General features: G+C 40.1%; 2 protein-coding genes across 2 annotated transcripts; both read left to right on the top strand.

Moving 5' to 3' along the window:
* Positions 1-29,465: 29,465 nt before the first annotated feature.
* On the top strand, positions 29,466-43,355 carry LOC113008175 (protein FAM171B-like). The gene is made up of 8 exons (XM_026145413.1): positions 29,466-29,788; positions 37,586-37,819; positions 38,435-38,527; positions 38,619-38,777; positions 40,195-40,365; positions 40,479-40,595; positions 40,799-40,919; positions 42,006-43,355. The coding sequence occupies exons 1-8, from the start codon at positions 29,608-29,610 to the stop codon at positions 42,883-42,885; spliced, it is 1,956 nt and encodes a 651-aa protein (XP_026001198.1). The 5' UTR covers positions 29,466-29,607; the 3' UTR covers positions 42,886-43,355.
* A 2,062-nt stretch (positions 43,356-45,417) lies between these two features.
* LOC113008458 (uncharacterized) lies at positions 45,418-49,549 on the top strand. Its single transcript, XM_026145891.1, has 6 exons — positions 45,418-45,533; positions 46,290-46,560; positions 46,669-46,806; positions 47,236-47,367; positions 47,496-47,527; positions 48,841-49,549. The coding sequence occupies exons 1-6, from the start codon at positions 45,510-45,512 to the stop codon at positions 49,114-49,116; spliced, it is 873 nt and encodes a 290-aa protein (XP_026001676.1). The 5' UTR covers positions 45,418-45,509; the 3' UTR covers positions 49,117-49,549.
* The last annotated feature ends 22,540 nt before the right edge of the window (positions 49,550-72,089 follow it).

The raw sequence follows: 72,089 nt of genomic DNA, 5'->3' as shown, positions 1-72,089 counted from the left end.
AGATAATGTAATTGTTCTGCCCGTTACTCACGCCGATCGCTTAGAGTACTAATCAGTGGAACCAGATAATCTTCACATAGTGGTTGGGAAACACTGATATAAGGGACACTCTGGCATGCCAGGAGCACAATGCAGCCAGCAGTGGAAATATGCACTGTAGGTTAATATTCTAATAATAAAAATGCAGTAAAATGTTAGTATTCAGTATAATAAATGCACCATCAAAAACAATAAAGAAAAACACAGTAAATAATAACAGAAATCACATGGATATTTCCTTTGGGAAAATAAGCGAAAAATAAAAAAGTTCAAATAAAATACTGTAAACAGGGCCTTCAATTATCCAGTTTATTATGCTATGCAGCCTTATTATTTTTATTCACCCATTACTCCTCACATCTGGCGAAAGTGACAGGACGTCACTGAGGTCTGTAACTGGACACGAGCACTCATCTGATACAATTGTGGTCAAATTAGATTTGGTATTTGTAAGAGGGCCATCTGTTGGTCAGAATGTGGCATTGCAGGTGACGGTGACTATACGGGACCTTTAAGGTACAATAAAGGACAAACCAATTTTGCTAATTTCATGGGATGTCCTGGCTAAAACAGGACAGTCGTCAACCCTTTTGGTAAGGTCCATCTACTACAGTGTCTCTGTTTGATGTTTTAAGGTCTTCCAGGAATAGTAAGCGCTTACCAAATAGGTGTTTCAATGCCAAAATGTATCCATCATAATGACAATAAGTGGGTGTTGTATGTAGTTTATTAAAAATATTAATGCAGGACACAGAATTTTGCTGAATAAAGAACTGGTTAGTTCTGAATTCAAAGAGTAGTTATCTCCTCTTTTAGTCAGCTTTCTGAGCCACTCCTCTCAGCAGGTGTTTTGTAAGTAAGCCGTGAACTATGGGTTCCTGCATTGTTCTCATTAATCTCACTGAGACGTGAAGGCACTTTGCTTTCCCACAGGATGAGGAGCAGTTCATCATTACACCCTTTCTGAAAACTATAATCACCATCTCAGCTCCACAGGTACAGCAAGGAGAAAGGCTTCTATTAACCTCCTGCTGTATTTCTCCGGCAATTGCTGGCTCATTAGCTACTGCTTCATTGGTTTAAACTCAGACTGTCACTCTCACTCACCATCATTTCATTCTGTGGCTGGATATTTAAGAGTACGAGGTGTACCTCTGAGAATTCATATTTGTAAATTGTGATGAGTTTTGAGTGGTCTGTTTGTGCTTCGACTTGCATGGAATACTGAATAGGCTCAGAGTGGCTTGTATTTTGGACATGCCCAGCGATCAAAGAAATGAAAATTGCAGTTTCAACAAAGTATTTTGGATCGTGCAGTTTCTCATCGCACCGCCCACCCCTCCCACCTTCAGGCAGGAACTCTCCCTACAGAGATTAATAGGAGCCTGTTAAGTGCAAGTGTAAATGCTATCTATACATGAGTCTAGATTTTGGAGAGCAGTGGACTTAAATCAATACCCAAGATTCAATAACACAATGACAGAAAGTGGCATGCATCGGTGTAGTAAATCACATTTTCAGATGTACTACGCTTCAGATAGCCAATAAACGAGGTGACCTGCTTTAGGTCAGTGTTTACCTAATAGCTTTCTAAAACAGGGACATACATATCTGTGTCACAGGCCAGGCCAGTAGATGCGTGAGTGGTGTAATCAAAGTACAGGGTGTAGTGACTAACAAGGCATCAATCACTGCACCACAGGAACCCTATGTGAATTAAACTTACTTTCAGATGTTTTCAAGTGCTGCAAGTGTGACATTCCTCCTTATTACTCCTCAGAGATTGCACAGAAGAGGCTGAGCTTAAACCTCGGGCATGTTTTTTGGTATTTACCCTGATTGTTCTGGTATGTCCGGTTTTGGAGACATCAGTTGTAGTAACGTCTGATTACTCCTGATTATAATAGAACAAAATGGTAGTACTTTTGTGGTTCTCGTACTGACAAAAAATCAGCAGAAATCTTCAGCAGGTTGCTTTAAAAACAATTTGGGAACTTTTATGGGAACCATACTTACTTTCTTCTGAGTTATACACCTTTCCAAGGTAAGACTTCACAAAAGTGTCCCACAACCTGTGTGAAGAGACGTGACAGCATGATGTGTGTGAGCACTCTGAGCATTACAACCTTGACTATAAAAAGAGTGATTTAAAGGATTTCTAGAACCCCCAAATCTGCATGTAAGCTGTTTAATGTCTGCTTGTTTTTTGTCTTTAACTTGTGTTTTTTATCAGCTGTAAGAAAAAAAAAGTATTTTCTGGGATACAGGAAAGAAAACCTATATTATCCTAATATTTATATAAATGAGCCTGAATGAGTGTTAGTAATTTATTTCATTCATTTTTTTACACTGAAAAAAAAAGGAAAATGTCCTGGTAATTTTATGTCAGTACATTTTTCAACAGAGGTTTCTGTAAATAGATACAGAAATTTTAAAACAATACACTGTATCTTTTTTTAATGGATCTTTTATTAATTTTTTCTACAGTGTGCCATTTATGATTTCATATGTCAGCGCTGCATTTTCATTCCAGTAATATCATATTTGTTCTGAATTCATGCAATTGTAGAACTATAATAACTAAAACTGTTCATTACATTTTTGTTACCAGGAAAATGAAACCACATTGAAGCTGATCGATGAAAACATCTCTTGCTCTTGACGAAGTCAGTCGCACTTTTCTCCTCTCCCTTAGCTTCCCTGCTTAGCCTCTTATGTCCTTGTCTAGTCTCGTGTTTTTTGTATTACTTTTCCCTGGAACACTCTCTCACAGTCTGTTCTCTAAAACCTAAAAGAGAAATTATGGATTTGATCAACTGGTCCCTAAATGCAACTGACACCCTTTTCTCAATGAGAAGTTTTGGCTTGGGTGAGCCTGAGTGCTGAAGATATCTATTCGGAACCATGGTAACGGGGTTCTTGCTGATCAGAGCTGGCTTGGCCCTGACTTATCGAAGAATTAAGAAAGTGGAACCGGCTGTTCAAACCCCCACAAGGCTGCCCACTGGGATTGGAACGATGGGAAGAGGTGTGAGTTTCTCAAAATGGGCTCATTGAGTGCAGCATGGATAAGATCTTGGAGAAGCTTACGGCTGCCGTGAATACTCAGAATAAGATCTCTGAGTGCAAACTGTATCACATCTTGGAGAAGCTCATTGTGGTCGTGAGTTCTCAGAATCGGCTCTTTGAGCACAAGAATGACAACATCACAGAGCGCAAGTTTGATAACATCATGGAGAAGCTCATGGCTCTCCAACGGGAGATTGAGAGACCAGTGTTGGACTGTTAGAACAGCTTTGAAATTCATATTAGTTGTTCGCACTAAAGTAAAAAGCACCATCACTTCATGCAGATACCCTTTCGGCGCCAGCTGCAGTCTCAAGGCTGGAGCCGAACAAAAACACCCTGATAACAACTGCGTTTAGACTCATCACCCCTCCCTTTCCAAACGCCTTCGATGCTTGTTCCCTCCTGGGAACACGGCGGGTCTGAGCCGGCGCTGGAATAGTAGCGCTGGGCAGGATGGCTGCTGTGTTTGCTCCGGATTACTCCTCACCCCCCACCCAACCCTGTGGCTTGTCACGTGTTCCATAATGTTGTGCTGTGGACATTTATGTGCTTTTTTATGCAGAGGAGTTTTTTTGTTTCCTGTTCTCATGCTGTCCTCCCAGGACCCCAGCATGAGTAGAGGTCTCTCTCTTTTTCCTCTTGTACTTTCCCATTGTAGTGTATAGTGTTTGTTTTCTGTAATGCTACCGATCTCCGACCTGTATCCCCATGTGATGTCTGTGTTGTGTGTGTAAGGTCGGGGAGGGGGGGGGGGGGGGGGGAATCAATCAATCAATCAATCAATCTATTGATTGATCTGTCAGCACCAGTAGGTCGGCTTTGAAACAGAGAAGCTTTAAAGTTCCAAAGAGCACTTTGAGTCGTACCTGTGCACATTTAAAGGAGTGAAAATACATGCAACATAATCAGTCTAACAGCTTTTAAAATGGGAATGTTTCAACTCCACTAGAACATCAACTATACCAAATCTTTTGTGATTTATTTATTATTGGTTTTGTAATCCTTGGAACTCAGAAGTATCTGCTGGCCACAATTTTGTTATAAATGTTTTTTGTCGGAGACACTGGAGGTGGGTAAAGACAGGTAATAAAAACCACTTGCCTACGGTTTAAGAGAGATGGATGTTTTTGTTAAAACAGAGACCTTAATAGCATTAAATCTGCTTGGTAAATGACACATGCAGCTTACAAATTAAGTAAAAAAATTAGAACCAAATGTTCTTTGATCACATGTAAGATCTATTTTCCTTCTATAACTCCCAACTGTACCACTGTCCAGAATTCAAATGGAGTTTTTGTGCTTAAAAAAACACATATTAGTCTAGATCAGGGGTCAGCAACCTTTCACACCCAAAGAGCCATTTGGACCCGGTTTCCACGCAAACGAGAACACTGGGAGCCGCAAATATACTTTTTGATATCTAAAATGAAGATAACACTGTATATATTGTTTTTTACCTTTATGCTTTGTGTGAATAACTCAAGTGTGTTGCTTATGAAATCTATGAAGTGCTACAGAAAAAATTACATTTTGTTTATGTAATGTACCACCCTTATATCGCCTTTGGGCTTTTGGAGCCTTGACCTGACTTTTAAAAAACAATTGGAAAAAAAAGCAAAAAAAAAAAAAAAAAAAAAAGATATTTGCAATATTCTGCCTAAATATGTATTTTACCTGGTTAATGTGTGTGGCAAGGCGTGGTCTGCAGCACCGCTGAGCTGCACCCGCAATCACGCCTCGCCACCTTCACGTCTGTGCTATCTATGCTGTTGTGTTGGTGTGTGTCAGGCTGTGAGCTGAAAAGTGGTCAATAAAGAGATGGTGAAAAGCATGTTCATGCAAACATCGTCGGGTCTGCCGTGGTATGTTTATAATGGGAGTTCTGCTCCTGAACCTCTGCGCACGGCGTCTGCAACTCGGGGCTGTACGAAGTCACTTTCATCGTTAAGCAGGACTGTAAGCTGTCATCTGTGAGGCGTGAGCAGTGTTTGTTTTTAACATAGTTCACGGTGGAGAATAGTTGTAGTTAGTTCCGCGAGTGTGACGCTTATTTTGAGCGATGAAAAAATTATAAAATATAATTGTATTTTTATATTTCAATATCACAATCTTCCAATTTAGAACTACAAGTTTAAAAAGAACTAACATAAATAAAATACACTTCAGCTAAATACTTCTAATTTATTTTCCCAAACCACGTGGAGCCGCAGTATAAGGACTAAAGAGGCGCATGTGGCTCCGGAGCCGCAGGTTGCCGACCCCTGGTCTAGATGGTTAAACAGCACATTTGATTAAGTATGAACTCTCTTCAGTTCTGATTAATTGGTAAAACATAATTAAACAAAATAAATACTCAACACTTCACTCTCTCCAAAGTCTAAACGTACTCTTTCTAAGGAGAAAAGCTTCTTTTTCTATAGAGCAAACAGGATAAAAATATTTTCTTTTACTGCCAAATTAATTTATTTGCAGCTGCATTTGTAGTTCTGTAAATTATTTCAGTGATTTTAGTTCATAGTTTGATTACCTGGTATTCAATATGTTAGCTTAAAATGTTTGTAAAAAATAATTCAGAGCTTCACAGACGAGATTTAGGCTGACGGATAACATTGCACCTCACCCAGATTCAGGGTTGCTCAAGGCACGCTGTTATTATTCTTGGGATGACATTGCACCATCTCATCCAGCAATGTGCCACATCTTTCTCCTCAATTATGTATTTGTGTTCATGCACCCGAGGGCCATTTGAAGCTAGCATTAGCTTCCAGTCCCCGTGTGTCTCTGACATATGTCTCTATCTCAAGAATGTAGGATATTAACTTTATTGCCATAGTCCTTTCAGTAGAAGAGCACCTTTACTGTAGCAATAAACATGCACTGCAATAAGGCAAATTCACAGAGGATCGATTTAGGACTTCTAGTAGTGCCGCATTTTCACCTTAGTCTGGACGATACCTCCTTTAAGGAGAGATAAAGTTTATAATGTTCTCTTCATATCTTTCCTTCATTTTTGTTGTTATAAACAGGATACAGCACCAACTTTGAAGCAAGTTGCCCAAGTGTGCTTAGGAAACTTTTACAAGCTCTTGTCTTTCCATGACCTTATCGTCTCGTTTTGTTGACTTGTCTATTGTTAGTCCACTGTGCTGGACTAACTTTTAATATCTTACTTGCACAGGCTCTGTGAGTACCCTTCAATTTTATAGAGCTGCACAGTGAACACTTTGAAGTCAGTAAAATCCCCTGTTTTTGTCTTCTTCTGAGATTGTAATGAAAAACAATAAATTGTATTGTCATGTTAAAATTGCTCGGAGTTGTCTTCTGCCTATAAATGAGCTGAATGTAATAGAGAAGCCATGCATCTCAAACCTTGTGTAATTCAAGATAGTCTGTTTAGCACAGCGTCAGCCACTGGCTTGTAACTCCAGCCTCTCTACAAAAAATACTAGAATTAAAAACTGAATTAATACATTTTTAATAAATTAAAATTGAAGGGCAATATTGACGATACTGATACTTTTAACCTATAAAGGGAACTTATGTAGGGGAGAGCAGTGTGTTATGATTTATGAGCTGAATCATTGTACATTTAACAATTTCTGTACCCATTTTAATGAACACCAAACACCAGTGACGTGATTTTTACCCTTCACAATGATTAGTTAACACAGTAAAAAAAAAAAAAAAACCTGTCATCTTTTCTTATATATTGTTACTGTATTTTTTTTAGAGACCATTAATATAAATGTGCCTGCCTTTAAAGGATTCTAGGTCAGCTTCTGTTGTTTAAGTGTGCTATAGGCTATAAAGAACTGATGTGACAGTCAACAGAAAAAGGTTCATGCATTTTTCATAGTGCATGTTTGAGGTATGGTTTTCATTTAAAAAAAAAAGATAAGCATTGTCTGTCCTCAACAGTAAAGGTAAAACTTTTTTCTACTAACTGTACACGCTGTGTCATTCTACCCATCTTTGCTATGCAGGACAAAAAATGCGGTTACTAATAACCAAGCAAATCAGCATACATCATAATGTCCTCCTCTGTTATTGCAAATTAGGACGCAGTTGATTTGATTAGGTAAAGCAAGGTCACAAGATTAATCTCCAGCGTTCATCTCTGCAGAAGTCTCCTTCCACGCAGCGCTCCAGCGTGACCTTCCTGTGCTGGGAAAGCCTTTGAGTAAATCACAAAACAAAGATTTCCTACACAGGCTCTGAGATAAAAACCACTTCGAGCTTTGCTTTTTTTCACCCTCATACTTCAACTGCTACAGTCGCTCTGAACACGTCAGCAAAATTAACATATATGAAACATATATCCATGCATCTTGAAGATTTGAACTACTTGTGATTCACTGAACCTTCTTTTAAGTGCTCCTGTCATGACCGTTTAAAAGTGCCACATTACTGGTGCGTGCTTCAGTGGATCCCCTATGTATCCACGATGACAAAGCTCCATTTATTAAGCAATGATTCACTTGTCGATCTAAGTAAAGAGGCCCAATATAAATTGCAAGTACAACACAACAAAGTGAAGCACTGCACAGCAACTTGCGCATCCCATGGCCAAAAAAAACGCCTCACCTGTGGATGCTTAATTGGAAAAACGACCAGAAATGCCTTCACAGAACAGGTGGTCCGTCTCAGGCTGGAAACAAGAGTTGAGTCATTCATTTGATCATCTTTAATTATATTTGTTGCACCTGCCTTTTATCAGTGTGCCATTAAAAACATCACGAGTTCCGTCCAAAACGACACTTTCTGCGTAACTGGGATATATAACTTTCCTCTGGCTTAATTTGAGCGAACTGTCCCTTTGGAAGCATCCGTTTTATCAATGTGTTGCCAGCACATCATAGGTAATTTGAACACGTGTTTTCACACTCACACTGGTTACGTGTCTATGCTTGGCCAAAAAAAATGTTCTGTTGTATAATCAAGTTACCAGACCGCAATTTATCCAAACAGCTGGTGGCCTGTTTTAGGTGGTGCTGGGGCTTCAAAGGCACTGCATCTGTTTTGGATCACGCCAGTGTTCATCAAATTAGGTGAGCTCACATTCCGGTCTCGACTCACTCTGGCCGTGGTAGATCGCACTCAGGTCTGTGCCTGGAAATTTCATTACAAGGAAAGGCGAGGTCAGCTGCTATCTGTGCGGTCCATTTTCTGTCAAGCAAATTTTATTACCATGGCCAAACAAAGACGCTCTCTCTGAGCAAGAATTGATTAAAGGTTTTGCTTCAGTGCGCTTTGATACATTTTATGACTTTAAAGATGCCATTTCAGCATTAAGTTGTGTTTATGTAAGCAAATTGGTAAATGGAAGTGTTGAAAGGAAAAGCATTAAATACGTTAAGGTTTGAAGTGGGATGATGGTTATTAAAGCTCTAAGGATGATTATGTCTTTTAAGAGAAAAAGCAGCTGGACTTTAATTACTTCAGCTTGTAAGGATACCTTTATATAAAGCTGTCTTTTTATTTTCACCACATTCACAGTGTGGTTGGTAAGTTCATTTGTAAAAAATTACCTGACTGAAACATCCTAAAATTTGGGATGGACTTTAAAACTGTGAACAAGTGGGAACCTCGAATGTGAAGTGAAGCCAACATGGAAGTGCCTACTGAGGCTGACTCCAAAAAAAAGTTCCCATGAAAAAGCATAAAAATGGTTCTGCTATCTTTGCATAGACCCCATCTTTATAACAGCTTTAAGGTGGGGGGCATTCCATTTTCTTACTGTTCTCTCAAAGCAGACAAATTCACATTTTATTTAAACATAAAGTTTGACTTTATTTAAGGTGATGTTTCTGCTTAGATTAAAATACAGACAGGCAAAGTATTTATTTATGCGAACCTATACATTTATGGAGTTTATCCATGAAGAAAAGCAAATGTGGCATGATGGACTTATCCTTAGAAGTTTGGCCCCTTTTTTAAGAAATATCTTTTAGGTTTTGAAGTTGAAGGGTGGTGGACCAAAATACAGACATGAGGCAATAAAGCAGAAGTAAAATGTGAGGCTGTAGCGAAGGTGGAACTGCTGGACCCAGCGCAGATAGAAAGGTGTGACGGGTCAGATCAGACTTGATCAACTGTTCATTAAGAGCGCGTGTGCTGGTCTATTAAGGTGCTGAAACTAGAAGAGTGTACTCTAAAGTAAGTTCAACATAGGCAGGCTTTATTTGGAATAACTGGCTTAACAAAACCTGTCCCAACCCCAGACTTTCTCCAAAAGGCTCTGTGAACACTTGCGTAAACAGGGATGTCTGATGTGTCATTTGCCTCTTCTTCTGCACGAAATCCATCAGCTGAGTGCCGACCACTCCAGCCAGAGACGTTATCAGAGGAGCAGGTGATAAATATGTACAAGGAACATGACAAATATAACAGTAAAATATAACATGGTTGTCACAAATAAGGCATCAGAGTAATGCTGCAGAAAATTGGTAACACTGAATTCATGATCATTACGAGCTCACCAAGCAAAAAATATCTATTTTGCTGCACTCAGTGCTGTGCATATTAAATATGACAGCTGCACTAATATTAGATACTTTAAACTGATTCCATTTAAGCGTTACAGGTTAATCAGAGTGTTCAGGTGTTTCACTCTCCCATAGCCTTAAAAAGGAGACACAGAATCACTTGCTGCTGTAACGTTACAGCAGGGCTTCGTTCGGCTCGATTACAGCTCAACGGGTTGCATTTATGAAAAGACAAATCCATATAACACTCAAAACTTGCTGCTATTAAAACAATCAGTGACTCAAACTCTAAATGTATCTGAATATCTGAATATAACCGGCTGTGGATCAGGTTAAGTGTTCAGCAGTGCTTGCTGGGTAAAGAGACAGCCTTCTCTGTAACATGCAAACTCTGACTTTATCCTCAACATAGCTTCCTACACTTTACTCTCACTTCCTGGTGAGTCCTACATCAGAGGGCACAGCCAAGTCAAAGCAAACATGATACATAACAAGAGAGAGTGCAAACTCTGGAGGCATGACAGTCGCAATCTTTAGCAGACATTACCAGGCTTATTGGTTTCATTTCTCACATAACTGCACATGAATCCATCTGTAAATATGGTTTCTTCTCAAAATTGCTATAATTGGTTTTGTGGATGACTGTGAGAAGCTGCAGTGACAAGAACCCCCACTAACACACAAAACCAACTGTTGTCATCACAGAGAATAATGCTCCGACACACCACAGACTAACCATCTTCCTTTTCTCTTTCTGTATAGACAAAAGTCTCCACTGCTATGCCTTTTCGTTTGTTTCCCATTATCTGTTAAATAAATCAAAACTATGGGAGTGCCACACATGCCCGCTTCTATTCTTCATGTTATTGAACTAGCAGGTTGGAGAAGAGGATGACAATCCCCAGCGAAAAATGATAATGATTTGTTCTTCCTGCTGCTCGGTGACTGCGGTGATTATTCCTAAGTGTTTCTGTGACAGTGGTATTGATTCACCCTGATATTCACAATCCAATCACCTTTGTACTCTATGTGAGCTGGACCAGCACATTTTTCTTTAAAAATCACTATAGACCCTCCTGTCATGAAACGTGCTCATATAAATCTGCTCATAACAAATTGCATGATTTTATTTTAATGAAAAAGGAAATGAGGAACAGCAGAAACTACAGACAAACATACAGTGAATGCAGTTTTAGTAAATACAAGCAAGGATATGAACTCTTCTTTTACCTGTTTTCCCTTTTTTTTATTCCCAAAGAATACCTTCAGAGCAGCCACAGGCAATAGAAAATACAATACTGTGGCGAACAGTTCAAGGTAAATTATATATAATGTTGGTCATATGACGTCCTGTGATTGCATCTCATACATCCAAACAGCTGCCACTGAGACCGAAAGCCACTGTGTGACTGTGAATTTTCAAAACTTCAAAACTGTGTACTTCAGATGGACTCATCCCTGTCCTGATTCTCAGCTCTGGAGTCGATGACGCTCACCAAATGCTGAAAGCCCATTACCTGGAATAGGTGCTCTTGAAGTACGATTCAATTTGAAAGGCTTCTTTCCTGCAATGTCTGTTTTGATATCTTGCCTTCTGGGAGTTCTTTGGTGTGTTGAGAGGGGAAAAGATATTAGAGTGGTGCCGTTTCCAAAGACTGTTACAACAAAAAGTATATATCTGCTGTTAGGAGAACATAACGACTGCAGTGCAGACTATGCTTCATGCAAGAATTACAAGTTAAGTAAGTTGGGTTTTTCTGTACTAGTTGTTGAACTCTTAGTAATGTTAATAATAACACTGGTGAAGAGGAAAAATAGCATGGCAGAGTTATCAGCTGTTAACTTTTGAAACAATATCAGTATCAATTAGAATAGAATAGAATGCCTTTATTGTCACTATACAGTTGTACAATGAGATACAGAGCATCTCCTACTCTCAGTGTAAACATGCTGGGGGGGGGGAGGTACAGTTCTGCAGCGCTATGTACATATGGACAGTATTAACATAGGGAAAAACATATATATATATATATATATATATATATATATATATATATATATATATATATATATATATATATATATATATACATATGTATATATATATATATATATATATATATATATATATATATATATAAAATGTACAATATACAAGACGTAAGTAATATGTAATAAATTGTGTTATGTATATACAGTTGAGTTATTGCACATAGAATTGGTATTGCACAGTGGTGGTTCATAGAGGAAGTGGGAAGTGGGGGGCTGTGTTATCTGTGCATGTGTGAGTTCAGGGTGGTTATCGCTTTAGGGAAGAAACTGTTTTTGAGTCTGTGGGTTTTTGTGTTGATGCACGTGTAGCGCTTCCCTGAGGGAAGCAGGCTGAACATGTTGAAGCCAGGGTGGGAGCTGTCCTTGATAATGTTTGCTGCTCTGCTGAGGCAGCGGGAGGAATAAATGTCCATCAGGGAGGGGAGAGGGCAGCCGATGATCTTTTGTGCTGTCTTGACCACACTCTGAAGCCTCACTCTATCTGCTTTGGTGCAGCTGCTGTACCATACCGTGATGCAGTAGGTTAGCAGGCTCTCAATGGACGAGTGGTAGAAGGTCAGCAGCAGGTTGGAGTTCAGCTTGTACTTCCTGAGGACTCTCAGGAAGTGCAGCCGCTGTTGGGCCTTCTTGATGACCGCTGAGATGTTTCCTGTCCAGGAGATGTCAGCAGAGATGAGGACACCAAGGAACCGGAAAGTGTGGACCCTCTCCACACACTCCCCGTTGATGTAGAGGGGGGCCAAATAGGTGCTGTGTCTCCTGAAGTCAACAATGAGCTCTTTGGTTTTCTTAGTGTTCAGTGCCAGGTTGTTTTCTGAACACCATGCTGCCAGCTTCAGGACTGTACTCTGCCTCGTCTCCCTTCGAGATGAGTCCGACTACCGTGGTGTCATCAGCAAACTTGATGATGAGAGTGTTGTTGTGGGTCGAACTGCAGTCGTGGGTGTAGAGAGAATACAGGAGGGGGCTCAGCACACAGCCCTGTGGGGAGCCTGTGCTCAGTGTGCGAGTGGAGGAGAGATGAGGACCAAGTCTTACAGTCTGGGGCCGGTTTGTGAGGAAATCCTTTATCCAGGCACATGTGAGAGGAGGGAGGCCAAGAGTGACCAGTTTGGTGATGAGGATGTCCGGGATGATTGTATTAAAGGCTGAGCTGTAGTCCACAAAGAGCATTCGGACGTAGCTTTGCCGCTGCTCTAGGTGACTCAGCACAGCGTGGAGGGCTGTGGCGATGGCGTCTTCTGTGGATCTGTTTGCACGGTATGCAAACTGGTGGGGGTCGAATTCTGGGGGGAGGTAATCCTTGATGTGCTGAAGGACTAGTCTCTCAAAGCATTTCATGATTACCGGTGTGAGGGCCACAGGGCGGTAATCATTCAGGCTGGAGATGGGAGACTTCTTCGGCACTAGGATGATTGTGGCTGATTTTAGACAGGATGGGATGGCTGCCTGATCCAGTGAGAGGTTGAAGAGTCTGGTGAAGATGAGGGTGAGCTGGTGTGCGCATGCTCTTAGTACCTTGCCAGGTACTCCATCTGGACCGGCCGCCTTCCTGGGGTTCACTGCTAGGAGCACACGTCTGACATCGTGCTCTGTTACAGTGAGTGGAGCGGTGCAGGAACCAGGTGAGGACGAGGATAGGAGCAGGGCTGAAGCAGATGAGTGTTGCTGTTGTGGTGTTTCAAAGCGGGCGAAGAAGCTGTTTATTTCCTCTGCCAGCTGCCCACTCGGGTTTTCTGTTTTCGCAGTACTGCCTCTGTGGTTGATGATGTCTTGCATTCCCTGCCACACCTCTCGTGTGTTGTTGCTGGACAGGTGGGACCGTGCCTACGATGGTGTAGTGGTTAGCCGATTGCAAAAAGTCACTGGTTCAGTTCCAGCTGGAGACTCATATCCTGCTGAGAACCAGCCTATTCATTATGTCCTCTGTAATGGACATTATTGAACTATATGCTTTGTACCCTGCCTCTCGCCCCAAGACAGCTGGGATATGTTCCAGAGACCCTGAAAAGGATAAGTGGCAGAGAATGAATAGATGTCAGGAGGATATCCCTGTGAAAGGATAGTGAAAACATGCAGACCTGCTTGCTGCGGTGGCCCCTTCTGGCAGATTAGTAGTTTTCTGATGACCGTACTAATAAATAAATCTTATTTATTTAATCATTACTAAGCTCACTTTTCACTGGGCGGCTCTTCTTTCTCGTTTAATAATAACAACTTTTAGTAAATGACTAACTCCCTTTCCTGTTGCTTCTCTCACACACCAGTGCCCTGTACTATGAAGCAAAGTCAGCATACCTGGGATATCTTGGCGATGGCAGCATCTGACCAATCACAATAATGGATAAGTGTGCTGGCAGCAGAGCCTCTGTTTTTATAAACAAAGTAGAAATGATTCCATTAAAACTCCAAAAGTTGATTCTGTTCATCTGGACGTAGCGTTTTCTGGGAGAAACGTTTCGTCACTCATCCAAGTGACTTCTTCAGTCTCAGCTGACTGCAGGTTTCCCCAATCTTATAAACAGTACATTTGCATAATGACTGAAACCAGCCCACTGAAGGAACAATGGGCTGGGAGGTCAGTTCCTTAATCATAATTATGCAAATTCTCATGACCATTGATCAACAACCACTGACCAAAACCCACTGACCAAAGACCACTGATCAATGGCCATGAGTACCATTCACAGAGAGTTGGGGAATGGCTGCAATCAAAGCATTGTAAGATGGTGAAAGATGAACCCTTAGGCCCCCTCCTCGATTCAGAGATGGTCTTTCCCTTTTCACAGAAATGGCCTCCTTGACTCCGCGCTCAAACCAGCGTCCCTCCCTGTCCAGGATGTTACATCCTCATCATTGAAAGAGTGTCCACTGGCCTGTAGGTGTAAATAGACTGCAGAGTCCTGGCCTGACGAGGTAGCTCTTCTGTGTTGTGCCATCTGCTTCGCCAGAGGTTGTTTGAACTGACCTTCCAGCCCATTCTTCCCTCAGTGGGCTGGTTTCAGTCATTATGCAAATGTACTGTTTATAAGTTTTAGGGAAACCTGCAGTCAGCTGAGACTGAAGAAGTCACTTGGATGAGTGACGAAACGTTTCTCCCACAAAACGCTACGTCCAGATGAACAGAATCAACTTTTGGAGATTTACTTTCCTGGATGATTGAGAATACATCAAGACGATTCCATTAAAAGTACAAGGAGATTAAACACGTGATACAGCGTGAAACAGCGCAGCTGCTCCAGATGTGAGACAAAAAAGCAGTTTAGTATTAAAACCACTGTATGAATGTGTGTGTTCTTTAAAACATTGTGGTTAGTAAGACTGAGATTGAGCTGATTTTTAAATGAAATTTAGTCTATTTGAAGTCTGGAAAGAGAGAAAAAATGGCGATCGTTTCAGTGAACAGATTTATCAACACTCTGTGTCACTAAGACCTGGGAGAATCTGATGGATTATAATTAAATGAATGTTTAAAAGACCGTTTTAGTTTTTATTCTTTCAGCTTTTCTGGAGAACTGACAGGTAAGTATTCCCTAATTTCATACCCCTAACTCTAATCTGGAGCATAACCTGTTGCTTGTAGTGTGCGAAACAGAGCTGATCGTATGGGCTAGTAATTCTAATACCATTACTGACACTTATTTAGAAAGTTTATGTATGGGAGAGTGGTGTGTCATGATTTGTGAGATGAATCCCCATTAAATTTGAACACAGTTTAATTACAGAGTGAGTTTTACTTTCCAGAATAATTAGCTAGCGCAATAAAACACTTTTCAGTCGTCTTTTATTTTGAAACTCGTTTTTTCGGAGACCTGGAATCTATACACGTCTGTCTTTAAATCACTTTTGTTACTTAAGAGCTGCTGAGTCACATGACTGCAGGACAATTAAACACAACAGAGAAGGGAGGAGGGGGCGAAGCAAAGTTTGGAGTGTTGGCACAGTCATGTCTACTTTCTGATGAATGGGAGCAAAGTAGTGAAGCATTGTTTCAATATCTATACCAGCATTGGTCTCTATGCTATCAAGATTTGAAATAATTCACCCACCCCTAACTGCTACGGTGCAGGCTAGGATTGTAGCATAAGTCTATCTCAGTAACAAGTTTAAATTACCTGAATAATAAAGACAGAAGAAAAGATTCCTGTCCCACAACAAACTTGCTAAAAAGCAGTCAGCGCAGCTCCAAAAGCTGTAGTTCGTCCAGTGGCCACTTGTAGCTGGCTCCATTTTTAAAACGTCCAACTTTATGGCATTAAAAAGCAGGTTTACAGCCTGCTATGAAGTGCAAAATCAATCTGGATACTGGAGTTATAGATGTGGTCACTTTGAATGACACTGTGCTTGTGATGTAGATGGCTTTGTATCATCTTTTATGCACCTGTCTGACAAATAAGACTACTTGCTGTAGGGCACAGCTGATCCAAGAAGTGCATGCTCCAGTCTGGTGTGTGAAGTTTTACAAGCTGCTGAGATATCTGAGTGAACCAGACAGGATAAGTGCTTATGAAAATGAACGGAAGGGAGTTTCTTTAACTTGACAGCCACATTTAACGGAAAGTCTTTCTCTCAGCGTATTTTCAATGACCTGAAAAATGGTTTTTCAATTTTCACTTTACAGCCAAAAGCAAACCTTGTTTGGATGTCTGACAGAGCCGTCTTTTTTAACATCCTTTCAATGCTTTTTTGCTGCTTTTATTGACAAACCAATCCGTAAATATAAAATGACTGCAATTCTCCCAAGGCCTAGATTGCTGCTGTTTTATGTCACTGTTTTCTGGCCAGTAAGTTTAATGTTTTGATTTTGTTTTCCTGCTTTGAGCCACTCATCCATATTCAGGAACATCTTCAAATCAGATGTTGGGAGCCTGCAGTGTGTAAACCGTCTGTGTCGGAAAACCGGAACAAAAGGACCATTTGAAGCTCTGTTTGAGTTAATATGCCCCAATGTTAGCTGCATGAAAACACATATTTCACCGACAGCATGTTCAGTCAATTTGCAGTCTAATTATAGCACATGATCCACAGCGAAGGACTCGCCAGTTTGGAACAGTTCCATCTTGAGCAGCACCTGCAGCTGGCCTGTTTCTCTGCCCCATTTGGCTTATCGCCTATCCCTTTCAAAGACCGAAACCAAGATATATGTGTCAGAGCAAAACTGCTGCGGTGTTTCCTGATATAAAGGAAGATCACTTTTACAATACACCTGGGTGGAATTTATTGTGCCAGCACCTCAGCCTTGAAGAGATAAACAGAGGGACCAGCACTTACCCTGTGCCAAGTTCTAACATATAAGAACCGAGACAAGAAGGAGAAGATATGTTTGCAATGCCCTGTTTTCCCCATGGAGAGATGAGCAGCCTGTGATACCTGCAAGTGTCCGCCGCTGGCCCTGTTGTGCCTGAGACGATCGGCAGCATTTGCCTCTGTTAAGTGGCAGAAGAAAAGAACGTTTGTTGCTTTCACTTATTCACTGAACAGTACCAAAACCTTACAGGATATTTCACCTTATTAAGTTTACGCTGTTGCCATGAGAGTATGTCTTTACATTATCCAGCTATAAAGTAAAATAAAAGAAGTACAAAAAAAGAAAACTGTGCTTTGGGATTACTCAACATTGTGCAATGCACTGTCTCATAAATCAGAAACTCAGAGAACTCACAAATCTATTTCTAATTAGGTGAACATATTACAGCAAATACTCTGCAATTTTATGCTTTTTTCATGAGGTACATTGCTTCACAATTCAATTTAAGAAGAAAAGCTCGGAAGCTTATTGTCCCTTTTCTATCTGCCCTGGTAAAATATACTCAGACGCTTGTCCTGGTTACTGAATTGTGGAGCTGATGCTATAAACAGTCCAGTCTCCAAGTGGAATTATTTATAGTGGCGGTGCCTTCTTCATGGCTTCCAGCCTCTCTCTGTTATCTGGTGGGACTGATAAAAGCAGGGACATGACGAAGAGCAATTGGCCTCATTTACTAACAGTGCGTACACGCTTGTAAGAATGTTTCCATTCACATGTTAGTCATTGTCTTCACTTCATTGAAATCCACTAGGCCACTTTATCTAACCCTAAACCCTTACAACAAAATAAAGGACGAACGCATTAAAACGCACACCCTGATGGAGAGATCCAGTTCAGTTTTGCAGAATTTTAGTGTATCACTGCCAGAATGACAAAGGTGGGAAGTCACCAAAAAGGACCAAAAGATAGAATTGTTCGAATAACTAAGTGTAACTTTCTACACTGTGCTCTATAAAATGATGATTTCCTGTTTGATTACAACATTTGAATCTGAAATCTAAATTTGAGGCTAAAAAATCACATTATTAAGACTTTCTTCTGTCTCTCTTATTACAGGAACAACAAAAATGTTTCTTTTGTACAATTATTTACGAACCAGAGTGTGGACTAAAACTCTTCTAAATCTGACTTTATGAATATTTATACTTCAGCATGAGAATATTACAGGAACATGCCCCAGTGATGCCACCCACGTCCCACTTTTAAAGTCTCTAGATGACCATTTTGGTTTTTTGCAATCTTGTGGCTCTGATTGTGCAATGATGGGACAAAGTAAATTAATGTTAACTACTTCATTGATGTTTTTGGCTAACATGTTGAGTATAAACTGAAAAATCATGTTGTGTTAAATAAGAAATGAAACCACTACTTGAGACTTAAAAAGATTAATGTGTTTACTGAAGACTTTGATCTGACGAGATGAGTTGTTTTCCCTTAGACGCCTGTACAGTCTGACCTCTTTTTCAGAACAGGAGTTGCTGTTGGCACTTAACAAAACTTAAGGTACTTTGCTTCACTTTTCAGTGCAGGACATACGGCCTCAGTCACACAGGTCTAGAAACCAGTTAGCAACATTCTGTCAACCAGTGGTTGCTGGGAAAATGTGTAGTTGCTGGAGTTGATTGCTGATAGTTGATGTGAAATCAGTTGCTGCACTAAAAAAGGGTCTTCTTTGAATGTTTGCGATGACAATGCTGCAAATTACAGGTGAATTAGTGACCTAGTACTCTCAGAGTGGTAGTGAAACTGTGAAAAATGCAGAGAAATAGTGAGAAAGCAAACAAGTCCCGTTTCCCTGTTTACGTCACACTTTTTCAACTTTCACTATCTCGCTAAGAATGAAATGGTGAGTTCATTTTGCCAAGTCTTCATGCAAACTATGGACCACCATGGCTATCAATTTAGCCACCGTGGCTAAATTGATAGCTAAATCAATAAAAGGAGGTTTTTGGTGTGAAACCCTGTTTGTGAGCAATTTCATCTCGTTTTTTCCCAGACTTTTTATACTGGGAGTCCTACAACAAAATAATAATGCCATAGTGTCAAACCCGTGGCCACAATATTAACAACAGGAAGACACGACCAGGTGGTCCTCCTGTTGTTAATATTGTGTCAAACAGATTTCTACTTAAGGCCACAGTTGTGGCTCTAATACCCATCAGTCCATGTGTGTCCCGTTGCTGACTAATTCACTTTTTAAATCTCGTTTGACCTTTTTGTTCAGTAAGGACAAACGGCGGCTGTTCAAATTAATTTTCAATTTTTTTTTATATTCCATAATTTGATTTTTGAATAATTTAATAAATAAGCAGTCACAGCTAATTTTTAAAATTCCAAATTGACTTTGCCCGAGCCCATTCCCTGCAGGAGCCCTGTTAAACAAAGCTTTTATCGTGAACGCACATATACCTGTGTTTTATCAATTTTTGACAATTAAGGAAATTAATGAAATTTGACTTCCCTGTAGTTTGGATAGAACTTCATCTGTTCTGCAGCTCAGCTTAGACATGGAGTGGAATTGAAAAGCAGAACACACATTATCAGTGATGTCGGCACAACCCACTGAGTAAGAGAATGTCAATTTTAAAGCAATTATTGTAATACCACAGCAAAATCAATACTTGAAAAATTCCCTTTAGACAACATTAGTTTCATAACAATCATCTGTAAGGCCTCCTTCAAAGCTTATATCAAATTATTATTTTAAAAATGTGCTGTTTCCATACTTTTATTTTAATAAAACACCATCAGATTTTCTCTGGTCTTCAGCTTTCATCCCCCATCGACTCACGAGAAACAAATATTGTTCCGCAGATGAAATCACACAAATAAATCGATGGATTTTTGCCTTAGATCTTCAACAACCACATATTCTAGTGTATGCCTTTATCTGCACTCTCAGAATCCACATGCTGATCTATCTGCGTGCACAGGGCAAAGGATCATCAGCTGGTTTTAATATACAGTACCTCTAAGTGCTTGGGAATGCAGAGTGGGGTACTATTTTGGAGGAGAGGCTAAGAAAAGATAGACTTTAAAAGAAATGCCAAATACTGCATCCATCCATTCTCTGAACCACTTATCCAGCTCAGGGTCACAAGGGCCTGGAGCCTACCAATCATCTTATAGTTAGGGCTAACACACATAGTCGGACAAACGTGTTCACACTCACACCAAAAAGGAAATTAGAGGTGCTAATTTTCCCAAAGTTTAAATGTTTGGACTAAAGGTTTTAGAGGGTCTAATCGGTTCTCTAATAACAAAGACCTGACCTGTGACCGCAGCTGGTTTGGGTCAGGCAGCTGTTTACTAATGCATAAGCATTTGCAGCATGTGCACAGATCTTAGGCACTAAAAGAACAGTGAGAGGATGCTTTTATGTATCAGTGAAGTTGCTGTTAACAACAATTTCACAAACTATACTTCTGTGAGCACCTTTTGCTCTTTCTCACTTTTCTTGGGTACAAGTGAACTTTTTCAAGGTACCTTGACAGGAAGTTTTCCCACGTGTCTTGAAGGACTTGCTTCAATTCTTGTGTGGATTCAGAGTGTGTTACTTGCTCCCATCTTTTCATATAATATCAAGGCACTGTGGGAGCCATACCATCTGTTGCATTATGTTCTATTCATTATGTTTGATATTGTTGAATAATAATAATAATAATAATAATAATGGATTGGATTTATATAGCGCTTTTCAAAGCACCCAAAGCGCTTTACAATGCCACTATTCATTCACTCTCACATTCACACACTGGTGGAGGCAAGCTACGGTTGTAGCCACAGCTGCCCTGGGGCAGACTGACAGAAGCTGGTCATGATGAGGTCCAGGTATTTCCAATACAGGGAGGCGTGGGCCCAGGGCGTGAACCCACCATGAGTTCCGCCCCGGCAAAACAGGAGAGAGAGAGAGAAACAAAGAGAGAGAAAGAGAGCAAGAGATAGGAGCATAATGATCAGTGCCTTGCTGATCCCCCAGGCTGTGACAATTTACCTTCCACCCCACCCAGAAGGATGTTTTCATTTAACATTAAACCCAGATCTAAAGTACTCCAAACTACAGCAGGTGTCTCCAGGACCACACTTTGAAGTACTCACACATTCACTCACAGGGTGAAAACATTAAAAGGCTGGTAATTAACCCTGGAATTGGAATGCTCAGCTTAGGGTGCAGAAAGAGGAACTAGGCTTGTTGTTACACTGTCAGTGTGAATAACACTAATATAATGTGCAGTGTGGTGGCTCAGTATTAATTAAACACGGGAGCTCCTACAAAAACAAAAACATGTCTCTTTGAGATATTTTAAATAATTATTCTTCAAAACTCTTCAGCAGGTAACAGCAAACGGGTGGAGGTACAAGAAGTCGCACAGATGTTGAGGAAATGAATCAAACTAGGAAAGCCTGGAAACACACTTTTTATCTTGAGGATGCTTTGGATTGGCTTTTCTTATACTTTTTGAATCCATGAGTCCACTAGGGTCTCCTTGGATCCGAGTGACTTGACGTTCCGGCTGGACATCTGTATCCCTGCCTGCTTTTTGTGACCGCGTGAATTTCTCTCGTGAGAATTTACATTTTAATCTACCAGCTATACAGTTAGCCCAGGCCCCTGTTATCAAGAAGGATAACAGGAATGACTACTCTGCCTCGTATCTCCAGCTGTCCGTGTCCATGCCACAACAGAATATCATCAAGGTTTTAATCTTTGGATTCAGGTGGTTTCAGTCCTATTGCCACAGGTGAGTAAAACCAAGCCCATGTCAATGCAGTCTACCTTTACAAACTTTGAGTGTGGTGAGAATATTTGAGAATTTGATGTGGATCTCTGAGAGGATGACACTTTTGCAGTCAGTGTTTTAATTTTTGTCCTCCCTCCTGGATATTTTGCGATCAGCTGTAAAGCCTTGATATGTTCTGGATGAGGTTACATGTGTAATTGGTGCATTGTAATGTAAACTTTCTGAGGATGAGTCTGCACGATCACAAAAAACAGGCAGGCACACGGACCTCTGCACTGACCCTTTGTGCTCACCTTCTGATGATGAATTTAAGCTCTGTTAGAAATACGTCTCTTCACTGTGCTGAGTGGGGTGAGATCTACCGATTTACTGTGATACTCCTTGGTAATGCTAAAAAATATTGCCTTAGCCTTGAACTTTGCAAGTAAGCTAAGCCTGCTTGCTAGAGATGTGTCAGATACCCACGTGTCTTGACGATGTTAGGGTACAGTTAAGCCCAGCCTGATAACAAAACAGTATCGTGGATTTGCTGAACTTGTTTCAGAGACCAGTCAAGTTCAATTAGTTTTACCTGTGGAGATCCAAGAGTGTTTTGTTCACAGCTGTAAACATGTAGCCAGGCTCTAGTGGCCAATGCAGGAACTGCAATGTTTGGCAAACCTGCTGTTGTCATCAAGTGAATATTCAACACCTGCTTTTTATTATTGTGATTTAAAGCACCTATTGGAATTTGTAAAAAGAGACCTTGACTTGTGTCGCTGCTCATCCAACATTCCTGACCAGAAATACAAACATGCAAAAATAAAAAATAAAAAATGCACAAAAAAAGACGTATGTGAAGATAAACCTTGGCAGAGGTAAGACATATTTGAACACCCAGGTCTTGGTTGGTTAAAGATTAAATCCAGCATGCTGGAAAACAGACCTTGAATTCTTCTTGAAGGCTTTATGGAAATGAGGCAGCTGTCCTTGACAATGCAATTGGATGAGAGTCTACAAACTCCTCTCAGGAAGTCAGCTGCAGCAGCTTGCTGCAGCGTCACACCAGTCTGAAGCATCGCAGCTGATGCTCAACACGCCAGCTCTATAAATCATTCAGGACACATATCTACTCTAAACCCTGTTATTTCTGTTTTATATATGTCAGTATTCAGCGCTGATGTAAATGAGCTTTTTGTGCGAAAACATCAATTAATGTTCTGTTCTTGTCCTCATCTTTTCTCCTAATCTCCAAATCCACTTCATTTCAGAGACCAAACAATGAAAGGCTCAGCACCCACCCCTGCTGAGAAAAAAGTTGTTTAACAAGCAATCAACAAACATTTTAATCAACAAAAGCCTTAGGGGATGAGTTTCATGTCTCACGATGGATAAATCATAACACTTTGGAGTGCACTGAAAGCCGATGTAAATTTGTTCCTGTTTAGATGCTGCGGTGAAAGTATAAGCTAATATAAGAAGGGGTGTTCGCACAGAGAATACCCAACGATCTGCAGGGTCGATGTGTCCAGCTTGTGCTATGCTCCTTAAATGAGACTCATTCAATATACATTAACTCAGTTAGCCTGGCATTTCTTGCAAAAAACATAGCATGCACAGTGTAACTTCATTTACCCAAAATACTTCAGTCTATCCTGCACTAGGCCCATAAAATATAAATCTACCCACAGATTAAGTAAGTAAAGAGACAGGCCTCCCTCCTCGTCTCACCTTTCCGCCCTGAAGCAGACGTACCTTTCTTAAATCTGCTGTGGGGGGAGGGTTAAAAAGTCTTGTCACGTTCTCTTGTTACAGAGCAGGAGTTGCTGATGGTTACTGCTAAAGGAGCTCACTCTTCCATGTTCAGTAACACCACTTCCTTGGTGGTTTAATTGCAGTTTGAGGAAAACTTTCCTTTATGCACGTCCACAGTGTGAAATGGAGTTCAGGATGTCAAGTCAGAGACAGCTAACAAACACTTCTGTGGGCCATCACCACGGGGCTAAATTTCACCACTGGCATGGTGAAATATTGCCTTGTGGGCAAGACTGAGTTCTGATATAGTGCTTATGTAATACAGAAGGGCATTTTAATGCCTTTATTAGTTCCAGAGAGATATCCAGAAATGAGGGTGAAAGACACTGATCAGACATATCCTGGGCATGTTGAAGGTCATAGTTAGTCGTAAGCCACAGTGATGCCATTTCCCAGAAATGGGAGGAAAATGGCTTTAAGAAAAAAAAAAAGGTACTTGATCATTTTCACAGGCCAGTGCTAAGGCAATCTTTTCATAGTTGTACTGAAGTGTGACAATGCCAGATGTGGTTTGTCACTATCAGCTGGTATTTCACCGCAAGATCACAAAATTGTTTTAGTGATATTTAAGTAACCTAAGAAATATGCTTAGGAGCTCATATATGAGGGTACCCATGCTGTGTCAGCCACAGGTTTGTGAAATCCCATTTTGAAGCCTCGACTTTAGCTCTGTGCTCATCACCATCGTGATTTTTGAGTCTAGCAATCATCATATTTGAATGGGAGGATGGAGTGCTATTCCACAAATGCCAACAAGGATGGGACAATAAAATACTTGAGTTTCATTCCTCAACACGGGACCAAGATCTAGGACTGGCTGTGCCACAGAGAGTATAAAACCAAGTTTTCACAGCAATCTATACAGTCCTGTTAAAGCTTTATATAACTCCCATTTTTCTTTATATAGTAGCAGAGTACAAATGATATGTAGATTGTATGTATACTGAAAAAGCCCTGTGGTTCAGAATCTGATTTACTAATATACGCATGGTGGTAAGAACTAAAACACAGGGAAAAAAACACTCCATCGCATCATCTTTGGGACAGTGCCGAGAAATTAGACTACTTCATTATTACTGCTGAAGGTTTGTCATGGGGTGTAGTTCATTTTCCACATGACTGCATAGAGTCCTGTCAAAACTTTTTTCATATGACTGTATTTGTCATAAAAAATGTATTAAAATGCATTTTAAAAATGTGTCAAAAGATACCAGCATCATAAGCATGGATTAAATAAGCATGGATGGAAATGCTGCAAGCCACAGCTGCCTGTGTTAGCATCACCAGCCAAACACTGCAGGACTTGATTCAGATGAAAGACAATACTAAGAGAGATACAAAGGATACAGAGAAACAATGACCATTACCTGTAGGCTAGAACAGATTAGCCCACGGGTATTTGGGCATTGGTTCTCCAGGTCCAACTCTGTTGTCAGAAGGAAACACTCTTTACGGACCAATGGTATTACTTCAATATGTGTTTTGATGTTGGTGATAAAAAGCCCCTTCTACACTTTAGTTATCAAACCATTCAGTGGCCTCATGTGCTTGTATCGGCATCATCACCCTGGCAGTTGGCAGTGTTGATGAAACGCTTCATCAGTTGTCTCTGTATGACAGTTTTTAACATCGAGCCCACTCTCATTAATATTCACATGTCAACATGTATCCCTTTTTGGCACGCAAGTAAAGATTAGAAATCAGAGAAACTTCTAATGTTCTCAAAATGTATCCCTGTAATTGACATGAAATTGTCCAAACTCAATCTTAGGCTTCTTACTTTTTGACTTAAATTAAAAAAAAATCCAGTTAGTTTTCCAAAAGCAGATGTGGAGTTTGGAAAGCTCTGAAAACTCCCGTGAAGACCTAGAAAGTCTGTTTCAACAGAGCCCTGATGTAACGTCCTGCAATGTCTCCTCTGGAGTAGCGCGATCAGCGTTCTTCTTTGCCATTGTTTTAAAACTTCCTTTTAAGTCTTTATTATCTTGCAATAATATTCCACGGCATGTCAGCAGACCCCAAAAGCCATGCTGATGTTGTCAGTATTAATGGCAAGTCATGCACCTCCAGGCAAGGGCTTATTCACTGCATGACACGCTGTCTATCACTTTGTCATTTTTCCTGTCTTACACACTCACGTCAGTGTGTTGCCTCTGGTCCAGCCTTGGTATTTTGAAAGAGAGCACAGCTGCAAAGCCCTACATTTTAATCCGCTCCACCCGCTGGTGTCGCCACCTCTTTTGTTTTTCAAAATGACAGCGAACAATTAACGGGAAATTAGTCACCAAAGCTCAAAGTACTTAAAGATCCACCACTTGTGATATTGGTAAAAGTGTATATATATATATATATACTCTTCAGCCCACCAGACCTGTTAATTGTTACTGGCAAGAAATTGAAATTGTAGCTTCACATCAGTGTAAGAAGATAAATATATAATTTTTGCGAAATATTGCAAATACACTTGACTACAGATACATCTGAGGTGAAAATACTGACTGCAAACCACCAAAAACATAAGAATAATTACACATCCTTTGGATTTATGCCAGAATTGTTTCATAATTTAACCCCACAAATCCAAAGGGACCTTAATTAAATCCCCTTTTTTCAGTTTTTCTTTGACAGTAAAAGCTTGTTGTATAAAGCAAAGTTTTTATTTAAGCTAGAATCCGAGTCTGTTCCCCGAGTGCTACAATACCTCATACAGCACACAATGTCAAATGTTGCTGCAGCTCGAGGAGGTGGTGGTGTGGATAATGCCTGCTTTTGTGCTGAGGCGTTTAAAGACCACATGAGTTTAAACTCGAGTGTTTTTAAAGTATTGTAATGGTTCTTTTATTTATGTTATTTATTTCGATTCTTCTTTTTTTGGATATATGAGGTAAATGGTCTGGTACATGTATAGCCACAGCTTTTTCATTCATTCAATCACACACACATTCATACAGCATACACCCAAGCACTTTTTCTAACATTCACACACACTCTGATAAATGCATCGGGGGCAACTCAGGGTTCAGACATGCAGACTGGAGGAGATCGATCCACTGACCTTCCCACTGGTAGATGACCCACTCTACTGCCTGATCCAAAGCCTCCACCTGCACCCTCTATGCTTTTCAGTGTTTCTGTGGAGAACAGTTAGAAGGTTTATTTGGCAATGACACACCATGACCAAGACTCCTGTGGTGATTAATCAAATCCAGCCAGTGTTCACCTTCAGGGTGTTTCTCTTTTTTCCGACTTCACTGTCGTGTCCTAGAATTTTGGAAATTCAAAATGATGAGAAACTGAGCCAAGTGCACCTGGGAGAGGATCTGCAAAGTGAGAAGCTGTCCTTCAGTTGAATTCAATTCAGTTTCCTTTACATAGTGCCAACAAAAATAGTCACCTGAAGGAGTAATAAATATATTTGTATTATGATATATATAGACATTTACTGTAATAAGCTGTTTATGGTGATTACAGTACATTTGGAACAAAACAGCTGGAACTCTTACACTTCAGTATTTACATTTCATGCACAACAACACTGTTTTTACAGTAAGAAACTTATTGTAGATTACAGTAAAGACACTGTCAAACCTACAAATCTAGCTACATTACTGTAATTGCCTTCAGTCAACACTGATTAAGGCTGATATTGTACATTATTAATATTAGTGTTATAAAATATTAGTTTATTTCTCAGGCAATGAGTAGTTAAGCTTAGTTTGATAAAAACAAATTTAAACAGACGTGTTTCTTCCTTTATCAAAAGAAACTAATAAACTGCAGCATTGTGTGCAGAAAGACAAAAGAGAGAAGCTATCTGAGCTCCGATAAGATTAATAGAAGAAAGCAGTCAGGGATGGAGCAGAGCGCTGGCACAGATTTCCAGGGTGAAAGCTAGCAGATTTCCAAAACAGTCCCCATAGATGCAGCTATTTATGTGGAGAAATGAACCATTACTGTATCTAATTTGTGGCAAATTGATCCTGGAGACTAGGGCTGTCATCCATCCTCGTGCTTGTGTGTTTAGACGCCGATTTATACTTTGTCAGAGGGGAATAGAGCTGGGAGGACAAATGTGTCAGCTCACTGCCTCGCTCAGGCTCCTGTCACAGAAGAGCTATGATGGTGAAGAAAGCAGCTGGGGAAGGATTCACTCATATTTTGGCAACAGGAAGCTCCGCAGGCGGACATAAGTGAGGAAACCAACCTTCAGGTGACATAATGAAGTGAAGCAGGGCATGACTTGTACCTTATTTAATCTCTCGATATTGTTAGCGAGTACAAAACAGGAAAAAACAACAAAAAAAAGCAAATAAAAACGTAATTATGGTCTGGAATAAAACGACTGCCAGGGTGAAGTGAATAACACTGATCATCCGATTACAATGCAGCGTTCTGCTGGGAAACCTTGACAAGCCAAGAACACCCCGACAGCAGTGGTCTCCCCCCAGCTGCACATGAACTCAGAACATAACAAAGATTTGGACAATTCAGTGAGGAAGCTGAAGTCCACACTGAAAGTAAAGAAAAATAACAAAACTTGTAAATGTGCAGAAAACAAATGGAAAATCAACCACAGTTTACCTAATTAGAAACCTGCGGAGCCTATACTACCACAGTGTTGTTATGCTGACCTTTCCAGCCCCAAAATTTACATTTCAAACTTTAAAACACATAGAAAAAAGACTGAAAACTTTATCTTTTACCCCCTTCACGCACAGTGGCCTTTGGCCCACAGCTTTGCCTCTGTACTCGGGAACAAATACAGAGGAAGAGTGCAGCGTGGTCGAATTTTGAATCACTGATTAAAATATTGCTGTAAAAGTAGAAAGAGAAAACTTTAAAAGACGCCGGAGGCAGAATTAATGTTTAATGAAGGCTTTTAATAGACATGCAAATTTCCACAAATGTATAAATAACCATTAAATAAAGACATCTAGAACTACAACTGAGATTTGAATCATTGCTGCTGCTATCAGCACTGCTCACACTGCAACTACAACTTCATTTAGAAGTAACCGCCTTCAGGGTCAGAGGTTAAACTGCTGTTGTCAAGATAGTCTTTTGAACTGGTAACTGAAACGGAAACGTTAAGTGTCACTTCGTTAATTGACATTGCATTATCCCCATCTAGTGGTAAAAACCACATGATGCAAGTGTTTGCACATCAAATTAAAACACCATCCAGCGCACGATGAAAACACTGCTGCTGAGGACTAACTTTGACTCTAATGTAAAGCTACAATAGGAGGAAGGTTGCAAAACTTAAGTATGATGTGATGAAACTCAAATATGGTTCTCTACATCTCTCAAACATCAATATAGTCCTCATTTTTTAACATAAATCATTTGCTTCTAAAACATAATCAAATATATTTTTTATAACATCATTTAGACATTGGTCTGTGCTAATTAAGCTCATCTGTCAGTGCAAATCAACGCATTTTGTCCATTTCATGTTTTTAGTTTTTATGTCTTGTTGAAATTTTTTACATAAGGTTAAAAAATAGTACTTGTACTAACAGCAATAATGCTAGCAATATTAGTAATGATGACATCACATGCATAAAAGAAAAGTTTGAAAAGTGCATCAGAATAAAAAGAAATATAAGTAAATAAATAAAAGAGATAAAAACATTTTGCAGTGCTTATAGAATTAATACAGTCAGCGTAAAAGTTAAATAAAACAAATAAAAACTATTTTATTTATTTATTAAACTCTTACTATTATTGTTAATTCAAAAACAATATGCTTTTTTTAAAATAATATTTAGAAATATCTAGGGTTAATATTGTGCTTTATATTAAATAAATAAATAAATAAATAATGATAAAAATAATAATTTTCAAAAACCCTTGGAAAAAAATAATGTCAGTCAAAGTTTATAAGAACTGATTTGCAAAAAAATAAAAATGTAATAAAAAACTGAATTAAACCCATTAAATTAGATGGATGGATGGAGCGGCTCTCGGTGGAAGGGGGCGGAGTTTCCTGCGCTGTTTGAAGGGTGGCTCACAGAAAAGTAGTTGTGATGGCAGCGGAGTGAGCATCTTTGTCCTTGTGTACTTTGTAGATGAAACCTGGACCTGTGGTGAGTAAAAACGAGGCTCTTTGAAAGTCATGCGCCTGCTGTTTTGCGTGTCTCTGCTGTGCTCGCTGGTTTTATGCGGCCGTGGAAGGGCTGAGTTCACTCCGGCTGCGGGACACCCTCTGCATGCCGATGATGGGAACTTTTCAAACCAGGATCCCAGGAAACAAGAGCCCTTTCAACTCCAACAGCAAGCGCTGGAGCCCAGGCCAGGTCGGTGTAACGTCGATTTAAAGTTTACACTCTGTCCTCAGTTAAATGTTTGAGGAGCAAATGAACTGCATTACATCCTGAGAACATAACTTTTCTTTTAACAGTTCTTTTTATATATTCATGCTTCATCTTTCTTCCCCAAAAGGCTGCAAGTACCATATTATAAGAAACCTTTATTGAGCCGGCTTAGACCATCTGTATGAGGATTTTCTCACAAATCTGCAGATTTGCTCATGAGCAATAAGTGATGTTGGATCTTCCTGCTGCCAACTCATGAGTAAGGTGTCTCCATCTGTCTCCTTTTAGCGCATCGCCACCACCAGGCACAAATTTGATCATTTCGTGTGCACATTATTTACAACATTATGACAGTATTAACATGTTAAAGTGTTCTGGGATTTGGCCAAAAAGCATGTCAAACACATGCTTGGAATACAGCTCAGACAGCTCTCGATATCAGCTCAGTCTAGATTATAATTCCATGCAAATCATCTGCTGGCGCTACAGCAGGCTCATTCTTCTTTTTAACTTCTTCAATTTGTCTCCAGCTGAGCTGTTTTAATTCACGACATTTAAGGGAGAATCTCATTCGGAAGCTCGTCTGTTCTTCTCCCTCGCTCGCAGACACGCTTGAGCTTTTCGTGACAGACTTTCTGCTTCCAGAGGAGCTGAAAGAGGGATTTGTGACCTCGCTCTTATCAACTGATTTCATGACTTATTCATGCTGATGTAGGAGTGCATTACCATCACATGATCCCCCGGTCTGTGTTGTTGACTACAACACTTGGAAATGTACCCAAGCATGCTGTCGTCTCTGGCCATCCCTCCCCCCGTCTGCAGGCCTGCAGCTGAGTCCTGACAAAACCACGTCCTCTTAGCTTCCCTGTCCCTTCAGTTCCAAGTAAACTCTCAGGGGGAACAAATGCCCACTTTCCACTTGAGTTAAAAACAAAACACCCCACCCCCCCACCCCCACAAATACAGATGGCCTCTTCACCCACACTGAGATTAACGTCTTCATTGTTGTTCCCTTCAGAACGAGCAGATCGGCAGACTTAACGATTTAATCATTCGGCCTCGGGGAACGTTGTAATTATTTGACAAACATGACCATTTTAGGACATCAGCCCCTACTTCACTAACCAAACCCCAACCTCCAATGTGATTTTTTTTAATGTCTTAAACCTTTCTTCGGTTTGATATTGCTGACTTATGCTTGTTGTACCCCACATATTAAAAAGGTTTAATTGTGTTGTCGTCCATCAGTGGAATATGTGGCCTAATTCCAACACATACAGACAAATGTGGGGGAGAGTGGGGGTGGCACAAGAGATAAGTCCCTGTGGGACCATCTGTCTGGTCTGAAAACTGACCAGTCAACATGTTTGCGTTCCTTCCTGTGGATCTCTGATTGTTGTTGTCATGTCTGATAAAAAGAAAAAGGTGATAATGTGGTGATGCGTGTCAGCATTTAGCCACAGACAGAGTTTTCAGTCATTATCGCCCACTTTAATATTTCACTTCAAATCTGCACATATTTATAAAGTAAAGCTTTGTGGAATTCTTTATTACTTTTCCGCGGAGGATGATAACACCATTCCAGCCACATTGTACACACAATATGGAATCCATTTCTCATCTGCACTCACTGACCTCAGACGGCCCACTTCATAAACCTGGTTCAGTTCGCCAAATGGGGAGATTATAGTAATCTGGCACGAAGCACCTCCACTACAGATTTAGTGACCCCCTTCTGTTATGCTTGGCCACTAAGGCGGAACACACATGAAGCGGAGGCTGCCTCTCCCAACACAAGCCTCCTCGTGTCCATCTGCACTGGTGTAAGTATCTTGGTGGGTTGATGATAAAACACCCAAATGGACATGTTTGTTTCTCATTGTGGCTGAAAATAAGGAGCTCCGGGCATTTGTCTGCCTCTGATCAAAGAGAATTGTTCGGGGCAGTGATATGGCTTGATGTGGTTATCTGGCTTTGGCACTTGGTGAAACACTGGGAAAGCTGGTCGCATAAAGCTTCATGAGTTTGCAGTAAACCTTTGGCATCTCCTTTGGAAGCAGGATTATAAGCAATCAAAGCAGCAGCGATTTCATCCGCTGCTGCTGTCAGAGTGGTTTTGTCACCATTAGAGAAAGATGCTTATGGCATTACATCGCTGCTGTGGCAGTAAGCAACACTTAGCCATTAATAAAAAGTGTTATGAAGGCATTTTCATGAGCTCATGGTGAAAAATAACTACAGAACTGATGATGATCCAGCTGTTGAGATTTACGACTCCCCAAACTCACTTTCCCAGCTACGCCAGAGGTGCAGCTCAGTTGACAGTGTTTATTACAGTGCATAAGGTGAAGGAAGCTAATGTAGCTCTTACCACAGTGTTGCATCTGTACACAGTAAGCTCTTTGCATGGAGCATTTTCCTTTTCAGCGGCTTTATTATATTTGATATGGGTCACTGGGCTCAGATGTTTACAGCTATTCTGTGCAATCATTCGTTTGATTTCTTTTTCTTCAGTAAATATGTGCTGCTTTATCCTCGTGCTTTGTAAGCTACCATGACAGAAAGATGGATCCACAGAGTTGTTTTACTTCATTGAACCACTGCTTGTGTTTGGACTGCTGAACTTGGCTGTGGAAAAAGTCACAATTTAAAGATGCATTAATTGATTTTTTTTTGCCACTTAGCAAAATACGATATGAGCATTAGCACCTAGCTGCCTTTTTACACACCCAACTCTGATATTCATCTGAAAGGCTGAGGTACCTGTCACGTGTTACTCCAACTCATATAGAAAAAATAGTGTGCGGAAATGCAAGAGTGAGGACCCACATACAGGATGCAGACTTAAAACCAAAAGTGAGCTGTTTTATTTGGGATGATGCAGACTGATAGAGTCCAAAATAAAATCCAAAATGAGAATACAAAGAAGAAATCAGGTAGGGTGCTCAGCACACACTGTTCACTGAGGGGACTGAGGGGAGGGTAGGACTATTTATACACAAAGTGATAATCAGGGAAGTGGAAACAACTCAGGGAATAAGACACAGGCGTAGATAATTCGAGACAGAAAACAAGGCTCGAAATCAGGCACCATGGCAGATATGTGGATCTGTAACAGCTCAATAGGTAGTAGCAAACTTTGTCTGCTGTTTGGTGACGAGCAGAGCTGAAGTGTGCAGCGCTTCATAGAATTTTCTGAAACCATGTCCACTGGAGGGGAAGACACAAAAGTCTACAATATGTAAATAATTAAATCTAACAAAATGCATTGGATTATCTGTGCCAGATATTTATTTTAGCACCATCTGGTTACTGTTAGCTATATGCTAGTGAGTTACTGTAGGTAAAGAAATTGCTAATATAAAAATGTTACTCTGAACTTTGTTAATTGTCCACATTTTCCTGCAAGAAAAATCACCAAGCGTCTTTCAAAATGATTAACTTATACAAATGCAGTAGTTTAAAATTGAAATTTATTTATTAGTGGCTGCACTTATAGACACATGACGTGGTTTTTCTGTACCCACCATCAGAAAGATATTTAAAGTGCATGACCACACTGCAGCCCAGACCATAGACTGTATATAAAAGATGGCTGTAGCTTCCCAGTCTCAAATGCAAAGTCCATTCCATTTTCCAGCGGGGGGAAGATGGTAAAAAGACAAGAATCTGAGTGCCTCGGGCTGTTTTGATCTGTGCCATTGTAACATAGTTAAATAGAGTTGAAGTTAAATCCCGCTAAATGGGACATTGGCGCCACCTACTGTCGAAAAAGTGACCCTGCAATATTCACAAAGGGCAAGGGATTCTGGGTAATCCTCAGAATAATGGAGGATTCCTGCGAGGTAAGGAATTCGCAAATGTCGTGGGGAGGAAAAATCATATCGCAGGCTGTTAAAGTAATACAGTCTGACCCGATTATTTTTGTTGTTTATACATCATTTGTTGCGGGTCATTTCTCCAGTCTTTATGTTGAACTGAGTGCACGTTTATGTGAGATTTCTTTATTGGGAGGAGAGGAAACAAAATGGGAGCATAGTTAGCTAACTCTGTTGTTGCTTTCCCGTTTAGATTTTGTGCTGATTGCCCACGACATTAAAAAGAGAGCATTCTAACCATTGCCTTTTTGTTGTGAATGCAGGTATGTGACTGTGCTACACTGTTTAGAGAATTTACATTGTTTCATGTACAGCTTTAAAATATATTTCTATATTCCTTTCATTTGGGAAATTTAACATGCAATGTTAATGGTGTTGAAGTTTTTCTATTTTGGTTGTATAAATTTACCACTATACGATCACACTGCAAGTGGAAATGTAATCCTCAGAATAATGGAGGATTCCTGCGAGATTTTGTGCTGATTGCCCACGACATTAAAAAGAGAGCATTCTAACCATTGCCTTTTTGTTGTGAATGCAGACCAGAGAAGACACTACACAGAGGTCACACCATCAGTGCACACTTCACTGGGAAAATCATCAAGTTCATTTTGGGAGTCATGGCCCCCCATTAGGATAAAAAAAGGATTACTAAGCAATTGATTTCTGTGTAAGTGACAAATAGCTTCAGAAGCCACAATAGTGACAGCAAAAATGCTGAATTTGAGTCTTGACAGAAGGACTTTTACCAGGACTAACCAATGGACCACATCATTTGGGCGCATGCACACGCAGCAACCGGCAGTGAATGAGAGCTTGGCGTCAGAATCACCTTAATTAAAAGTCAGAAAATAGAGCAAGTGCAATCATATAAATATCTTGGCACCATAATCAATGAAAAACTGAACTTTGATCAGAACTGCAAATCAGTTGGTAAAAAGGGTCACCAGCACCTTTACTGCCTCAGGAAACTTGCTCATTTCCACATTGACCAAAAAAATTGAACTTTGTTTTATCATTCTGTTATTGAGTCTGTTTTATCCTTTTGTTTGGTGGCATGGTTCGGTCAGACCTCAGTCACTCACTGAATCAGATAGTGAGATGGTCCAGTCACCTGATAGGTGAGCCACAGTCTTGTTTAGCGATGACTTTATCAATCCTTAAAAATGGTTCCCATCCTCTACAGGGTGAATTTCAGCTTCTTTCCTCAGGACGGAGGTTTCTATCTCCAAGGTGCAGGAATAAGCGTTATAAAAACAGCTTTGTCCCTGTAGCTGTTACTGAATTAAATAAGAACTGTTTTTGTTTTTGATTCGAAACATTAAATTACTATATACAGTGGGGCAAAAAAGTATTTAGTCAGCCACCGATTGTGCAAGTTCCCCCACTTAAAATGATGACAGAGGTCAGTAATTTGCACCAGAGGTACACTTCAACTGTGAGAGACAGAATGTGAAAAAAAAATCCATGAATTCACATGGTAGGATTTGTAAAGAATTTATTGGTAAATCAGGGTGGAAAATAAGTATTTGGTCACCTCAAACAAGGAAAATCTCTGGCTCTCACAGACCTGTAACGTCTTCTGTAAGAAGCTTTTCTGTCCCCCACTCGTTACCTGTATGAATGGCACCTGTTTGAACTCATCATCTGTATAAAAGACACCTGTCCACAGCCTCAAACAGTCAGACTCCAAACTCCGCCATGGCCAAGACCAAAGAGCTTTCGAAGGACACCAGGAAAAGTATTGTAGACCTGCACCAGACTGGGAAGAGTGAATCTACAATAGGCAAGCAGCTTGGTGTGAAAAAATCAACTGTGGGAGCAATCATCAGAAAATGGAAGACATACAAGACCACTGATAATCTCCCTCGATCTGGGGCTCCACGCAAGATCTCATCCCGTGGGGTCAAAATGATCATGAGAACGGTGAGCAAAGATCCCAGAACCACACGGGGGGACCTGGTGAATGACCTGCAGAGAGCTGGGACCAAAGTAACAAAGGTCACCATCAGTAACACACTACAACGGCAGGGAATCAAATCCCGCAGTGCCAGACGTGTTCCGCTGCTGAAGCCAGTGCATGTCCAGGCCCGTCTGAAGTTTGCCAGAGAGCACATGGATGATACAGCAGAGGATTGGGAGAATGTCATGTGGTCAGATGAAACCAAAGTAGAACTTTTTGGTATAAACTCAACTCGTCGTGTTTGGAGGAAGAAGAATACTGAGTTGCATCCCAAGAACACCATACCTACTGTGAAGCATGGGGGTGGAAACATCATGCTATGGGGCTGTTTTTCTGCCAAGGGGACAGGACGACTGATCCGTGTTAAGGACAGAATGAATGGGGCCATGTATCGTGAGATTTTGAGCCAAAACCTCCTTCCATCAGTGAGAACTTTGAAGATGAAACGAGGCTGGGTCTTCCAACATGACAATGATCCAAAACACACCGCCCGGGCAACAAAGGAGTGGCTCCGTAAGAAGCATTTGAAAGTCCTGGAGTGGCCTAGCCAGTCTCCAGACCTCAACCCCATAGAAAATCTGTGGCGGGAGTTGAAAGTCCGTGTTGCTCGGCGACAGCCCCAAAACATCACTGCTCTCGAGAAGATCTGCATGGAGGAATGGGCCAAAATACCAGCTACTGTGTGTGCAAACCTGGTAAAGACCTATAGTAAACGTTTGACCTCTGTTATTGCCAACAAAGGTTATGTTACAAAGTATTGAGTTGTATTTTTGTTATTGACCAAATACTTATTTTCCACCCTGATTTACATGTGCTACAGTGAGGTTTATATTTATTAGGTATTTGTGTTTTTGAAGGGATGCCAAATGCTATCATTTTTTTCCGTAAAGCAAATTTAACTTACCCATGGGTATGAATAAAGTTACCTCACCTTACCTAGGTGCCTAAATATATATTTTGTATGCATTCACTGTAGAAGACAGAATTGACAAGGAGATACGTTGGCATAAAACGAAAGCAGCCGGGAGCCATGAATCGTTTTCTTCACCAGGGTGGGCGGGGCTTTATCAAGCACTGTCTCTCTAAACATGACCTTGTATGCAAGGCTGCGTATTGAGGATTTAAAACAAAAATAAACAGCTAAAAGAGGCTAAAATACTCTAATCTAATCGTGTTATGGATTTAATCCAATGCTTAAATAAATATTTTGATTAGTGTAGCTTAATGCATCGGCTTCATCCTTTAGTCAGTGATTCTTGTTTGGCTGTGATGGATTACTGAGTATTTTGTATTGTTATGCAACACATTGCCCTTTAGAAGTCTCCATTAACCTTTTTATTGGGCCTCGGTGTTCAGTGTGAAAGTGGCTAATTGAGTAAGGTGCCTAAATGGGATTCTGTGGCTGCTGCTTGAAACATTTAATGATTAGGAGACTCTCACGAGAATTACAGTATTGAAAATATGTACCCTAGGCAGCTGTCTGCATGCTGATGTGGCAAAATGTTGCTGTGACTGCATGCTTTGCTGGACTAATTGCCCACTTTCAATATTAGCATTTGTGTCCCCATCTTTACAGTCCACTGGGATTAATTGATTGATGCCCTCGAGGGATTCCGTAAACTAATTTTCTTGTTGTTTTGTCAATAATGTCTCGTCCAGGTTAATTAGCACTGCAGCCACCTCTGTTCTGCTGAAATATTAAAGTTCAGTATTTGAAGCTTTTAATGTTCATGGAGCTTAAAATGATACATTTTGTTCAGAGAACATCAGAAACTTGCTCGTTCAGGGGTTGCAGTGATGCACTCTTACATATTTTTTACCTCCTCATCATAACTTCTATAAACTTGCAGATGTAAAGTGTCACATTTGTCAGAGCTGCAGCCATGACTATGCTCCCATCATTTTGTGAACCTGCAGTTATCGGTTTTCTTTCCCCAGGTTCTACCTTCAGCTTGAAGGTCCAGGTGAATGATGTGCTGAGTCGTCAGTACCTGAGCCAGGCAGTGGTGGAGGTCTACGTCAACTACACCAAGACCAAAACAGCTCTTTCTGGGGAGGATGGTGGGGTCTTGCTTCACATACCTTACCACACTGGGATGCTTCTCACAGTTGTTGCCTGCCATGACGGCTACATTTGCACACTGCTGCCTTGTAAAACCGACAAAATGCCAAGTATGTCATCTGTTCAGGGTGTTTGCACATTGTGTGGATGTTTTTTTTTTCCATGCTAGCTCTCATTTTGAAATTTAGCTCAGCTCAAACCATTTATTCTTTGGTTATAGCTGAATGTCACATGTTTACACCAGCACTGCAGAGAGAGAAGAGAATTGTGGGGGTTTTATTTCATCATGAAAAGCAACCAGGGAAAACACTTTGATTCATGCGCACTTCTTTTCGAACGTTCTCTGTTTGTGCAAGGCCAAACGTTCCTCCACCTTTCTTGCATTTGACACCTAATTAGCTTTTCCTGGCTGCTGCAATCTGTCCGGGATTATTTTTTGACCCACATCTGGAGTGTTTGCTTCTTTTGCTCCTCTTCCACATTCAATGCTACAGTTTTCCTTTTAACTAAAGCTTTGAATTGAAACCTCTTTAAACCTGAGCTAATGTTGCTGTAAGCCTCTTCCAGAAAAAGGCTTTTTCCTTTGCTTGTATCATTTGAGGGGACAGTATTAGCATTGAAGAATAAAAAAACCCCACACTGCCATCTAGTGGAAGAAAAGTAAACCATAGTGTGCTAATGCTAATTTGGGTTCTTTCCTCCTTTTCTCTTTGTCACTACTGTAGTATTTTCATCAGTGACATTATCACTTCAGGGTGTGAATCAAGGGAACATCTGGCTTTTTGAGGATTCTGTCCTGATCACTGGGAGAACATCTGGTACTGTATAAGCTGTTAAAGTCACTGATGCTCCTGTTCTCTGTTATTGGGAAATGTAATGTCCTTACAAATGTTTTGTATCATTTTGCAGATGCTTCATCCCAGCCTGTGGTCAGTTTTCCTAAAACCCTGCTGAACCTGACACACAGCAGTAATATCACCTCTGTTAAAGCCTTCCTGACCATTCCCAGGCTGACGTCAGAGCAGGGGGGCTTCCTGGCCACTCGAGGCATCATGAGCAATAAATCTGGTATTTAGATGTATTTTTTGTTCTGCAAAAGCATGAATAGCATAGTCAGAATTACCAGGTGTCTCACAGGTGCAATGCATTCATTACTTTTTTCTTTATACTTCATAATGTCTGCATTTTGGGGCAGCGAAGTGATGCAGTGGTTGCTTCAGAGCAAAAAGGTCCTGGGTTTAAACCCAGCAGTGGCTGGAGTCTCGTTGTGGAGCGTGCATGTTCTTTGGAGGTACTTGGGCTTCCTCCCATGAGGTTAGGTTCATTCTAAACCGACCATAGGTGTTTTTGAGCCAGCTCTCTGTGGTAAATGGACTGCTTCTTTTACAGTACTTTTCTACCATGCTTGAGCACTCAAAGCACTTTATACTATGAGTCTCATTCATAGGAGCACATTTTTCTATGCCTAAGTGCTTTCTATCTAACATTCACACACATTCACACTCTGAAACCCATCAGGAACAACTCAAGGTTCAGTATCTTTCCAAAGAATACTTTGGCATTCATACTGGAGCAACAGTAGACACCGAGGTGCACCATACGTTTTGCCCCGTGACAGCTGGGAGAAGCTCCAGCCCTCCTTTTGACCCTGGATGGACATTTCGTTGATTCATTTAAAAAGTTATGCTATGACCTACGCTATGACCAGTGTGTAAAATGGTCACCACAAAGCCACAAGCTATGCATATTTTGACAGAATATCATGGAAACGAAACAGAAAATGAAATGCAGCTCCAACAAAGGCCGGGAAACTACTTTTAACTGGGTAAAGTCGGCAGGAGACGATTGATCGAGTTTCCTTGAGTTATTTTTTAATTTCGTGTTGTGGAAAAAGTGATGTGAAGTGACACATTACTACACATGGCAGCCTCAAAAGAAACGTGTGATCTAAAAGACGTTGGATGCTGATCTGTGGATGCACTCCCACTGAAACCCACAGATGATTAGCAGACAGACAGAACGGCAGTTGAAATGAAAGTAACAGCGTGAAGACAAGTACTGGGGCACAAAAAGGGAATACATGAGTACAAGAAGAGCCGCACAAGAACATAAAAACAAACTTTCTACTTGTCACATATATTTTTTTGAGGGAGTTTTTGAAATTGCCTTAAAACGGAATTTGTTTTCCTTCACATGATGAACTTTGGCACCATCTTGTGGTTCTAAAGACAAATACACGTGAAATTTTGGCTTGAAGCAGTTAAGGCCTTTACACAGTTACATGAGTTTTGAATGGGTAACAATTATTTATAAGTTCTACACAGATTTAAGCAGTACTAAACTACAATACCAAAGCTGTATTACACTAAAGTATTATTACATGAACCTTTTATTCAAGAAAAGAAAAACAAAGCTGTCGGAGCTAAATTTGCCCAGGGCACATAATAACCTGCTCTTCTCTTACACATTTATTAATGTCCTCTAGGATACGTCAGTGTGGAGTTAAGCCCGGTGGCAGCTGTCAGCGTGCAGCTTTTCTCAGGAGACACGGAGTTACATGTGACTGGGCCTGTGCAGATGAACCTCAACATTCCCGACAGCTTTGGACTTCAGTCTTCGAGTGTTATTCCAGCCTGGTTCTTTAACCAGACCACTGGTGAGTAGAAATCATAATCACACACATACTAACGCCCCACTCATCTGATAAGTCATTAACATAAGTGCGAGAAAAGAGGATATAAGTGTAAAAGGGTTGCTGGGTCTCTTCAGGGGCATGGATGAGAAAAGGATTAGGAAAGGTGACATCAGTAGATGGAAGTCTTGTGTGGACTTTCACAGCTCCTCATCTCGGCTACTGGATCGCAGCACCTGTGTCATCTAACAGAGGTAAAAGTCACTTTTAGCAGTACAGACTTTCAGATATTTTCTGCACTGGAATAATTAATAAAATTGGATTTTATCATTGTATTAATTTCATTATTCACAACCTTGGAAGGCAGCGACTAATATTACATATTATTACATATTTGATCACATTTTATGTTTTCTATTCTGGACTCTCTAAAAGTCCTCCTTCTGATCTTCTTCAGGTTTCTTTGAACTTGCCATTCCCATTGACTTCATCATACGGCATTCCTTTTTCCTGATGGTTCTCTTTGGAGGGACACTCGTTATTATCATCTCTCTTCTGGTTGGGTTATGTTATTGCAGGTAAAAAGAAAAGAGAAAAAATACTTTTATACTAAACTATACCAGATCCAACTACAACATTAGAGCCACCTGCCGTATACTGTGTAGGAGCCACCTGCGCCAACACATCAGCTCTGACCTACTGAGATGTGGACCTGAAACCTGTGGCGAAGTCCTTTAATGCCTCGTATCAGGATGTTTGCAGTGGGTCATTTGGGTCCTGCAGGTTTTCATGTGGGAACTCTGTGGATCAGAGTTGCTCTGGGTCAATGCTTTGTGCTCTTCGATGGGATTTTGCAATGTAGCAGAATCCTTTAGTCCTTTATTTTCACAATAGGGAGATCTCAGACAGGGTTGGGCAACTCCAACAATAACACCCTGGGTCAATACACCTGAATCAAATGACTAGTTCATTACCAGGCCTCTGGAGAACTTTGAGACATGTTGAGGAGTTAATTTAGCCATTTGAATCAGTTGTGTTGGATCAAGGATACATCTAAAACCTGCAGCACATCAACCCTTGAGGCCTGGAGTTCTGACAAAGTATCCCAGTTTGGCCCACTGAGCTGCTTTACTTTTGTTAATAATGACAATGTTATGACAAAGGAGTGAAAATGGCTGGAAGGTTAAAATATTCTTAGACTTAGACAAACTCCCTGAATCATAAAGATATGAACAATAGTTTACTTACAGCAACTCCGCTGTCATGTCATGCACATTGCAATTACATGATCATAGTGACCAGAACAAAAACCTTCACACAAAGGCTCACTAATTCAAAAGTGCTGTCCAATCTCTAACTTTCAGTATAACCATGTCCTATATGGGCTATCACTTAGAAGTCACAATATACTTTTAAGTGAATATTTCACTGAAAACCCTCTATCAAATATTCATACTGTGGTCATGTAGCATCACCCAGTTCTGCATAATACAGGTAATGACGCGTGTATCATAAACCTTTGCCCTTTACACACTTGCTGGGCTCAATAGGACTATCAGGGACGAGCTGTTGATAGTTTTCTGTGGCGTATTCCTTTAAAGAATAAAAAATTAATCTTAAATTTACCCAAATAATCATTTACTAATGTCCTGGTTTACCTGCAGGTGTTCCTCTGGTGAAACTAAAGCAGCAAAGATCCTACCAGTGACGACAAAAGACCAAAAAACTTCGACATGTGATGATGATCTCTTTGAAGGGAAAGCTTCTCATTCACAGGACCAGCAACCTGAAGAAAAGAGGGACAGTAGACACAATGCTTCTTTCATAGCCAACACCAGTGCTGTGGCCATTATGCTGGAGAATGATCTGAACACGGACCTGAACGATTTGACGTGTTCACACAAGACTTCAGAACAAAGAGTTTCTGTATCTCTGACAGATAATTTGTTTTTCTACAACCAGCCTGTTGCAATTCTTCACACTCCAGCTTTCTTCCATTTAGAGGAGCAACCAGAGGAGGCCCAGTGGAGCAAGTCAGCCACCCTGCCCCGTGCAGGGGCTTCAAATGGTGCTGCCACAGAGCCTTTGAGTAAAGAAAACTTCACCCAGACACAGACAAAAGGTCCGCCTGAGACCCAGCACCAGGCAGCAGAAACTGAAGACAAGCTTGGAGCTTCAGGTGGCTCCCAGACAGCAACCTCCACCAACACATCCAGGCTCCCAGAGTCAGTGTCAGTGCCCGGGACGTTACATAAAATCTTGGACAGCAGGCACTCGGTGCACGGACAATCCAATATCTCCTCACTTCAGCCTCCTCGGGCCTGGTTTGTCTCACTGGAGGGCAAGCCTGCAGCTGAGATCCATTACGCTGTGTCAGAGCAACAGAGGAGACGGAGACCAGTCGAGAGTCGAGAGACCAGTTTAGACTCTGGGGTGGACATGAGTGAACTGAACCAGACGTCTGGCAGGAGGGCGGTAACGCTGGAGCGAAACGCTACTTTTGTCAAAAGCGCATCGAGCAGTAAACATACGTCTGCACAGTGACTCATCTCTAACAGCCTTATCACCCATATCGCTCCAAGTTTGTTAATGAACAGCATCACGTTTGTATCACAGGGGAATTATGTATGTTATTCATGAGATTCAGTGCATTTCTGCCATAAGACCTCATAATGTCTGCATTTCAGCTACTGTACATCTAGAAGAGTCCACATTTCACAACAGAGCGTATGGACTTGGTGATCGTTCGCTGTGGATGTAACAATACATGTGCTTTTAACAGCTTCTAACATGTGTATGCACTCAAAGACTAATGTATAATATTATAGTAAGATGTTGTATATTCATTTATTTTGTGTTACATATTTCTGTTTTCATGTAAATTGCTAATGTGATATAAAATACCAGAACCTGGTGATGTTTAAAAGATTTTGTTTGTTTATCAGAGGGAAAATCAGAGGGAGAAGTCGTGTAAATCCACATGTTTGTTTCTGTGTTAATGCAGGAAAAATACATGCATCCATTTTTTTCTACTTATTCAAGTCACAGTGGGAGGTGGGGTAAACCCGGGACAGGTCACTAATCAGTCTCAGCACTAACACGGAGACAGACAAACATTCACACTCTCAGCCTGTTCAGGATCACCAGTGGACCAAACCCCATGCAGGTGTTTGGACTGTGGGAGGAACCCATGTACCAAAAAGACAAGCCAGAGCTCTCACAGACAGGCTCCAGGCTGGATTCAGTCTTGTTGCTGGGAAGCAACAGTGCTAGCTAACACCTCGATAATAGCCAGTACTGTCACAACCTGGCAACTTTGAGCCATGACAAAAGGTGAACACTCCTTTAGGGTATGCATGTGTGTGGAGATGTGAGTGTTGTAAATACAGTGAATTACAAATAGCAATAGAAAAACAAGTGGAACACAGGGTGTGAGGGCAAACAGGTCCATGTGAAGCAGGAAGGAAGAAGAAAGGGCCAATACAGAGCCCAGATATTGCCTTTTGGCTCAAGCCACTAAAGCCCTGAAACACACAAAGGAAAGGTTTAAAGTAAGGGTGGTCATAATATGTTCGATTTAAAATTACAGATCTGAAAACAGCTAAACTGCTAAAACAGAAACAGAAAAACAAGTTAAAACATTTTGCCTTTGCCTTTCATCACTCTCTCTATTCTAAAAATGCTGAGTTATAGATATAATTCAGAACATATACATTCACAATTTTGAGCCAATTGTTAGAAACCATCACTGGCTGACGTCCCAAGGAGCCAGACTTTCATGTTATTTTTCCTTTTTTTTGGACATTGGCTGCGTTTTCACTCATTTTCAATCCAGTCTCATACATCCGACCATTCTCAGATGATGTTTTAGGCTGCTAAACTAGGAATCAAGATAAAAATAAGGTCCTGAGATGCATCTGTCCTTTCAGTTGTTCTATCTGCTTTTCACTAAAACCTCATCAGAAATGGTTGCAGTGGAAGGAGCCATTCTTGAGAAAAGGCCGAGGTATGCAATTTTACACAAGAACTATTCTGAAAATTAGTCCAACAAGTTTTATGTTGTGATGTTTGTTTTAGTTCAAAGTGCCAACTTATACGGAGAGGAGAGAGGTACAACAGTGAGTATCTACAACTATAAAACACCTTAATATCACCTACATGGACCTCAACACTATTGAAGCAGTGTCATCTTGCAGGAGGACAGAACAGAAGGCAGAAAAATGCTTGCTGCACCTACTTCCCATTTTCTTAGCAACATATAAAGAAAGAGAAGGTGGCTCAACACTGCACATATTTGCAACAAGGAGCAACAATGCACACCGAGAGAAGGGATCAGACTCATGAAGCTCACCTTTGTAACCCGCCATGTACCTGACATAAGGTAGAATCTACATTTATGAAACAGGGAGTTAGAAAGAGGCAGCGTGATTGGTACATTTCATAATTCACATAAGCAGCTGAGCTCTGATAGGATTCGATACCAGTCTGAGCAACAGAGACCTTGACCACAGTTGTAACCCACCAGTTAGTCTGCTGATTCTAATTTCACCTTAAAAGAAGAGAAACCTCAAAACAACAAAAACGAGTAATTAACACTACGCAATAAATCAATCAATAGCCAAACACAGCACAATCTGATTCTTGGATTATTTTGCAAAATGTAAAATTAGAATAAAATTGGACTTTCAGAAAGCACCTTAACAAACCCAGCCTCACTCTGAGCAGCTGATCAGTCAGCTCAGTCAGTTCTGAGTATGCTCAGCCGGAGTTAAGCACATTTATGACATTTTTTAAACTCCAAAAACAGCATGTGGTCACATCATCAACAAGGCCATTCTGATGAAGCAGGCTGTTTATTTTCTCAAGATTTCTAAGTTGTGTTCAGTTTGATTTCATAAAGTAGTCTGAACCTAAACTGTCTCACATCTTATTTACAATGGGGAAAACTAAAGATGGGCCAGCTGGGATCCTAACTGGGCATGTGAGTATGCTGCCTGTGTGTTACCAGTATTATACTGTAGTTCGCATGCCTGTCGATGTGTTTGCATGCCACGTCAACAGAATCAGGAAGTAACGAAACTTTTTTTATTTCACAGAACGACAACCACAAAAAGCCCTGGCCCTTCCTTTTCCTGCTAAACTTTAATCGCTCGCTTTAGAGTCAAGTCATGACTGAATTTCTGTCAACAAAGGTAAGCAGCACGTATTTGCCATGTAATGCAGTCCATGTAATTCTACCAGTGATATTATTTCGACTTGATATGCATTAAGAAACATCGGTTTTATTTTAGCCTATACATACTACTGTAACCATTCCTCGCCGTCAGTCCCCTGACCGTGGTCGGGAGACGCGAGGGGAGATGCTTCCTCCAGGGCCGAAGTTTATCCTCCTTCGGGGTTAACTCCCTTCACTTTTGTGGAGTAGTGAGACAGACAGACACTACTCTGTAAAGGCTCTGTAAATAGTTTGCATGTACAGAGGCGTAAACGGCTTGGTCCTTTACGCACAGAAAATTACGCAATCTATTGCCATGTAATCTATTCCATATGTGGCACATATTTTAAGAGAAGTCCTTAAAGGCACCATTATAGCAGAAGAAGCTTCTTCCCAGCATGGTACCAGAATCTTTACTTGTGAGGTTTTGAGTTTATTCATTTAGTACCAAATCGGGCAGAGCACGTGACCCTTGATATTACGCTAACCCAGTAAAACACTTTCGATTCCGTTTGAATAGTTTTCATTTTACGCCAAAGATAAAACCGTTCAAAGTTCGGAAATAGTAACACCGCTAAAAAAAAAAAAAAAAAAAAAAAAGCTCACTATGTATGATGCACGCAGACCCACATCCGGACAAACAAGTCTGAGTCTCTCACACGAACTGCGTTAAAGTCTGTGTCATGCTCAAGAAAAACGTTGAATTCCACAAAGTATGTCTGCACTATTTCAGGCCACGGACAAACTAAACTCACAGCTCAACAGACTGTGCGTATGGCTTTCGAGTGACCCTGAGTACATCCTGGAGCACTGCGGGGATATCCTATCCGTGAATGAATATAAAAAGGTAATAAAGCAAAGCAGTGGTTCAGAGCAGATGAGAGAACTTTTGGAAATAATCATTCAAAAAGGAGAAGATACCTGTCAGAACTTTATTGACACTCTGAGGAAGCACCAAGGACACTTCCCACAACTGAAGCAGTTTTTCGTCACTGAAGCTGAAGGTGTGTGAAAGTCCCGTGTGGTCTGGGCCGAAAATGAGCCTCGGCCTGTGAGATTACCACCAAAGGAAAGCTGAGATTACATTATTCATATATATGTCTATTTTATAGTTCCAGGTTCATCCACTCCAAGCATGTTTGCTGATGGTAGCAGTGTTGTGTCCTGCAGAGAAATTACAAACACAACTGCAAAAAACATTTCAATTAACATTCAAACAGTAAGCCAGCCGGCAGACAGCAGTTTGTCTGGTAAGAGGTTTTTTATATTTTTTTCTATGTGGAATCATATAAGGGAAACCATTAAATGCACTCATTAACACTTTATATTAGGTACACCTTTTCAACTGCTTGTCAATACAAACATCTACTCAGCCAGTCACATGGCAGCATCTCAGTGCATTAAGGCAAGTAGACATGTTCAAGACAAGCTGCTGAAGCTCAAACCAAGCATCAGGATAGGGAATAAAAACGATTTGAGTGAATTTGAAGTTAATTTGGTTTGGTAGTAGTTCATTATTATACAAGCAGTGAAACAGCTATTTTGCTGTATTTCAGTTGAGTCAGTAGCTATTTTCAAACATATTTCAAGTTTGTTTTCAGTTTGAGTCTTTTTATATAGATTTTATTACAACAAGCTGGAAATTAATTTTTTCTTCTTATTTTTTCTGCTTCTTACAGGAAATATTAAACCCCAAGCAGATCTCACTGCAAGTGGCGGCGGTGTTATATGTGCTGATAAAATATCAGGTGTCCATGTTGATGAGTGTATAAATTTCTCAGTGAGTGTGAATGCACCACAAGAAAACACAGGTAATATTTTGACCTTAAATGTGTAATTATTGTTGTTGCTTTTTGTTAGTCTGTAATTCATAAATCAAATTATGCAAGATTAAAAAAAGACTTTTGGAAAGTAAGTAATTCCTGATGGTTTTTCTCAGGTATGGTAGAGGACACACAGCCACCTCCTGAGGTACAGTACAAGAATAGTGCTACTGGCAAGAACACACATAGAGGTGTTCACTGACACAAGATGGTATTGATGGTTTTGGGATAAGTCAGTTGAAGTTAAAGTTATGCTTCCTACACAAACAGGGGGAAAAAACGGATATCCTACAGTTTTAGTAAATATTGCACATAGTAGGTCTTACCTCAAATGAACAATTGTAATATTTTCTTAGTTGGCCAATGATCTGGCACACAATCACTTGTGAGGTCAAAGTGTATTTTTTGTTTTTAGAATTTGTTACCTTATGCAGCTCTTTCTCCTAAATGTGCCACGGTACTGGCATGGTTATAGGGCATGGTTTATTCTTCCTGAGAAGACTGATTTGCCCTCCTCAGTGTATCATTGTAAACATATAAAAATTTGAATGTTCATTTTTGTCATTTCATTCTAAAAGGTAAATTCGACCGATATAACATGTAAAGTGAAACATTTCAAGCTTTTTGTGATAATTTTAGGTCAAAGCTCATTAAGAATCACAAATTAGAGCATCTCAAATGATTAGAATATTGTCTAAAGTCAGTCAAAAAAGGATTTGTTACAAAAGAGTGCATTTATCCACTCGGTACATGGTTGGAGCTGCTTCAAAATAAGTGGCTCAGTGCAGGGTGACATTTAGCTCAGCTGGGTGTTCCCAAAGCCTGGTAGTGACCTTCGCAGTTCTCTGTTGATTTGGGTGTTTCTCAACTTCCGTTTGGTGTTATCCCAAAGATGAGGTGCAGGTGTGGCGAGTTGGCTGGCCAGTCGAGCACAATAGTATCACGGTTGGCAAGTCATTTAATAGGAGTTGTGGCACTGTGGTCAGGTGCCAAGTCCTGCTGAAAAATGAAATTGTCATTTCCATAAAGCTTGTCAGCAGGTGGAAGCATGCTCTAAAATCTCCTGGGAGAGGACTGTTTTGACTTTTGATTTAACACAACAACATGGTGGAACACCTTCTGCATTCAGCAAGTGAATATATAGAGTTTTTTAATAAATTTTATAAATAACATTTCCATAATAAAAATAGTGAAAACAGTTAATCACACAGGTGAATTTGTTTTTTCTGGACTGAAGTTTTGTGAATTAAGCCTCCTCACCTGGACTTTTCAGTCTTTCAGTATTTTGCTGGAAAAATATTTTCCTTTAAATGTAATTAATAATGTAGTTTGGCATGGATAAAAGAGGAATACATGGCACCAGTGAAAAAAAGAAAAAAAATCAAGAATTTATACAAATGCCTAGAAAAAAAAAATACATTTACTTCAGACTAATCAACAATACACTGTCATCTTTTTCAGGGTCCTGCTGTGAGAAAGATCAAGGAGCACAAGGTGGAACTCATTAACTGCCTGATGGGGGATGTCTTTATTCTGCAGTGTGTGCATGCCAAAGGAATCCTCTCTCCCAGACAATATGGAAATCTGAAGCACTCCTCTAACCCAGAACAAACTGTTACCAACCTGATAGATCTTCTGATGAGTAAAGGTGAAGAGACCTCCGATCAGTTTCTCCAGATTCTTAAAGATCCTGAAGTTGATGCAACGTATCCACAACTGAAAAACATTATAAAGTAACTGAGATCAGATCATATGTATTTTTTTTTTAGCTAGGATGAAATTAAATAATGGTAAAGGGAATTTAATTTTTTGAGCAGTGTATATACACACTTGCACATTCCCACAATTTTGATGTAACTGTGTGAGATATACCCTTCTGCTTTTCAAAACAGGGCACTGAAGTAAAGACTATCCTCAGAGTTTCATACTAAATCTTAAGGAATTAAAAATGAAGCATGTGAAATGATTTTGTCTTGGTAGTTTGTAGATGATACACTGAGATTGGTTGTATACGTGTTATAGCTATGTATGGGCACCAGGTGACAGCATGAAATATGTTTATATTGTTAGTAGAGTTTTAACTACTACTGAAGAGAACACAGATGTTACAGCACACATGAAGTTTCACAAAAGTTGAGTGTTTAATGGAATAAAATGAAACTACTTCTCACACTGCTTTTTAAACATTTTTCTTTCAGTAATAATAAAACTATGTTGCTGTAGTTTCAGTGCATAGCATTTCAAACCATTTAAAAGTATCCTACTAATATCCAGGTTATCCATTAATAATTGCCGAGCTCTAATTTAATAGCAGAATACACATTGGTTATTCTGACTGTGCTTTCCATCCCCGTTGAAACAGTAATCCATCACTACAAGTTTTCCCCTCTTGGGTAATGTTGTATTCTGCTATAGTGGAGACTCTTCATAATCTACCCCAGGGCCTCCTCCCAGTAGGACATGCACGGAGAGAACACAATCTTAAGGGGTTTAATATGAGTGTCCAGGGTCTCTACTCATAGACTTCTTCTACTGCCACTCATAGTTTGATGCTGTCCTTTAATATTTTTGAGCAGTGAACATCAAAGTTGGTAGCCTGTCAATAAGGGCAGAAATTTATTAGACAAGATCAAATTAATCTGATTAAAGTGAATGGAAGATTGTGTCACTTCAAAATAATTCTTCTGATGAGTTAAAATTGTTTTACAATGAATTATATATAAGTAAACTAATGTTTTAAAATGCATATTATAGCAAAAACTGTTCTGTACAATGCAGTCAAATATCAAATATGCTTATATGGTGAAAGCTGTTTTTAAAATTCCAGGACAAAGACTTTTTCCATTGAGTTTCTGGGTCACTTGTACTGTACTGTCAAAAACACTTGTTTACATTGTTTGTAACTGAGACGTATTTTATGTTTTTATGATACAAACCATTGTTCTATATTTAAATCATACACCAGGTACAACATTACGACCACCTGCCTAATACTGTGTTGGTCCCTATTTTGCTGCCAAAACACAACTGACACAATTCGTGAAGCTGAACTTAATAAATTGTGTAAATAATCAGTATTTATTCAGATTTGGAAGTACACATTTGTTGAAGTGCGTGCTTGTGAGTCCTCAAAAGTTACACACAAATTACTGCACACATTTATAAGTCTTAGTTCATGCTTGCAGATTCGTCTGTACCCATTTGTAACCCTTCTGAGGCAACTTTCTCTCCATACTCCATTACAACTTGGGCCTTGTTACACTCACATAAATCCTTACACTTGCACATTTGTCACCATGACAGGTGCTTCCAGGTTACTTTTGTTTCTTTTGTCTGTGAAGGTTCTCAGTCATCCAGGTCATCGTAGTCAAAGGAGCTTGCAAAGAAAAGCGTCTGGACTTCTTTAAGTTGCTTGAAGACGTTTCACCTCTCATCCGAGAAGCTTCTTCAGTTCTAAGGTCAAATGGTGGAGAGTCCCAGATATAAACCTAGTGGGAGTGACCCCCCACAGAGGGACAAAAGGACCCCCTGATGATCCTCTAATCGCCTGAGCCAAGGTGGGAAACTGGGCGTGGGTCCCAATCAGCCAGAGTTTCGGGTGTGTTCATTGTGAAACCTGGCCCCACCTTATCATGCAAATTCCTGAGGTCAGATGGCCCAGGATGTGAGTGGGCGTTAAGGCGTCTGGGAAGGGATCTCAAAACTGGATTATAGATGGCAGAGAGTTGGTGTCGTAAACCCCCGCCTCTGTTCAAAGATAGTCGCTCACAGTGGACATAGATGGCTTCTTTCACTCCTCTTTCAAACCATCTGTCCTCTCTGTCCAAAATGTGAACATTGGCATCCTCGAAAGAGTGTCCTTTATCCTTAAGATGCAGATGGACTTTGCAAGCTCCTTTGACTTTTGTTTCTTTTGTAGGTTTAACTGTACACCAGAGAACACTTGCAAGGAGAAGTTTCCATTTTTGCATCTCTCCTGTGTTTTTGTACCATCATGAAGTTTAGTTGCTGCTGTGTAAATTCTCCTTTTGCTTGGTTTACATTTTTCTGATATTTATTACTACTCAAAGTGTTTTTCTTAACCTCTTTCCTCACTGATGTCCAATCACGCCTTTTTGGATTTTAAACTCACTAAAAGATCTCCTCAGAGCAGCATTTCCCGATGCTGCAGTGTGAAGGCGTTGCCTACAAAGAGCATCAGGTAGAATATGGCTTTTCCAACTTGGTAGAATTATAGCCTGTAATCATGTGTGAAATATGAAAAATAAAATGTAGATGTAAATGCAATTCTAAATAAAAGGTCTATGGATGTTTTTTGTTTACAGTTTTGGAGGTTTTAGAATATAATACTGTTAAGTTTTCAGATCATATCCTTCACAAAATGTAGTTCAACAAGAGATGTTCTGTTTCTTTGGATGCAATCTTACCAAATACCAAAGATACAGACAATTAATAATATTTTTGGATAAAAACTGGATAAAAAGCACAAGTAGGAGTATTGGTTGGTTGAAACCAACCAAAGTTTCCATTATTTGATTCTGGAAAATTGCACTGAAAGAAAATTTGCTTGTTCAGGGTTTTAAGTGAGACTTACGAAGTTAGTAAGTATATGTCACACACAAAGGACATGCAGAGGGTTGGTGTGACAGAGGAGGATAGTAGGGACGGGGTGAGACTGGATGGTGATCTACTGTGGTGTCCACTAAGGGAGCGACTGAAAGAGGAAGAAGTGTAATGTTTATTCACTCTGACTGAATTTTAGACATTGTTTGAAATTAATTCCCATAACTGATGGAGCAAATTACGCCCTGTAAAAGGTGACTTCAGTCAGTGTGTGTGTCTGTGACCAAATGATATTAATCGCAGTTGTAGTAAATGGTTTTTTTTGTTTTATTTCGTTTATTACCTGGAAGTAGTACTTCATGTTACAGATTTTAACTGAATTATGCTGCTGAACAGTAAGACTTAACCAGACAGAGGAAAATAATTAATGTCCTTTGTTTAGTGACTTTTTATAATTTAATATGAAGCTGAGAGGAAAATACCATCCAGACGAATTGTAGAGTTCAAAATGTGTGTTGACGACCTCTTTGCTGAAAGTTTTTATATATTGATTTCTCATGGATGAATTTATCCCACCGCAACCAGACTTGGAGGAAACTGAAGATTTAAAACTCTGCAGTTTCAGTTTTCTTCAGGTTATTGATCAGGGACTGTGTTACACCTGCATGATGGTGCTACAGGTGCCTACAAAGAGCAGCTGGTTGGTCAAATTAAGCTTGGAGATGTTTAGAAATTTAGATTGCAAATAAATTTCTAAACTATTTGGAATTTTAAGTGTAGCAAAACATACTGATGCACATTTCAAGTGTTCAAAGCAGCCTATGCTATGATGTAGAGCCACTAGAGGTCACAATTACACAGTTTTTGAGTTTGAGTTTACTTGCATATAGGCAGGGTGGTTAAGTCTGCTTGGATCACACAGCATTGCATGCTTTGTTCTACATAGCACACACTGAGACAATGTTCCACATTTTTACTGGTTTAAGTTTAAAACTTGTGAGTTTCACAAGAAGCGTGTGATTCAAATAGGCTTATGGAAACATCCTTACTGAAACCCAGAGGTGTTTAGCAGAGATCATCTGCTAAAATAAGAGTTGTTTTAACAATCAATGCAGCAGAAATAGTGGACAAGCAAGTAGGAGTGATACTAGTAACACTAGATTACAATCAAACCTTAGCTTCCACTTGAATTTAAATAAAAATTTTGATTATTTGTTCTTCTTATGATCAATGCTAAACCTTTAACCTGCATAGTTTGGTCATGTTTTACACGATACATCCCTTTGCTTTACATTTACTTTGCTGTGATCCAATCACCCTGCTTACTTATGGTCTCATGAATTTAAATTTCAGTTTCTAAACAATTTCATCACCCAGGCAAGTAGTTTGATACGATTCTGGCTGTTTACCTTGCTGCTTCCATGAATAAATGATTAAATGTCAGAAAACATGTATGTATGTATGTATGTATGTATGTATGTATGTATGTATGTATGTATGCATAATTTCATTGAAAAATACATTTATTTCAATAGCTTCCAGATCAGGGTGTGTGACATTTACCCCGTCCAAACTTCACAGTCAAGACCTCACAGTGTAAATTGTAATCACAGCAAATAGATGTGGACAGGATCCTATCCAACTGCCTCTGCTGAATATGAGTATTCAGCAGACTCACACTCAGTGACACTCCCCCTGCCTCTGGTCAACAGCCAATGATCGACTGTCTCTTTCCAGGACGCAAAGAGCTCTGGATATGTGGAGTAAGAGTACAGAAACAAGGTGGCTGGAGGATCCGTTTGGAATGGAAACAGTCTGACGCACTTAGGCGATCATAAAACGCCAACGGGATTATCGCCGGCCTATGGGGGACAGTGAATGACACACTCTTACACCTCATGTGAACTGTGTGATTGCCTCACCACAGTATATTTCTCTGGCATTTTTATGGCTGTTAGCCTCTATTGAGGCAAAAGAACCCAACTGTGAGTGATTTGTTGAAGGAACTATTATCACATGACAAAAAGCTTTTCTCTATTTACAGTGAACCACATTTGGCATGTTCTTTGCTGGCTGTCAGACAGTTGTTCAAAGGTCCTCCGGTGATTTAGCTTTGTGGTCGTGTGCAATACTGTCTGATAAACATCTGTGGCTGAAAAATTAAGCCAAGTGAGCTGGTGCCAAAAACTGCATTTCCTCAAGGGGTCCCTTGGGAGTGGGTCTAAAAGTGAGTCAATCCCCACAGACTCTGGAAAAAAGTCCAACTTTACAGCAGAAATAAACCTGTTGACAGCTGGGCATGAAAAACTATTTGTCTATATTGCTAATATAATCTTTTATGCTGATGTTCTTATAAAGGATCAATTTGAATTTCATTAAGGCTTAAAGTTATTAACTATGCTATTTCAACCAACAAAACTGGATTACTCAACCTTTTTGGGTTTATTTATCTGGTTACTAATGATTTGCTGAGTTGAATTCTAGTATTTTGTATGTAAGTTTTAGCACTAATTGTCTTTCTGTGTCTGTGTGAGGCTCCATTCAGTTTATGGATACATATTGCTAACCAAGCTAGCTAGCTTTTAGCAATACACCCTCCATCCAAATATTATCACTTCTGCCTCCAAAAACCCCACATGGCATTGACCACAATACAAATATCAATCCTTCACAAACCAAATGTTAATGTCATGGTGGTTATATACAGTCTGTAACTAATAAAGGACAGTTTGAAAACAAATCTGAAGAAACAGAAATGGTTTATTTATTTATAAACCATTTCTGTTTCTTCAGATTTTTGACTGTTTTTCTTAAGACCAGATTCTCACACATCTGAAAATGTAAGTTGACAACTGACTGAAGAAATGTAGATATGATAAACAAGTGGCAACTGATGTAGCATTGAGCCGCTAGCATCAAGAAAAAGTGAGCAGCCACCTGAAGAGTCAGCTCTGACTTAACGCCACACTTAATTCAGTTTGACTGAACTTTGGAACGTGATACAGGTAAAGCAAGCCTTGTGTGTTAGTTTAAACATCGTCAGTCAATTTTATAGACTTGTTATTTTCTTTAAACTTTTTTATTTTAACAGTAAATTTGACCATATAAGAATTTACTTGGTCCTCTTCTGTTCCGTAATGCTGTCGGCACTAATTTCGCCAAATAACATCAGTTCTAGTGATACCGCCCTTGAAACCAAAGCCTGACATTCATGGACCATGTTAGCATGATAATAGAGGACCAAACGCTAAACATTAGCATGTCCTATTGTTCTGTATTCCCCCTGTCCTCCTGGCGTTTGGGACATTTTTCACATGCCACTGCACTGCCAAGGTTTCGAAATATGAACCCCCGCTGAGCCAGACAATGAATGCAACCGGGCGGTGAAAAGGGTATATCTGTTACATAGGCGAGAGGCCAGCTCAACAGTATTTATTTTAACAGCAGGCTATTAGCAGGAATGTTTGTCTTGTGTATTTACACGGGTTTCTAGTTGTAGAGACCCAGGGTTACAGACTGTACTAGATGAAGACCAAGCTGCACGTGACAGCGATTTGAGAGCCATCATCTTAAGACTCAGAATATAACTTTTTTTTGTTTTTGTTCTTTTTTAACCCTTCAAGAATAAAAACAATAATATAAGCTAAAAACCTGGTTCTAGTATACAAAAATACCATGTAAAAGATTGTTAGGAATGTTAAGTTGAATGGAATAGAAATCCTTTATTCTTCCCTCGAAGAAAGAAAACATGTAATTGGTTCTGTTTGTTTGTGTGTCTGTTTGTTAGCAGTTTAGCATAATGATAATATTAATAGTCTTGAAATTATGTGTAATCGTAAATAATATCAGCTCGAGATGACTTAATTTTGGTAAAATGGGTCAATGTTAAGTTCCAACCAAATGTAAAAATCAATAAAACTTTAATGAATTATCTTCAAACTACAAAGCCTTGGGGGACATGATTACTTAGGTTGACTAAGCATTTGACCTTGACCTACATTGTTAGGGCCCAAGGTCAAAGCTGACATTGGAAAAAAAATGTCAAGAAACAGTATGAAGTAATATATCACATGAAAGGGTATTGAGAGAGTTGTACAACACACTTTTAATTTTTTTTTTTATATGATGCTCTATGACGTTACAATGGTGCTATAGCAGGCTGATGTCATCATACTGTACTAAAAACAGGCTGATGCCAGCAAAAACATCATAAAACCTCAAAGTTTTAGTATAGGTCTGGCGCTTTGGGGGGAGTTGTGCTTTCTGTTTGCTCTTGCTCTTATTGTAATTAGGATTTGGCAGATGATGTTGTTCTATTTGTCAAATGAATTAAAAGATTGAATAAAAAATAAACATTAGAAAGCACAAAAACTGCTTTTAATCTCATTTACTTCACATAACTGATAAGCCTAATATTTTACATACCTATCAAAATTACTGCATTTAAATTCATTTCAAAAGACTAATGGCAACCCTAAACTTGCTGCAATATATATTTTTTTATATTAAAGCAGCTATAATAAATCTTTTACCAAAGAATTTCACAATGAATTGCTGAAAATTGCAGAGAGTTTTTGCCTGACTCTGCAGCCTCCCTCAGCAGAGGTAAAACAGAGTAAATATTGGACTTGTGTTCCCACGATGATCAGAAACATGATCTACACTCTGGTTTGCTCAGTTTCTTCTCCATTGAAGAGGTAAGCAACTGTTTACTAAGCATTCACGTGGTTTGACAATGTATTAACATGTCAATGTCTAGTGCTGCCCCTGAAAAACCCCCAAAACAAAACCACCACCCAACAGATGGCCCAAATTTTCAAAAATGTTCATGAGCGTCTGCAGCCAAAAAACATTATGTGCTTCTCATAAATTAAACCTTGCTGTTATTAATAATTTATCCCACGTTTTGCTTTTAAGGAACGCCTGTTATACTCCTTGTCAGTAGTATAATTACCACATTAAAATACAATACTATTACGCCTTCCTACTGCCTTTGAATCCCGTTTTCCTCATGTAAGATACTGAGTCGCTGAAGCAGAAGATATTTTAAAGCCCAGCTACCAAATGGACAACACCTGTATTAAATATACGTTAGAGAAATTATATTTTACAATGTCAGTGTGTTTTCTCAATGTTGAACATTTTAAAAGCATACATCAGCCACATGCTTAGAGTAATTATTTGTCTTCTAACAGATCTCAGCTGTAGCTGACAGTTTGTTATTTAAAGAGGTTTGTGCAGCGTGGTTGGGTTTGGAAACAATAAGTCGAATTGACAGGTTTCCCTGCCTGCAGCGCATCTCCATCTGGAGCTCTTGACTAATGTTTCTTGGAGTTATCGTGACACAGTCCGCCTTCCTCTGCGTGCACACCAGTCACCATGTTGACCCAAAATAGAGCTGCTTGGCATAAATGAGTTCAGATTTAGCCTGCGGCTGAGAAGGGGTAGACATGGATACCCTGGCAGACTGCTGGGTCTGAAGTGTCACTTCACTTCCAACAGTTTTTGTCTGTCGCATATTGATATGTAGCCATGAAGGCATAGAGGTTTTTGTTTTTGCCATCTATTGGCTTCACCTAGGTTTGCAATTACCGTAAACCCTCTAGCTAACCCTTGCATAATAAAGGGAACCTGTTAGAGGAACCTACAAAGTGTTGCTCAAAGCTTAATTAGCCTCTGTGTTATTTATGTAAAAACAATTAATTTTTTTCTGTACATGCAGACTTTTACATTGAAAACTGTATCCCTGGACACGGAGTTAAATAAACAAACAGAAACTATGATTAAAAAACATTTTTATTGACAAAAAGAGCAAAGTCGAAAAGGTAACCGCATAACTTAGTGATTCATATGTAACACCCATGTCTTGGTATTTAAAAATGCTTAAAAAAAACCCAGAAGAATAAATAAACTTGATAAGTCCTATGGAAAGTGAAAGTCTGATTAACTCAATTAAAAAACAAACAAACTATTCCTAGTATTTTAAAACTAAATATATTTGTTAAAACCTTAAGATCAATTATCAAACTTTGACACATCACAGTCTCATCCAGAACTGGCCCCTCAAATCATTTCAAGGTTCAGTCTTCTAAGCTGTAAAACGACAGGGGTCATGACAGGTGACAGTAGATCCTCCTACAGTTAGCATAGCCCGGAACAGAAACAAAGAGAAAAATGCTGACAAAACACAAATAAGCTGCTGACTACTAGTTTTTTCCCTTGGTTCAAATGATGGTAGGAGGCAGCCTCACTCAACCTAAAATATTGCTGAAATTGAAATTTTGGACCTATTAAAATTAAGTTCTCTCTGGCCTATCATGCGATTCATCCATCTATATTGATTTGGAGATATTAGCAGTCTGCCTTTTCTTGTTATGAAACTAAATGTTACTGGCTTTGTTCTGCTCAGGAATAGATATGAAAAACTCAGCAGCAGTGTCTCTTTCTAGAAACTTTCTACTGAACTACTCCAACTACATCACTGTGAACGAGGAAGCTTGACAGGATGTAAAAATCAATGGCATCCGCCGAGGCTGAATAGTAATGTTAGCTGCATGTTTGCTTTCACTGGTGGGTGTAGAGCTTTATACAGCAAATAATTCCTACTTGATTCTGCTCACAGCAGGCCCTGTGGATTTTTGTTTTTGGCAACCATGTCATGACACTGCTGTTGAGTTGTTAAGACTGATATTGTACTTCTCACAGCACCAGATGCTGAATACTTCCATTGTATTCAAGAGAAGAGAGACACCTTCCTTTGACCAACACAGATTCTCAATGAATCAACAACATGAAAGAGACAAACATGCATATATTTGATGTTAGGGTAAGTTATCATTTTATGACTCTTCACCAAAGTGAATTTAATACTTGCTGTTGGAGGGTGTGAAGAAAAGTTTATGTTGCTTTAAGTTTGTGGAGGTATTTCATTGGCCAACTGAGATCTCCGACCTAACTAATACCTATTGATAGTTTTAATGTAATCTCAAAAACAATTTAATCTTACATTGGGAAGAAAAAATAATCAGTATTGAGAGTTTTAGAGGTATTTCAGTGTGGATTGACAGAGCTGCCCACATTACTCCACACAGCTAGCATGCCTACAAACTTGTAAACATGGCAGCACATCTACTCTCATTACGTAATTATATGACTGCACAATCCCAGATTGTGTTAATGCTTATTTATTTCAAAAGACCAAAGGATTGTGATTGTCTGTGAACAATAGAAAATGGTACATGTGCTTTGCAGACAGGGTGGATCAAAGATGGTTGCTGATCGCTCTTCAAGCCTTAAGAAAACGGCCAATTGATTTACAATAGTGGACGTGCAATTTGAGCCTTTCACAGCGAACTGAATGCATGCAAACATACCCTCTTGCACAGACAGAACACCAGATTTCCTTATAAAGTTTTTCTGGAACCTCTTTCGGTATTTATTTGGCTCGGTTGCAAATGCAGAGCAGCTGTTTCTCACACAGGTCTGGAACTGATGTATGTCACAAGAACTGCTCGGTAAAGAGCCTGGATTTGACCCTGTCTGCAGCCTGTTCTGGTTAAAAATTTCACAGACATTCAGTTTTATGATTTTAGTTTCGATAAGGATGTTTGTTGACAGTGACCTGTTTATCATGTTATGCTTAATTTCAGTTAAACAGATGGATGATTAATGAAACCTTGGGTGTGTGCGCGCGCGCATTTTCAGGTACTTTAAAGACTGGAAAAAAAAGGCAGCACATTTAGAGTTGTTCTTAAAATTAAATGTTACTGTTAAATCAGGTACACTAGGTTAAAATGTGCTGTGAACGATGTGAACGATGCATCTATGCTGTTCTCTTTACTGTGGATTTGTAGCTAATTCCACAATTTTCACTCTCACTGCTCCTGTAGGATTGTTTTCAGGTTCAGGTTGTCTGCCCAGAACCTTCGTGTTATTTTAGATTTTGATTTGCCCTTTGATGCTTGGGTGAATAAAGTGGTACATTGTGTTTTGCCCGAGTGAGATATCCATCTAGAATCAGGTCATTTCTTTCCCCCTGCTGATTTAGAAAAGGTCACTCATCCTTTTATATCCTCCAGTCTTGACTGTTTCAGTGCACCTTACTCTGGGTAATAGCTGGTGACACACTCAAAAAAAAAAAAAAAAAAAAAAAATGAACCCCTATGAAAAACAGATGAACCCCTATGAACAAGCACTCTAGTGACAATGGGAAGGACAAATGTTACTATGGGATACTAACATTTAAATAACATTAACTTTTCTTGGTCTGTTTCCTGTGTTCTAGTAATTTCAAGTTAAAGAGACTGTTACGTTCCCCTGAGGGGTCTAGGCGGGGAGGGGGAAGTAACAAAAGTGACCGGGTCAGAAAAAGGAGTCAGGGAGGCAAAACAGTTAAATAAAACAGTTTTATTGAAGTAATTCAACTAAAAGAGACGGACAAGCCGTTATCACCATAAAAGAAACAAACAAAACTCAGGCGTCGGTCAGTAAAGCAAAGTCAAAAGGAAAGCGCAGCTCACTAGCTGGAAACCACAAACACAGCTCACTAGCTGCAATCACCACAAAACACAGACAGCTCACTAGCTGCAAACACCACAAAACACACACAGCTCACTAGCTGCAAACACCACAAAAAATGGCACTCTGGCCCAGAGCTCACCTTTCCCTGGGCTTAAATCTCCTTGATTACTGACGAGAGTCAGCTGCACAAAAGGGAAAGGTGGCACCTCAGGCAGAAGAGGTAGTGTGACACGCCCACACAGGCACCTTCAGGAGGAGGCCCTGCTAGGGCCGTAACACCCCCTCCCATAAATACAAACCCGTGGTTTGTCAAATGATTATGATAACCAAAACAACTAATCAAGTCCGTAACCATCGCATCAACAAATCGCAGGCTTTCCACCTACCAAACCCCATAGCAACGGTTAGGCATTGCCTGCGGAAGCTGCCAACCCCATCTCAATGGGTTCAAAATACTGACTGAGGGTGGCCGCAGACCCTCAAAACAATGTCTCATGTGGTGGCTAGGGCTTTTTTGAGCCATCACATGTGGAGAACACAGCAGGCAGTCAGAAGACCTTACTGCAACAGTTTTCAGACGATTGCTCAGGTCACGGGTACAGGCATGTTTGTTAGTCAGGGGTGCAGGTCTGAGTGGTGGTGTTATACATGATCTGTCCACCTGCAGGTCATGTTGAGGAACGGGGACATTGTCAACCAGCAGCAGCTCAGGGTTAGTTGACCTCTCACACTGACTACATGACACGATTGAGCAATTATGCTCCAAGTGTAGCCTTTTACTAGGCCTGGCAACCTGGTCTGTTTGAGAACCACGACTAGCTTTTCTCAAAGCAGGCACTTGTTGCTTTGAGTCGGCTTTCCGTTTGAGTTTCAATTTTGAACAGTCAGCAATGAGGTGTCCAGGGTTGTGGCAGAAGAAACAAAGTTTTGTTTTGGGTCTCGAAACCACAACTTTTTCAGCCTTGTTAGCTGGCTCCCTCCTAGCTCTCCAAGATGTGTTACCGTGAGAAGGGATGTCACATTCCACCGCGTTTGTTTTATGAGTTAGGGTAAACCCATCCGCCAGTATGGCAGCCTGCTGTAGAGTGGAAACCCTTTGCTCACTTAAATAACAAGAAATAGACTCAGGAACAGAGTTTTTGAAATCCTCCACAAGCATGAGCTCACGTAACGACCCCAAACTGTTAACCTGGCTTGCAGAGCACCACCTACCAAAAAGCTTTGCCTTCTCCCGAGCAAAGTCAAGGTAGGACTGACCCTGTGCCAACTCCAAACCTCGAAAGTTCTGCCTGTAGGCCTCAGGCACAAGTTCATAGGCTTGGAGGACGGCACTTTTAATCTTTTCATAAACTAGGCTGTCCTGCCTAGACAGACCAGAGCAAACTTCCTGAGCCTTACCTGTGAATTTACACAGCAACATCACCCCCCACACGTCTTCAGGCCACTGTAATGCAGTTGCTATGCTTTCAAATACACTGAAGAAGCTCTCAACACTGGATTCACAGAAAACGGGAACCAGGTGGATGTTACTGCTTACAAACGAGCTTCTAGACACCTGTGCACTGATGGCTTCATCAGCCATTTTAGGGGCCGGAGAAGGGTTAGAAAACACACCCTAATTAAGACACAACCACACCCGTCTGCCAACTCACTCAGAAACTACACAACTTAGTTTAACTGACCAACTGACCTCTTACAGCATACACAATAAACAAACACAACTTACCCAGTTCCTAAGCACAACAAACTTTACCTATCTTCTGGAGCGTGCCGGGCTCGAGGCAACTTGAAAGGCGAAACTTCAGCGACTGGAGCCCTGAATTGCCTACCCCCAACAGGGAACTAATCCCCGCCCAGGATTACTCCGAAAATAAAAAAGGCAAAACAACAAAAGAGTGCCCGAAGGAAGAACTTAAAGCTCAGCTGGACACTCACCTAACTAAACTGGGAAGTTGAATCTCCAAAGGTAAAAAACAGCCAGATAATCAAAAACCAATTCCAACTCAAAACTCCCTTTTCAACGATCCCGGATGAGCCCCCACTTGTTACGTTCCCCTGAGGGGTCTAGGCAGGGAGGGGGAAGTAACAAAAGTGACCGGGTCAGAAAAAGGAGTCAGGGAGGCAAAACAGTTAAATAAAACAGTTTTATTGAAGTAATTCAACTAAAAGAGACGGACAAGCCGTTATCACCATAAAAGAAACAAACAAAACTCAGGCGTCGGTCAGTAAAGCAAAGTCAAAAGGAAAGCGCAGCTCACTAGCTGGAAACCACAAACACAGCTCACTAGCTGCAATCACCACAAAACACAGACAGCTCACTAGCTGCAATCACCACAAAACACAGACAGCTCACTAGCTGCAATCACCACAAAACACAGACAGCTCACTAGCTGCAATCACCACAAAACACAGACAGCTCACTAGCTGCAATCACCACAAAACACAGACAGCTCACTAGCTGCAATCACCACAAAACACAGACAGCTCACTAGCTGCAAACACCACAAAACACACACAGCTCACTAGCTGCAAACACCACAAAAAATGGCACTCTGGCCCAGAGCTCACCTTTCCCTGGGCTTAAATCTCCTTGATTACTGACGAGAGTCAGCTGCACAAAAGGGAAAGGTGGCACCTCAGGCAGAAGAGGTAGTGTGACACGCCCACACAGGCACCTTCAGGAGGAGGCCCTGCTAGGGCCGTAACAGAGACTAACAACTATTAAAACATTTAAGCATTAAAACCATCTATACATTATCTGCATCACAATCATCAAGTGCATACATGAACATCCAAATGACCAAGTGATGCACAGTTTAAACTGCTGTAACTTTACAGCTGGTCTTAATTTGTGATGCTAGTAAGGTACGCTGTAACAACGTGCACATACAAATCTCACTTTAACCGCATTTTAAATAACAGCATCAATGAAAACATTTAGAGCTGATTTTGAATCTAAACTCTGAACATAAGCTGTCATGGTCAGGAACAGGTTATGTGTTCAGCAAAAGTTGGTCAGGTAAGAGACCCACTTTCGTGACATTGAAAACTCTGCCTTTCATTTCAGTACAGCTCACCAACCTATTAATCTCCCTTCAACCAATTACAGCAGGAGGTTGTACTATGGAGGGTGATGTGAAAGAGAGAGATGAGAGTGAATGAATGCTAGGAATAAAGATAATTATATCTAAAAGTGGCATATAAATGACGGGTGCTGAAAAAGCGGAGCTGAGTAGAGCTGCTGCATGCATCCCAAACACTCTGACCCTGTAGCAGCATGAGGCTGCAGTCACACAGGCATTGATAACCTTTGCTAGTTCACAAGGAATTTGGCAATCGATTTTACACACAGCCACCAATATAATAAAATAGTTTTTTCCCCAAGTGACTAGTGACCCTTGTGACTGGGGATGTTTGAGGTCACCTGACCTTCCTATAAAAACTAAAGGTTGAAGTCTAATCTTAAAAGTAATAAGGCTTATAGCTCAAGAGTTATAGCTCACGGGCACATCACTGCAACCCCCCTGGCTTCTGCTCCGCGGCTGCTGAGTGAGCCCTCATCTGGGGCTCTCCTCAGCTCTTTCTGGGACAGTGGCGTGACTGCCCCTCTGTTGGTCTTCCTTGGTCTCTTGTGTTCTGGGGGCCTCTGGATGTCTGGAGTCTTGATCTCCTCCATACCTGCTTCATGCCCTGGAGGACGGGGCTGTGGCTCCCCACACCCTCTAGCAGATCATTACATAAAGGAACCTTTTAAATACAAGCGCGTTCATGCTCACAGGTGTACACACTTTTTTTTCTTCTTTCTAAACAGGTAATCCAGGTGATTGATATATGTATTTTTTGTCTGCTTATTTTGTTGGTTTTTGCCCCCGTCCCTCTTCTCCGCTGTTTCTCTTTCCCTCTTTCTTTCTCCCCTTTCTTTCCCCCAGTCAAGTCTGTCCCATATTTAGCAAGTGAAAATAAAATAAAATAAACAATAAAAGGTGAATCAAATAGACCATTACGGCAAGGCTGGGACGTTGGGCATCTTTCTTCGCCCAACGTCAGACAATAATTCTGATGGCAAAAGAGCCAAATGGGACAGGCAAAAAAAAAAAAAAAAGTAATAAGGCTGTCTATCTGATAAAGCCAAACTGCGAGCTGATTGCTGAGGGATCCGTGTCCCATTTTACTATCAAAAACTGGAGGACACACAAGAAAGCCTGCAGTCTGAGATCGAAGTGTAGATGCATACATACATGTCAGACATATTTCTTGAAATTAAGGAGGCCCTAAGTGAGAAAAGAAAAGAATACTGGGCGTTGGGTAGCAAAGAACAGGATTTCAAATGTTTATGATGCATAACTTGATATCTTTACAGACTTTAAGTTGACAATTATAGAGATATTAATATATTTTTTTTTACCATATGCTGCAAGGTGAAACAGCCACACTGACAGCCACTTTAAAATTATTAGGTATTATATCTGTTACAAACATCCAAATTCGGCAAGAAGAAAATGTGACAAAGCATTTGTACAGAAGGTAGCATGAGAATCATATTAGTAGAGCAGGTTCATGAGTCTTTCCTGAAAATGTTCAGAGACCGGAGTGAGCTGTATATACAACCACTATATAAGCGTAACACTAAGTACAATAGACTAGAATCAAAGTGTGAGAGGAGTTCTATAAAAAGCATAAAGCTCTAGCTCTTACAGTATGTGGCCTGTGCATACTGCTGTGCAAACAGTAAATAGTAGGAGTTGATAAATTGTGAGAATTCAAAAGTAGGATGACCAAAAAAATGCAGCTCTTTGCAGTTTCTATATGGGTAAGGTGATTTATGAGTCATGGGAAAAGTTGCTGCATGTGTGGGCACTGTGTGATGAATGTGGAAATCAAACAGCCCAAAGCACATTGTAAAAAGATACAACAGCAGTGAATGAGGGAAAGCATACTAAGCGAAGCCAAGGACACACATGTTTGTTTTTCTCAGGTTTCTCATGGTCATGTGGCTGCACATCCCCATCTATTTGGCAATGCAAGTGCATCATCAGTGCCTTTCAACCAAGGCGAACAGGCCTTCAGCTGTACAAATAAAAGGAAGCAGGCAGTCCATGCTGGGATAATGTGTTTGAGGTACCATGTTTGTGGTCTGACACCTGCATCGAGTCAGATAAGGGTCAAAACAGGCAAACTGACGGTTTGATCACTCTGTAAAAGCCTTTCGGGTTCTGGATGTGAGCTCTGAACACATCTGCTCATTTTAACGATAGATGGAAAAGATATTGCACCAATGATTAAAGCTTTAATAAAATTGCTTGAACACTGAATAGTCTTCTGAGGGCCAGCCAGCTCTGGTTTATCTGCAAAACAATAAGCAGACACGCAGCATTCAGCTTTGAAAATAATGGAAATAAATCCTTCCTCCTAGCTCTGGAGATGGGGCTAAATTGCAAATTGGTGGCTGCACACAGATGATTGTGTGTATGTGCAGCCATGGCTCCAAATGAGATAATATGAGATTGGGGCAAAGTTTCAAATGGCAGTTTAATTGAGCCAAATAATGTTGTTGAAGAGTCCACTCACATCCCAGGGAGATGAGACTGAGGCTATCTATAGCAGAACGACCATTTGGAAGATATGATAAGAGTAAATCCTTAGATAACCTCATGTTACCCTTTTTGTATTGTTGACCACTGACCTCCTTATGACCTTTTAAATGCCACATTGGCTTTAAAAAAAAAAAAAAAAAAAAAAAGCTCTAAATTTAGTTTGTGAATGAGGTGTATGGCTTGTATCAATTATCCGTTTCTCTTACTGGGTCTTGGATAAAGTCTATAGGTTTTTGGTCAATATTGCAATATTGGAGAGGTGCCGCAATTAAGTAAACACCAGTTTAGAGTGTTAAGTACTGCATTGGTAACATGTGCCCGTGTCATTTTGGAACACTGGAAGGACTCTCATATTCCAACGCTTAAAATGTGGAAAGACAGAATGATTGGGAATGTTGCATGCGAAAAGATGCTGGGAAAAATACATCATGTGACAGAAGCTGCGCTGGAACAGTGGGACAACTTTTGCACCTACATGTCTACCTGACTTGGACATTTGAGTTTAATACAACATATGTTAAAACCTCACTTGTTTTGTTTTGTTGTGTTTTTTTATTTTTTTATTTTTTTATTTTAGTTATTTATTTTGTTTGTTTGTTTTTGTTTGTTTGCTTCTTGCTTTTGGTTGTTGCATCTCTGTATTTGCTGTTATAAAATGCAAAATCTAATAAATACTTGAATTATAAAAAAAATATTGCAGTCATATTATGTTGCAGTTTTTATTTCCTGACCTCTATGCCCCTAGAAATCTTTGGCAAGTGTTTAAATATCAAAGGGGACATAAACTGAATCCCTAAGAGACAAAGGCTCAGGCTTGACATTGCTTCAGTGTCTTAGATGGCGGCCAATTAGAGTGACAAAACCTTATATATGGTCATTTTGTAGACACAACTGAAAAAAAAAAAGAGATAAAAGAAAAAGGGAAATTAGAAATTAGGGGAAAAAATAGGTCAGATCACAAGTAGAAAAACAAAATGGGTGGGCAACTTCTCAACTTTAAGAAAAAGAAAAAAAAATCTTGTTGTGTGAGACAGAAAGACCCAGGAGACCTGGGCCTCCCTCAAGAGTACTAAATTCCTGAGGCCACACATCCTGAGAACAACATGTCCACCACAGCAGGCAAAGGTGGCGCCCTCAGAGCTAAAGGGCGAGGGCTCCAGAGAACCAGAGGAATGGGCAGCCTATCCCACCAGAGGCCTAGAGCAGGGCCCCTCAAGTACAGGCTTTACATTGATGGCAATTCTGAGTTTCCGACAGCCAATGAGGAAAAATATCAAATGTATAATCACCAACAAAGTGAAGCTTCAACATAAGCTCAGTAAAGCTGTAAAGATAAGGATGAGAATAAGACTCATCTACCTGCTCTTCACAGTGTTTGGCTGCTACTTTGGTCTCTGCATCACTTCCACTTTCCCACGCCACTAAATTCAATGCTGACATCATAGACCAGTCATCTTTTTGCCAACCTTCTGCAAACAAATCAGCCTCCATTCTGTTTGCTATAAATCATATCCTGTCTCTCAGATTCTCATTCATGCGACCTCTCTGACTCACCCTGGTCACTCAGAGTTCCAGCCAAGCCATCATCTCAGGGGGCCCATTTGTCCTTATTCAACTATATGATTTAAAGTTTAATTGAATTAAATTGTATTTACATAGCTCCAAATCACAACAACTGTTGGCCTGAAGGACTTTTTATTGTCAGATAAAGACTACAATATTACACATAATGAGTGAAAAAAGGGGAACTAAGGGAGTGTGTAACTAAGAACCCAGCCCTAACTATATATGCTTAATCAAAAAGGAACGTTTTAAGGGTGTATGTCTCTTGAATCCAAATTGGAAGCTGGTTCCACAGAATTCAGGTTTGAAAGCTGAAGGCTCTGCCTCCCATTCTACTTTAAATGTCAGTGAGTAAAAGCATTCTCACTGACATCATGCATTCTCCAGCCCTGAATAAAACCCAGCAATCAATTAAAAGCTGTAGCCCAGCCCTTATCCTAACCCAAAGTCTTAACCCCTTAAACAGCTTTGTGAAGAATGTGGCGGCAGAGGGCTGATACATTCCTACACCTTTCCAAAAAAATATCTTACTCCAAAGGCCTTAAACTCAATTTTGTCCTCACAAATGGCACAAATACACTACATGTACACAACACAGATACAAACACATTCTGTAGCTTTCAACATGATTTCTGGTGAAACTATAAGCTACAGCTATCTTAAATGGAAACCAGCGCCTTATATTTAAACACAGTCATGGGCACTGAGAATTAAAAAAAAAATGCAGTCTAGGTGCAAGAAATGACACAATAACCATTTTTGACATGATCCCTTTGGGATGCTGAATGTAGTGGACTAAAGTTAAAAGCATGCACTTTATTTGTCATACTTCCCCTCCCAAACTCTTATTTCCCCAAAGATGAGAGGTGATGTTAGTTGTTGGCATGGCTGCACTACTCATTTCACAATCTGACTCCTTTCTCCTGTCTGGTATCATCTCTGCAACACTTTGTGTAGAAATGGTTGGTCTTATGTAACTCATATGTTAGCCAATGGTTTATGTTCATAAAGCACATTAGCCACCCAATGATGATCTCAGTGCTGATCTGCCATTCCCTTAATCAATAACGTATATGGCCTAAGACACTGCCCAGTACTGAAACCAGTGAAGAGCATATTATTATTTTGGTGTTACTCTGCAACATCAGATTGAGATGCATTGTCATGTAACTGCAAGTTAATATTTAACATTAAACGCTGCATGATGTCATATATTAGCACAAACCCCTGTCTTACTGAGGAGGATGTGCAAAAATTGGCTGCACTTCTTAATAAAGTAGCACAAATGCCGAAGGCTTGCTTGCATGTCTGAGAGAATCAAGGTAGCACTGGCAGTGGGATATACTGCCTGAAAAAGTGTAGTGAGTCGCAGGAAAATGGCAACTGATATGCTGACTGAAAATTTTGCAACTCTAGATTGTAGTCACTTGTCAGTGTCTTTCACCCTCCTCCTGCGTGACATTACCATCACACACTGAACTGTACTAATGTTATCTCTAGACAGCAGGGGGTTACTTATGAAGGGAAAAAACAGAAAGAAGAAGGGAAAATAGATAAAATTTGAGCTTGAGCAAAACTATTTGAGCATTTTCACTGCCCTTTGGCCCCTTTTGTTTCCATGCCAAAGCCAATTTTCTTTTGGGATAGCCACAACTGTCTAGCAGGAGCCCTGTGGATTTGGGCAATCAGCATGAGGAAAAGACATTCAGCTTGGTCACAAATGGGCTACAATAGCAGACATTTAGTGAGCCCGGTCTCCTAAAAATGACATTCCTGTACAACAAAACTGCATTATGAATGAAATAAAAGCCTGATGAAAACCTTGGGGATTCTGGTTCTACCACCCTCACTGCCTCCTAACGCATGCTTTTCCCATTTTCTTCCAAATAAAATTGATAATTCACATTAGCTGTATGGGAATGTTATTTTTAGGATGCTGTCAAATGACGCCAACAAACCATCTCCAATATTCACAAACTCTTCTGAAAGGCCCCACTTCGAACAGCACAGGAGTACAGCATCTCATAGAAAACTGACAAAGTGAACCAAGTTGCCACGTGCTATTAAATGGTCAGTATCAGCTGGAATCAAGGAGGACGCAACACAAAAGATAAGAAAACAGACTAAAAACACTGTTTACCAGTGGTTTGTGTTTCAACAGTCTCTGATGTTTACTGGCAGCCCTTTAAAGACTGCTGCTAATTAACCTGCAAGCCGTGCCACTGTGTAAGGTCACCTGATCAGCACAAAGTAATGAACTAAAACAAAGTGATTAGGTTCTTTCAGCAGACCCCTTATTTTCCAAAGGGTCTGCATGTTGATTGGGCACAGATTTTACACCAGACACACCCCTACCATTTACCCAGGTGTGGAACCAGCTCAAAGATGTTACTATAGATACATTTTAAGATTGCAATATCCTACAGCCATCTGTGTTATCTTAAAAAAAAAGTGTGAATAGTTATTTGGCTAAGGCAAATTTCAGTAATTTTTTTTGCAAATGGTCAGCTGCATTTATACATTATATTAAGTTAATAATTGTGTGTAAGCGGTCACTCCCAACAATGCAGACTTTCTCTAAATTAAACTAGTTAGCGCATCATTCAAATTAGTTGACTAGTGATAGTTTTACCTGGCACAGTGATATAAAATCTTTTTTAAGCCGACTCAAGTTGGGAAGCACATTTTATCACATTCCCGGTGATGTTTAAACACCACCAATCTGCGTGCTGAAGTGAGCGTGCAAGTCACAGGAGAACTTTCTGCTCAAATTGATGCCTGGTGAACAGAGAGCACCTTTGAAGTAGCGGTCTTCTAACTTACAGCAGCGAAAAAAGATGTAAGCATTGATGTCTGGGCAGGCTTGATGTATTCCTGATTGTGCCTGAAGCCAAAGGCTATTATGTTTATTGATCTTACTCCGTTTGATCCTACAGGACTGATTTTGCAGCTGCACCTACCAAGTAGCTTGTTTTCCTGCTTGTCCTAATGACAGCAATGATCCGTAGATCTGAAGATGTGAATGTTTACACAGGGAAGTCCCAGTGCTCAAAGTAAAGAACATTTGCCCTGCAAGTTCTCTTTCTTGTAACTGCAGCAGACATGCTCTGAAAGCATGGCACTGCATGTATCATTTTGTTTTGCTGTTTTAAAAGAATTTTAAAGAATTAGAATCATCAGTACTGTCAAAATGCATTTAAAAACAAAAACAAAAAAAAACCCCAGACCAAACCAAAAAGATAGGTATAATTTGCTGATTTGCTTCTATGATGGTTTGATGGCACTCCGAGTGTCTATTTTATTTCTGATACTCTGCAGGCCAAACAGAGGTTGCAGTGTGTAACACATTTCCTTCCTAGCCTAAATCTCAAAGGAAGAACCATAACCAGGGTTCAGCAAACACATGCAAGCAGGTCATCAGTTGTCCTGGTAACTTTGCTCTGAGGCACAACACATATGCTTTTGGGCTATCAGGGCTACAGGTGCTAGCTTTAATTCTCATATCATTTGCTTTCCTTTTTAGATGAGTGTAATTGCATGTGTAAAATCTGTCATCTTTAAATACTAAACACCCCTGTTTGGACCAGTCGGCTTATCATTGTTCTAAAGAAATGTGGCATGAGAGCCAGTAAATGAGCAAATGAAAGGCTGATATATCTCTCTTTTGAGAAAAAGCTTCACTACACACTAGAGGGTTTCATAATGATATTTGTTATTTATGGTAGGCCTGTGGTATGTAGGGTATGGTTATGTTTTCACTTGTCGGATGCACGCACATACATCTTTTCTCATTCTGTGAGAATTTTCTGGTTTAACATCTGGATTTCATTTAATGCAGGAAGACAGTGCCTGCTGCACTTTTTTTTTTTTTTTTTTTTTTAAATATGAGTGATTCCTATAGTGAGAGACAGGAATTCTTTTTCTGGCTTGTGACCAAGTATTGGTTTTGTATTAACGTACATGCAGAGTGTGGTCATTTGTATTACCACCAACCTCTTGAATATCACACATGGAATATCCTCAAACATTTCAGATGCACTGATCGCAATATTGCAAGTCTTTTTTAGTGCTTAAAGCAGACTTACATAAGATAAATAGCACTCTTAAATATGGCGCTACAACCAGCTTAATTTGGCTTAGATGAGACTGGAAGGTTACACACAGGGAAACAAATGCCTTGGACATCTCCTTCAGACATTTATTTGTGATGTGTGGTGTTTAAGTGTAATAACTACTGGTGGAAAAGATTAAAGGATTGTCATATTTTGCAGTTTCCTCAAAGTTGCTGATCCTAGCCAAGAATTATTCTGTGGTGACCACTTCTTCTCCACCCTTTCTGACTCTTACTTTGCAAGCTAGTCAGCAGACAGTCGGCACCATTGGGACTTCCTTCCGCGATCAGTTCCTTCCCTTTCTTTAGTCTCTTTACTGATGTTATCTGCCACATGCATTAACAGTGGAATTTTGTTT

Source organism: Astatotilapia calliptera, chromosome 16 (genome assembly GCF_900246225.1).
Source record: "Astatotilapia calliptera chromosome 16, fAstCal1.2, whole genome shotgun sequence".
Lineage (NCBI taxonomy): Eukaryota > Metazoa > Chordata > Actinopteri > Cichliformes > Cichlidae > Astatotilapia > Astatotilapia calliptera.
This window is presented reverse-complemented; position numbering and strand designations above follow the sequence as displayed.

Excerpts from the sequence above, each read along its gene's own strand:
- LOC113008458 (XM_026145891.1), top strand. The coding sequence starts at position 45,510 with ATGACTGAATTTCTGTCAACAAAG. Across the intron at positions 45,534-46,289 it reads CTGAATTTCTGTCAACAAAG|GCCACGGACAAACTAAACTC; the intron begins GTAAGCAGCACG and ends GCACTATTTCAG. Across the intron at positions 47,528-48,840 it reads ACACACAGCCACCTCCTGAG|GGTCCTGCTGTGAGAAAGAT; the intron begins GTACAGTACAAG and ends CATCTTTTTCAG.
- LOC113008175 (XM_026145413.1), top strand. The coding sequence starts at position 29,608 with ATGCGCCTGCTGTTTTGCGTGTCTCTGCTGTGCTCGCTGGTTTTATGC. Across the intron at positions 29,789-37,585 it reads AGCGCTGGAGCCCAGGCCAG|GTTCTACCTTCAGCTTGAAG; the intron begins GTCGGTGTAACG and ends TTCTTTCCCCAG. Across the intron at positions 38,528-38,618 it reads GATCACTGGGAGAACATCTG|ATGCTTCATCCCAGCCTGTG; the intron begins GTACTGTATAAG and ends ATCATTTTGCAG.